Consider the following 72,089-nt stretch of genomic DNA (forward strand, 5'->3'; position numbering starts at 1 on the left):
ATAAATCCGCCTGACGGTGCTTCGAATGCAGCTGCCGTTTGACTAAACTTTGCAGTAAAGCCAAACTCCTGATGAGAAGAGGCGTAGCTTTGGCAAACACCTACTAAAATCCCATGCGACTCGGCAAAACAGTGTGATGCATGTGCATACATTCTCACTGAAAATAAATCTGCTCTGCCATGTGCGCTGGGTAGCATATTTGTGTGTAATATATGCTGCATTGTATTATTTGAAACTTATTGAATCTTTTGCAGCAGATTTCCTACATTCACTTATTACTACAAATGGTTTCAATAACAATTTATTTCTATATTTATTGCACTCTTTTAGACTGCCTGGCGAAGTACATCGGGGAACATCCGATGGGGCCACCAGCACCACCTCCAGAGCACCACCTTGCTTCTGTAACGAAGCACCTTTGGAGCTTCTTCACAGAAGCGGGCGCGAGGGCAAGCGAGTATGGAAGACGTGAATCGCCTTAACCTATTGCATTTTTTCAATAAAGTGTGAAGATATAGAACATATTATGGTGCTATACATTGATTCCTTATGGCATGAAAATGTAGCGGCATACTTGGCCACATGTAGATACAGACTGCACACTTTGCAAGACTCAAGAACGCATGAAGATGGCCCATCATGAGCTTCCTAAGTGCAATGGCTGCTCCTTCGATTCATTACACAACTTGCATTTGACCTGATGTGCCCACTGTTATACCCAGCATTCCACCCATCGCCCGGCATTCCACCCATCGCCCGGCATTTCACCCGGCATTCCACCCATCACCCGGCATTCCACCCATCACCCGGCATTCCACCCATCACCCGGCATTCCACCCATCACCCGGCATTCCACCCATCACCCAGCATTCCACCCATCATCCAGCATTCCACCCATCACCCAGCATGCCCATTACCATAATCCACCGTGATGATGGATGATGGATTCCGTCATGCCCAGCATCGGGCAAATTTTCAATAGGGCATTAACAGCTTTTCAAGAAGCAGACATTCAGCAGCAGTTTGAGTGGCGTTGTGCACTAAATATGCAGCGCAGCCAATTCCAAGTATTTTGTGATGCACATAGCTTTCCAACCAAAACATGTTTTTCCTATTAGGAGCATCACGACTAAATTTAGCTTTGTCAGTGCTGAAAGCTGCTAACTTGGTTACGATGTTGACTGCAAGTGTTTTCTTGAGATACTCTCACCATTATCAGTTTTGCCTGGTAAGCTGTTTACCTACCTCCAGGAGCTTCGTCTGCACTTCTGTAGAAGAGTTGTAGTGCACTGCAATCAGAAACACTTTCAGTGCTTTGTGATTGTAAGTAATCACTTAAGCCTTTTTTTGTGAGCACATGAACTCCATATTAAAAATCTTCTGCACAAGGTTCAAGGGATAGTCCACAGAATGTGAACGTTTCTGTGGCACTGCATGAAATGCGAAAACAGCCTCAGATGCAGGAAGTTGTACTCATTCTCACCAGCACATTCTCGCCTGAAGTTTTTGTTAATGGCTCACAACAGGTACCAGTGGACACGCTTTGCTTGTGTTTCACAGAGCTGACATGCTTTGTTATGTTCAAGTGGCCACTATGAGCAACAGAAAAGTCTGCTTGACGTTTTTCACAGTGCGCATTTTATTCATATTTATTCTTGATCAAGGGAAACTCTGTTCCTAGCTATTCAGTAAATCTGCACTCGTGTTTCGGCATTATTCCACTTGCTTTCACCACCACAGCAAGACAAGCAATACGACTTGCAGATAGCGTAGTCAGTGTGCTTTGACATGGATATGGTTCATTATTTAACACTTTGAGAAGTCTACTGTAGCTGGATTGAGAAAATGTATGAGCTGCAAGTGATAATGCGTTCTAGGAGGACATGTAACGTTGCTTTACTTCTGGCACTGTTTTGCTTTGACACCTGCCTTGAGTGAATTTATCCTGCGTAAACACGTCTGGTCGCCTTGTTCATGAGTGCATGCGTCTCACGTAATAAAAAAAACAAGTACTCATAACTCAATGTGTTAATCAACAAGCAGTGTGTGCTTACAGTGCAGTCCTCACAAGGTGTTAGTGGCTGAATTGGCACGCGAATAGGCACTGAAAAACCACAGTAGCCTTTAACAAAACAATGTCACCAGAAAATTTGCTAAACTCTCATGTGAATAAGATGTCGCCAAATAAAACTGAAAGAGATCTTTTCCAGTGAAAACTGTTAGAAGTACTCTAAGATTTTCTAAACTAACGTGCTGTACCCGGAGCTTTGGTTTTGTGGATCTCTTCATGAACTTCACTGCTTTAGATAATGTTCAGCTGTGATTATTGTGTCTTTGCAACATTGACCATCACTGTGTTGGGAGAGCAAATGTGCTGCGAATATCATCGTATGTACATAGTTCAGAAGCTAAATTCAAAATATGCTTAGTAATGCAGTTGCTTTTTTGTATTTATATAGTACTGCAAATTTTAAAATGTCACAAGCATGTCACTTTTCTATTGTATGGCTGTTTATGATTACATCAACCTGAAGCATGCTCATATTTTTTCATTGTTTCCCATAATTTATTAATGAGCATTGTATTGCTGAAGCCACTGCTGTAATTATACAATTTTTGTTTTTCGGTACACACGTATACAAAGAGTTCTAGATTTTGGATAATTTTGACTGAGAATTGCAGTCTTAAGTGGGCTCATTATGGCTGTGGGAATTCTGTTTATATATAGTAAAATTGTGGATATCCATGCTGCATGTATCTGTATGTGGCAAATTTGCTGAAGATTTCAATGACACATGTCCTTTTTGAATAAACATGTTGGAAATAAGTGAATGTTTATATTGCGTGTTTCTTTTAGGTTCGTTGAGAAAACTTGAGATTATATAATAGGTAATTTGTTTAGAGAATGTACCTCACTAGAATAGATCTATCGCAAAATCGATTACCTTCACTTTTTAGCACAACTCCTGCGGTAATTTTTTTACCCTGTCAGGATCACGGTTATCAGCAACGTACGAAACATACAAACGACCAAACAAGTTACGGACCACGGGATCTCAGAAAATGCTAAATACCCTAGCAGCCTTTAAATGTAGCCAGTAAAACTGTACACCACAATGCTGTTCGCATATGCCTGTAGAGGCCGGATATGGGAATACCAGGCTGCGTTTTTGAGGCTGCGGAGATATTCAGCTTTTTGTCAGATCCCTTGGTCCGTAACTTTTTTGGTCGATAGTATGTATGCTGTTCTGTATGTTTTATGCATGATTCCAAGAATGTATAGATGGTTTCATGCTCGCGATAACAGCAGCAAGCGCGCCGCCCCCAAGAAACTTCCGGTCACGTGCCTTATCAGTCCGCTATGCTTTAACGCATGATTGCTTCTTTGCCAGTTACACTTCGCAGCTACGTCAGAGGACAAAACCGGAAGCCGTGCAGGGCCTATGTTTGTAAACAGTGAAAGGGTCTATATATGCACTATTCGCTTCACTTAGCTGACTGCTTGAAGCCTTAATTAATGCTGCCTTACGGGGGATACGATCCACTGCTCTTGGTCCTGCATGCACAGCAGCGGGATCGGCCAACATTTTTGCTGACGGACGCAGAAACGAAAATACCGACCAACTACAGGCTAACAGCTTCGCTGTTAAAATCGAGGCAGTTGCACTTGAATTGAAAATCTGCAACTGATTTACAGTATATCAAGATAATTATGAAAGGTTCTCGTAATTTTTAATACTGCATGAATGTGGGTTAGAAACTATATCTGTGCTGTATTGATACATCAGTAAACGCTACAGCAATCTATGTACTTTTCTTTACAAAAATCATAATGAGTATTCTCTACTGAGTGGCTGCCGTAAACTTGATGATAAATGTCTTTAGTATTATACATCAGACATATAAGCTGAAAATCTGCATAGTTTTATCTGCAGAAATTGTGATGTGTATTCTATACTGAGGTACTGCTGCCAACTTGATGTGAAATTTCTGTAGTGTTTATACATCACGCATATAAGTTGCAAATCTGCATAGGTTTCTCTGCAGAAATTGTGATGTATATTGTCTTCTAAGTGGCTGCCGCCATCTTGATGCTAAAAGTCATTAGCTGTCGAGTTTATGATAACATTCTGATGCATCATCAAAACATATCAAGATGTAATCAGACATTCAAGAACCATTTTTGTAAGGGAAGGACGGATGGAGACGACAAACCACAATGCGCTAACTTCAACAACTTACTTCCACGAAACAGCTGCCAACCGCCGTAGTTGCTCAGTGGCTATGGTGTTGGGCTGCTGAGCACGAGGTCGCGGGATCAAATCCCGGCCTCGGCGGCCGCATTTCGATGGCGGCGAAATGCGAGAACACCCGTGTACTTAGACTTAGGTGCACGCTAAAGAACCCCAGGTGGCCAAAATTTCCGCAGTCGCCTACTACGGCGTGCCTCATAATGAGATCGTGCTTTTGGCACGTAAAACCCCATAATTAAATTTTTTAATGAAACAGCTGCCCATGCATAGTGGCGCCACATCATCTCGATTTAGCCATCGAAAAAGGACTTAGCTAACAAGTCGACTGAAGGGGCATGAACACACGTTTCAATTTTCCGACAGTCTTCTATGCAGATAAGGAACTGCCGCTAATTCCTCCCGTTTTCTGTCCGTTGATTTGCTGCATGCGGAGTGTTATTTTCTGAACAGCACCTTTTTAGCAGCCCGTCTACGACGGAGACCTGCATTGACTCCAAAAACCCTGCTGCAGATAACCTTCCCGACTGGTACATCAGACATGTATAGAGCTTTTGGTGGCAGGATGTCTTTAATGCATTTCCAAAACACAAGATGACAATGCTCCTTTTGACGAACATCGAGTGAGCGGACCGGTACAGCAACAGAGGCTATTATTAGCCCTCGGTTTATACTCCCAAAACGTGTGTCATTCAGTGAACTCGAGCTGAATATCTGAGCTACGCAGCATGTTATCAGTCAGCTCTTCCACCGCGAGAGTAAGTGGGCTAATGCCTGCAGTGCTCCGACAAGGCACGCGACAGGTTTTTGTTATGGTGGGCCAGACAAATATGACTTAGGCGCCAAACATGAACCGATGCAGACACCTGCTTTTTAATTACTATTTCGTCATTCCATGCTGCATAGGTCGAGTGAAGATAACAGTGAAGCATATCTAAAAGCCCTGAACGAATAGTTCGGCTGAATTTACAAAAGCAACCGCACCATACTCGTCGATGCACTCTTCTACGCATGCTTATTAACTTCTTCTAAGGCAGGGAGTAATTCTTGCAGAGCATAAAGATGTGCGAGGGATTATTAAGGCTCAGGCAAATAAAAGTTCTGAATAGCAAAACTTGTTAGTGCTCCTTCGGTCGACTTGTTAGATAAAGAGACGGCCTTTTTGGATAGCTGAATTGGGATGGTGTGCGCCACTGTTCATGGGTTAAATAAATTAAATTATGGGGTTTTACGTGCCAAAACCAGTTCTGATTATGAGGCACGCCGTAGTAGGGGACTCCGGAAATTTGGACCACGTGGGGTTCTTTAACGTGCACCTAAATCTAAGTACACGGGTGTTTTCGCATTTCGCCCCCATCGAAATGCAGCCGCCGTGGCCGGGATTCGATCCCGCGACCTCGTGCTCAGCAGCCCGACACCATAGCCACTGAGCAACCACGGCGGGTCATGGGTTAAATAGGTGGCTGTTTCATGAAAATAAAGTTGTTGAATTTAGTGCATTGTATTGTTGTCTCCATTCTGCCCTCCGCTGGCGCTAAATATGCTTTCGTAAATATGGGCTGATGATGACCTTTTCACTAAAATGATCCATAGCGGTTGGAAAATTCTGCAAATAAGATTGTACCATTCAAGTCAGGGTATATGCATGGGTGAACATACTTTGGCATCACATTTGCGTGCTACCTTTAGGTGGTGTACTCCTTCAAAACTTTACACTTGGTAAATGTGGGAGATGATGAAAACGTCAGAGCTTCCATCTACCTTACGAACATTCACCAAGTTTTCTACTTTAACATAGTCGCCTCCTAATTTTTCTGTAGTTGAATCTCTTTTTTTCAATGCAGGATTATACTTTACACTATGGACGGTGCATCCACCCACACAGATGCGGCTGTACTCATCAATTTTTTGCGCACCGGAGGTGTTGCTGCAAACAAATTCCACCACGTGCTGTGATGGCACCTGGGGTCTTCCAAGGAGTTTTACACCCATGCGTTCCCTCTTTTTGTGTGCAAACGCAGTTCCTTAACTTCTTCCGATGCCATGGACAGAAGCTGCATAAAATTGCTCACAAGAATAATCCACGACAATATTTGAAAAGGAATGCCATTTGATGATGTTACTAGTTTCACCAGATTGCCCATGTTGCTCACAAATTCAAAATATGAAATTACGCAAAGTGGTCGATGCAGTAGTACACTCTTGTCAAGTGCAGCAAAGTGTGCACATTTGAGGTCATCTGTGCTTCAGCATAGTTGCACTGAGTCATGACAACAGACTTTCTTATTTTCAAAGTGCAGTTGTCAAAATCATCTGATGTCACATGACTCTTTAATAAAATATACACTGACGACACCAGGAGAGCAATGTCGTCAAGAAATTTAGCTTGCAGGATGCCTTTTCAGACATGGGAGGCTATAGGCACCGGGCGCGGGATGAATTTGGACCGGTGGCGCCTTCATGCGGCTGCGCCGTGAAAGTAATGGCATGTGGCGGCCGGGCCGCGCGCAGCAGGCGCTGCCGTGAAACAAAGTCTGATCAAACATGTTGCGTTTTTGGGTGCACCAACAGTTACTGAAACATGACTGAAGCTGGTTACGCCATTCATTTCAATCGTTGTTCATCGCGGCATCGCGTTTTTCAGGCGGAAAGTCTGTATATGTGCGGTCTGTAGGCAACAGCGCGTTCAGTGCTCAGCAATTGAAACGCGATACTCGAATCGCATGGTCGCGAGCGCTTTTTGCACTGACTGTAAGCGCTGGGGACACCGAACTGGTGCATTGTGGCGTAGAGGGAAAGCGAAAACCTTCGTAACGCATTATGACTGCATTTGGTCCCACGGCGCTCACCTGTGGTTTGAAAAGAAAAAAAACGGCGGCAACCGCGCGCTGCCAGCGCTTCAATCGCTGGGCAATGTACATTTCCGACGCTGATTTGCTATGGTCTAGTTCTAACGTTAATAAGAGAGCCGTTCATACGCAAGAGCTTCGTGTCCCACTTGCGTGTCTTCGCCTCCACAGTGTAATGGCTCCGCAGCTTGGGCACCGAAGGCGAACACTCAGATTTGTAGTCATTTTGCCGTCTTATCAGTGTATCAGTCTTCCTTTTAATGTACATTTTCCTTCCTAGCTATTCCCAACTCTGGTTGAGTCCGGCAAATGACTGTGCTATGCATCGACGGCGAACGCCAACTCAGTGGCGGGTTCACACTCGCCGCCACCGACGGCTCCCGTCGCGCTAAGCTACATAAAATGGGCCGTGACTGAAGATTGGGCTAGTTTATAAGCAATTAAGAATGGGGAAGCCTTGCAAAGATAAAAGAGCTACAATGAACAGAGAACGACTGACACATGTGCGATCGGCGAAGCAGCTCAAGAAACAGAATAAGGAAGACGTATGTCTCCTTTTTTTCTGTCCATAATTGTTGTGTTCTTCGCCTATTACATGATTAAATACGCGTGAATGTTAACGCGCACAGCAAAATAACATCTGGAACATAACTGCTGGAGTTCCACGTCTTAACTTGCCGCGGTGAGCTCCGTTCGCGTATGCATTTGTATCGCAATTTGCGCTCGTTTTCTGCTTTATAACTACTTGATGCCACGAATGTGATCTGCCTCGCACAAGTGACGACCTTTCTCAAAGAAGACACGCGTAAATGCGTTTTCCGGTGCGTCAGCCCTTATAACCCGCAGTGCCAAATCACTGCAAGCACCGAGCGCCTTCGTCCCGTCGTCTGCTTCACATGCCAGTGCTTTGTTAGGTGCCGTTCGCGGCGCTGTTCGCCAGCATATCGCCGGCGCGCCGGTGGCGCCTTACAACGGCCGCCCGGTGCCTATGGTAGAAGAGCCACGGCTTCCACTGCGACGCCTTCCAATATTCCTAAACTTAAGAGACCTCGGTATCCTATTGAAACACAAATGAGGTCTCTAGCTCAGGAGACGCTCATCTACTGGCCTTAGTGTCTGAGGACTCCGAATATAACATGCCCTTCTTGTGTCCGAAAACCACAGCTCTGTCATTTGGCGTACAATACCCAGCAGCAAAGCATGCATGTAGTCGGGACGAAAACTCCATACAATATCAAACCCAAGGACATTGATGAGGGGTGAAGGTCCTTTCACACATTTGATGGTGTGTTTCAGTGTTGCTACCCGCAGGGGCGTCTGCGAAAGCAGGCGTTTGGTGTGTTGCGACACCACGGACCCGAGCACATGGGGGTTGGACCTCCCGCGTGTAGCCGTGCGCTGCTTAGCCGTGTCTGGGGAAAGGGGGATCCTGGGGGTTGAGCCGAGGCCGGGTGTTTGGACCTTTAAGGCCCCCCGGCGGGCAACACACCTCTTCGGCCTCTGCTTCACATAGACGGCACCCCTGGGCTGACCCACCCAGGGGAAATCGGCAGTTGCCTTTTCCTATCCTCCTCTTAAATCTTCGTCTTTCTCACTCACTTTCAATCTTTCCTGTCTCCTTCTTACTTCTTATATTCTGATTTTCCAGGCAGCTAGGGTTAACCTTGTGTGAGATAGCCAACCTTGGTTTTATCATATTTGGTTATAGTGGTTGTGTACAGCTGGCGTTGGCAGGTCTTGTTCATAACAACCCTGTCGCGTCCCCTTGTTGGGCTCCGCGGTGGGCGGCTGGCACCGCTGCCGAAGTCACTTTAATTTGTACGGCTTCCTCATGCCCCAAACTCCCTGATCGCCCTCTCTAAAAAGAGGGCGCACCGATGAATCATTCAACTTCTTCACAAAGGCCACCGAAATTTTTCCACGTTTCCACGTGATTCACTGTGAAAACGCCGACAAAAAAACGACAAACATTTCACCCTTCTTAGTGTCAAAATGTCTCACGGAGGTCATTGGAAGTGGCTACAAAGCCACCAAGATGGCAAGTGGTGACCTTCTGATTGAGGTAAAAGACAAAATACAGTACGAGAAACTCACAAACCTGGTGGCTTTTGGCGATAAAACCATATCTGTGACTGCACACCGAACAATGAACACCGTCAAGGGTGTGGTTTCAGACGGCGACCTCATGGATTTGACTGACGAAGAACTCCTGAATGGATGGAAAGAAGAAAACGTTATAAATGTACAACGCATAAAAATCAGGCGCGACAACAAAGAACTACCAACCAAACACATAGTACTTACTTTTGGCTCTAGCACACTCCCAGATGCAATAGAAACAGGCTACCTTAAACTGCGTGTAAGACCTTACATTCCAAATCCACGACGTTGCTACAAGTGTCAGAGGTTTGGCCATGCCTCTCAACGCTGCCGAGGACAACTAACTTGTCCGAAATGCGCTGCAAAAGATCACTCTGCTGATGAATGTACTGCTGAGGCCCATTGCGCAAACTGCGATGGCAGCCACCCTGCATATTTCAGATCTTGCGCAGCCTGGAAGAAAGAAAAAGAAATAATTACGATCAAAGTCAAAGAGAATATCACTTTCCGGGAAGCACGACAGCGTCTTTCGCCTTCATTGTCCATGAAAACTTCTTTTGCCGAAGTGGTGCAACAGGGGGCAGCATCACGACGGACCCCGGCGGTCGCCCAAGGTACGCGCAGCGTACTGAGGCGACTGCCACCCGCCCCCATGGTGGGAGCAGCTAAGGCTGCCCTGCCCTTCTCGAAATTGGCCACACCAGAGGCCTCCACTAGCGCTGGCAGCAGCCATCGCAGCTCAGAGGCTAAGGAGGACCCATCGGCCTCCGGGCTGGTGAAGGCACAGCCTTCGTCCCTCGAGGCGAAGGCTACACGACGTACACATCGCTCGTTAGAGCGAGTGTCCAGCGCTTCGGAAGAGGCTATGGACACTACTCCAAGCAAGGTGGTGCAGTCTGCACCTAAAGAGCGGCCAAATTCTTTGGACCGCTCTAGAAAAGACAGAACCAAAATTACAGGGCCGCAAACGGCTCTGTAGGCTAAAACATGTTCTTCTTCGTACACACAGCACCAACTTACCTTCACTATGGACACGCAAATTATGCAGTGGAACGTCAGAGGCCTTCTTAGGAACCTCGACGATATCCAAGAACTCCTTTACCAACACAATCCAAAAGTGCTGTGTGTACAAGAAACACACTTAAAATCAAAACATACAAACTTTCTCCGACAGTATGTTACGTTTCGTAAAGATCGCGATGATGCTCTCGCATCATCAGGCGGTGTTGCCATCATAATACACAAAAGCATAGCATGCCAACGTTTGCAGCTACAAACGCCCCTTGAAGCAGTGGCAGTTCGACTTGTTCTTCTAAACAAACTCATCACCATTTGCTCGCTTTACATACCCCCACATTACCACTTACACAAACATGAATTTCAGTCCTTTATAGACGAATTGCCAGAACCTTATCTTGTTCTTGGCGATTTCAATGCGCACAGCAGTCTGTGGGGCGACTCTCGTATCGATGCGCGAGGTCGTCTTGTTGAACAATTTCTTTTCTCGTCTGGTGCGTGCCTCCTGAATAAAAGGAACCTACATTTTACTGTATTGCAAACAGAACATTTTCTTCTATTGATCTGAGCATAGCTTCCGCGTCTCTATTTTCTGAACTTAAATGGGAAGTTACCAAAAATCCTTACGGGAGCGATCACTTCCCAATACTACTGAGAACAACCAAAGAAAATGAGTCCTCACCACAAGCCCCTCGATGGAAGGTTGATACAGCGGATTGGGAGAAATTTCGAACTCTTACTAGTAGTATCTCCTGGGCTGACATGTCTTCGTTAGGAATTGATGCTGCTGTGGAGTATTTCACTACCTTCATAATTGATGCCGCTTCTAAATGCATATCGCAAATCAGTAGTGTGGCATGCAAACGCCGTGTCCCATGGTGGAACGACGAATGTAGGAGCGCTTGTAGGAAACAGAACAAAGCGTGGGGGCTGCTACGTGAGTATCCTACTGCGGAGAATCTTGTCAATTTTAAGAAGGTAAGTCGCAAGGCAGGAGAACGCGCCGACAGGCCAGAAGAGAGAGCTGGCAGAAGTTTTATCAGGTATAAACTCGTATACAGATGAATCCGAAGTCTGGAACAGGGTAAATAAGGTAAGAGGACGACAAACATATTCACTCCCTTTGGTAATCACACAGGGCGACCGCTTGGAAGACCAAGCGAACTTCCTGGGCGCACATTTTGAACATGTGTCCAGCTCATCGCACTACTCGGAAACATTTAAACGATACAAAGCCAGAATAGAAGGACAGAAGCTGGAACGAAAATGCAAAAAACACGAGGCATATAACGAACCATTAAGATTAGCTGAGCTACAGGCATCACTAAACTGCTGCAATAATTCTGCACCAGGTGCTGACCGTGTCATATATGAAATGCTGAAGCACCTTCCCCATGAAACACAGAAAACCTCTTTTCCCTCTACAACGCTGTATGGCCTTCCGGCGAGATACCGTCTGCCTGGAAAGAGGCCATTATAATTCCTATCCTGAAACAGGGCAAGGATCCATCGTCTGTTCGAGTTACCGACCTATAGCACTAACTAGCTGTCTCTGCAAAGTCTTCGAAAAATGATAAACCGCCGCCTACTACATTTCCTAGAATCAAACAAACTGCTTGACCCATACCAGTGCGGTTTTCGCGAGGGTCGATCCACCACTGACCATTTGATACGTATTGAGGCACAGATACGCGAAGCTTTTATTCACAAACAGTTCTTTCTGTCTGTATTTCTAGACATGGAAAAGGCCTACGACACACCACATGGCGGTTTGGAATACTGAAGACCTCTCCCACTTTGGTATACGTGGTAATATGTTAAATGTGATTGAGAGTTATCTGCTGAATCGCACATTCCGTGTGCGAGTGGCAATGTGTTATCACGACCTTTTGTGCAGGAAACTGGTGTACCCAGGGAGGTGTGCTCAGCTGCGCACTCTTTATCGTTAAAATGAACACAATCCGTGCTTCGTTACCACCCGCTATTTTTTATTCCATCTATGTGGACGATATACAAATAGGGTTCAAGTCCTGTAACCTCGCAGTTTGCGAGAGACAAGTACAGCAGGGGTTGAACAAAGTGTCTAAGTGGGCAGACGAAAACGGGTTCAAAGTAAACCCCCACAAAAGTTCTTGTGTTCTTTTCACTAGGAAGCGGTCTCGTTGCAGATCCTACTATAGAAATGTATGGACAACAAATACCTATGAACAAAGAACAAAAGTTTTTAGGCATCATACTTGACTCTAAGCTTACTTTCACCCACCACATAAAACATCTCAAGGCGAAATGCCTGAAAACAATGAACTTACTGAAACTTTTATCTCGCACATCCTGGGGCAGCGACAGGAAGTGTCTAATGAATCTTTACAAGAGCCTCATTCGGTCACGATTGGACTATGGTGCCGTAGTATATCACTCTGCCGCCCCGAGCGCGCTAAAAATGCTAGATCCTGTCCACCACCTAGGCATCCGCCTGGCCACTGGCGCATTCAGAACAAGCCCCGTCGAAAGCTTATACGTAGAATCCAATGAGTGGTCACTCCATCTCCAGAGAACATACATCAGCTTCACTTATTTTCTCAAAGTGAACTCCGATCGGAACATCCTTGTTCTGTAACCATTAATGATTTGAAGTGTGCAACGCTTTTCTATAATCGACCCTCTGTGAGGCGGCCTTTCTCACTGCGTGTAAGAGAACTCAGCGAAGAGATGGATGTCCCACTTCTAGAACATAGCCTAATGCCTCCAGCTAAGATGTCACCGCCCTGGAGATGTCACCGCCCTGGGAGTGTGATCTATCCTTTGTAGAGGTCACAAAGCACGCACCCGAGCTCGAAATTGCAATGCATTTCCGCGAACTTCAATCGAAGTACTCGTGCTCAGAATTCTACACCGACGCATCCAAGTCCCATGCTGGCGTATCTTATGCGGCTGTTGGCCCCTCTTTTCTAGATCTGACGTATTGAACCCCTTAACAGCAGAAGCCTACGCCTATCAGAAGCCTATCTTCACAGCAGAAGCCTACGCAGTACTCTCTGCAGTGAAACATATAGACAAATTGAAACTACAAAAGGCAATAATATTCACAGACTCGTTGAGTCTTGTAAAAGCGCTAACACTACAAAAGCATAAGAATCCTGTTGTTATCGAGCTTTACTCACTCTTGTGTGACATTTACCAATCTCATAGACATGTAATAATATGCTGGGTGCCTGGTCATAGAGGCATCGAGGGCAATGTGCTAGCAGACCAGTTGGCCACATCAACTACATCGCAAGCTATTAATCCTGCCGCTACTATTCCCTCCACAGATCTGAAGCCTTTCCTACGAAACAAACTGCGAAGCCACTGGCAACGCTTGTGGGACGCCGAAGCAAATAATAAGCTCCACTTGATTAAGCCACAGGTAGGGTTCTGGCCCTGTACAACTAAAACACGACGAACTGATGTCCTATTCTGTCGTCTCAGAATAGGACACACATATGGTACTCACAATTTTCTATTGAACGCAATGATCCTCCTACCTGTGGTAGATGTGGCGGGAGGCTCACCGTCCTCCACGTCCTTTGGAGTGTCGGGAAGCCGAAAGAGAAAGAAAGAAACATTTTCCGCTAGCATATCGCTATGTGTCCCTCTCCATCCCGCTATGTTTCTCGGTAAAGAACCGCTTTTTAGCACCACTGCAGTCCTCGCATTCTTGAAAGATGTTGTGCTACATGTTATTAGCCCAATAAGTTCATAGCACATCCTCTCTCCAGAGGATATTGCAGTGATAGTTCTTTTTATAGCACATACCTCCAGGCCCTTGTTCAAGGGCTCTGTTTAGGCACTTGTGTTTCTGGCCAAGTCTAGCATCTTTATTATTTTGTAAATCGCATCATTCCTTCGCAATGCATTGTTCACGTCCATAGTACACATAATCACTCATTGCCATAATCTTATTACGTATATATTTTACGCACTTTACAGCGACTGTTTTTAGGCCCCTTTACAGCCATGTCACATCTAGTGTTCATATAATTCACTATTCATGTACCACTATCAAACCACTACCATTGTCTTGGCGCTCTTTGGCCACATCTGGCCCTTGCGCCAATAAACCACAATAATCATCATCATGTTTCAGTGTTGCTGCCATTTTCATGCCAGCCAACATGCTAGCTGCATTTCTGTCTTCGACAGTTGTAGCCATGGGGTACTTGACACAACCTGCACAAGGTAACAAGAGATTTTATAGCATTGGTTGAACACTCACGTAACAGGTGAAACATGCAAAGAAGCAGGATGTTATCGCACCTTCAATGAATTCTCCGGGATGTAAGCACCAGGAACAGCCATAATATCCATTTAACTACAGGACATTCTGCATTGAAGCCCGGGCTGGTGTATCGGCAACAGCAGCGATGCAGTACACCTAGAAAGTGAGAGAAGGCTGCCATTTTAATTCCTACCACAGAGATAACCGAAAGAAGAAAAACATGAAACCTAAGCAATCGAGTAAAACAATCACTGAATAGGTGCAATATTTCAAAGGTGACACAACGTACCTTTGAATGCACTTGTCTACCATTCGCAGTCCAGCATATTCCTTCAGTTGACAGTTCTTTCATTGTTCTTTGAATGCCTGGAGGAGTAATGCCATGTCCAGATGCTTATTGCCATACCACAAGAGCGCACAAATGATGTTGCTCCACCGCCTGTGCGGCGGCAACTCATTAATAACCGATTGTATCGGCGAAACGGAATGCTTTGAAGGTTTGAATACTGGACTTCCATCAGAACTTACAGTTTTATATTTTTCATGTTGCACTCGGAGGGGTTACAAACAAAACGAAGAGTAAATCAATCAATACATTAGCAACGTAGCATATGCGTCAACACTTGTTGGCATAATAACAAAACAAAAGCAAAATCAATATATGGTCATAAAGAAAAGCAAAGCTCAGAGCCACTCCCATGTCAGGTGCCTGAGGGAGTACCATGGCGCCTGACACAGGAGAGAAAAAAAACAAAAACTGAACTGCATAACCGAGGCACTATCTCAAACTTTGTGTGGAAAAACACAGGGTATAACAACATAACGTACGCATAAACAAAAATAAGCAGCCTCCTTGACACAGCACATGTACCCACCGAGGGACAAGCCCAATTATGTCATTAATAGTTCTATAAATTTTTTCTCATGAGTGGGACGCTGAAACCCTTAATAAGCTTCACGTGGTTAAGCCACATTTAGGGTACTGGCCATCACTGACCAACTCAAGACAAAGTGATGTCCTATTCTGTCGTCTCAGAATAGGGCACACCTATGGTACACATAGTTTTTTGCTGACTGGTGGTGAACCTCCAAAGTGTAGTAGATGTGGGGACACCCTCAGTGTTCAGCATGTCTTCCTGGAATGTTGCGAAGCACAAGCCGAAAGACAGACACTTCCCTTTAGCATATAGGCAGTGTACCACTCCACTCGGCACTGTTTCTAGGCAGAGAACCGCTATTCGACATGAAATCCGTTTTAGCATTCTTAAATGACGTCCGTACGCTCAACGTATTCTGCCCAAAAAACTCGTAGCACGGCCTCCTGCGAGAGGCCGCTGTTGCGATGTCAACCTTCGTTTATAGCACATGCCTCGGGCCCCTTGTACTCAAGGTACCTGGTGAGGCTGTTGTGCTACTCGTCAACCATCACTTTTTCATTCTTAAATACATGTTAAGTTATCACAACCTTCTTCCACTTTCAACTCATAGCATACGCCACTTCAGTCACTATCATTATTTTAACGTATATGTTTTACGCCATTTACAGCGACAGTTTTTGGGCCCCTTTACAGCCATGTTACATCTACCATGAGAAACTCATTGCCCGCGTCATAACAGCTCATCGATTACATTACCACATGTCATGGCGCTCTTTGGCCATACCTGGCCCTTGCGCCATAAAACTCCACACATCATCATCATCTATAATTTTTCTCTTGTAGGCTGTTGGTTTTTTAGTCATAGATAAGATGCTGAAAAATGTTATTTTCATTCAAAAAGCAATCATCTGATGTTTAAGGGTCTTGAAGGCGTAATTTGTTCTTAATTGTGGTGCTTTTATTGCGATATGTCGAAGGTTGTATGGGTTTAGGGAAGTCTCTGTGGGAAGAAAATTAGGGTCATTATGAATTGCATGATATGTCTGGAGCGTTAGCCGCAAAGTCTGTAACTGAATATAGATAATATCCTGAAATCATTGCAATACTGGCCTGTACTTTCTAAGTAACCTAGGTTCGCAATTGCTCTTATGGCTGTCTTCTGTAAGAGAAACAAAGAGTTTAAATTTTTTGTCTTGTATCGCCCCATATTAACAAACAATAATGAAGATGAGATTGTATCAGAGTAAAGTACAATTGTCTTTTAGGCCATGTTGGTAGTAAAAGTCTAAATTTATTTATTAGCCAAACTGATCGAGAAACTTTCTTACGTGGTCTACATGGTCGTTCTATAAAAAGTTCTCATTAAATATAAATCCAAAGAAGCATATCGACTGAACGCGTTGAATGGGGCTTGTATATGATATTGTTGGCTCATATTCTAATACTTTGTTTTTTTCTCTGTATATTACATACTTCGTCTTTTTAACGTTTAATTTTAAGCGGTTAGCACACAGCCATAATGTTAATTTATCTAACCAATAATTTCCTTTATTTTCTACTGCTTGGAAACTCGCGCCTATAAAGAAAACATTGGTCTCATCAGCATATAAGGCAATTTCGCAGCTGGGAGAAATATTAACAGTATCGTTGATGTGAACAAGGAATAGAATTGGGACTAATACAGAGCCTTGAGGTACGCCAGTACGTATAAGACCATAGCAGGAAGATATATCATTAACGTTTGTTAATTGCACTCTGGACGACAGGTAGCTTCGATTAAGACACAGAGCGCAGCCTTGGATCCCATAAAACTCTAATTTACGTAGCAAGACTTCATGACTGACCGAGTCAAAAGCTTTTTGAAAGTCGAAATATAATCCCAGTGTGACCATTTTATTTTCTATGTTGTTGATTATTGTGTCTTTTATGTGAAGTAAAGCCTTTTCCGCAGATTTTCCATTTTGGAAACCGTATTGTTGCTCTGCGATAGCTCCTGTCTTAGTGAAATATGAAACCAGGCCAGTGTTGATAACTTGTTCATCGATTTTCGAGAAAATGGACAAAATAGATATGGGGCGATAATTATTAGGATCGTTATAATTTCCGGATTTATGAATCACGCGGACTCTTGCAATCTTCAGTCAACGTATTATCGCAATTTAGCAACAGCTCCACTGTCCCGCTGTCTATCTGCACACTTGCCATGAGCCGCTTGCCACGCCTTTCTCGGGGGCATCAAAGGCTTGCCTCTTTCTTTCTATCTATCCTGCGTCGAATGCGAACAGGGCATATGCGGTGCATTCTTGCACCTACACTTTCCCTCAATCGAACACTTTAGGATACAAGAAATAAAATAACGAACATTTTACTTAATGTATCGGTTTTTCGTTTTGAATGCTATAAATTTGCGATGACAAACGGAGATCAAGCGAATGATTAAATTTTGCACTTTTTTGCCGTGAGGGGCGACACTGAGGGTGAAAGCTTACAAGCGGATACATTCTAGAGGGTCGCACGCATTAGGGAGTTCATACGGTGAGCAGTCGCCAGGGGCGCTGTAGTGCTATGTTCGATTAAGTCAGTCATAACAATCATCTTAATCCCTGTCTATTAGGGAAATGGCAACGCAGCGCTGCGGCATGGCTGTTTACCGCAGGTGCCACACTGAGGCGGCTATTAAGGCCGCCGCTTTACCAACTGAAACGACACTCTAACCATAGAGACGGGAGCAACGGCTGTCGCTGCAATAAAGCAGTGCGGTATTCTAGGGTCCGCAGTGACGCAGCATAGTGAAAATGCACCCGTTTATCTGTGTGCGCGAAGCCTCTGCGATTCATTGCGAAGAATAGCGTGCTGCTTAGCGATACAATTCATCGCTTGCCATTGCTTCCCCGGGGAAGGTGCCTCCGTGCGCATGCACGTAGAATTTGAGTTTGTTATTCACTCCGATGTGCTTAAAGATTGCCTCTGCTGCGTAGCTAAAAGCGATCGCTGATGAATATCCTAACGACAGCGGAGCAATCGCATTTTGGCGGGTGAAGGCTTTTGTGTGCAGTTAGGAAATTAGACTTGGAATGCAGGAAGGTGTTGCAACTGTTCAGTGTTCCATGCAAGGTAAATATACCTGGTAGCCAGGCGCGTAGCCAGGGGGGGGGGGGGCTGATGGGGCTTCAGCCCCCCCCCCCCCCCCGAAATTTTTTCGTGCTGGCATGCACCGCTGACCAAAACTACCACCGACGCTGGGAATAATAATAATAATAATAATAATAATATAATAATAATAATAATAATATAATAATAATTTATTTCCCATGAAAAGAATTGCATGGTGGGGTTCTGGATAAAAAGTTGCACGCAGGCAACTTGACCAGCCCAAAAACCCATCAAAGGCAACAGAGGGCGTCGGGCGCTCACATGTGAGTAAACAGATTATGGGAAGGTGTCAATTTACAAAAAAAGTGTATACGAGACAGGTTGTAATAGAGTTTAACAATTAGAAAAAAATAGTCTGCATTAACAAGGAAATATTGAATTTATACATTATCAATATAGATTACATATCGAAAGTCTTATTATACGAAAACAGTAAGAAAAATAGGGGGAAAAACATAACATAGCAGTATATTCAGTGCAGCATAAACTAAAGCAAATAAAGGGGGGAAAAGGCATACAGTATTGCATATTAACAAACTCATTAAACAACAAGGATTAGTTTGACTGAAAGTAGTTGTGCAGGCTGCATAAGGACAGAAGGTCTATTTCTCGTAAGGCGAGGTTATTGAGTAAAGTCGGAAGTTTATGTCGAAGCATTTGTTGACCATAATTCGTTCTTGAGTGCGGAATGTTCCATTGTTCAGGTGTCTTAGTGTCATAGGCTGCGACATGTTCGTGTAGGCGAGCTATGTTCAATCATTCTGCATTCTGTCTACAATGTCTTTTTCACGCTCGAAAGACATTTCGGCACGAACATTGCGAACTCGGGCTGGATTTCGTGGCACCTGGGGTGGATTTTGTGGCACCTGGGGTCACGTAACGCAAGGAGCCCCATTTGAGCACAAACTTTCAAGGGCTTTTCGATACCGAGCGGGCGCGTTGCGGCATCTCGCAGCGACCGCGGAATCTACGGAGCCCATGGATTTCAATTCCGAAACTGTATGGGTGTAACGTTCTCAAACTTTTGACGCGAAAGGTGCACTGACATTTCCAAAGGCGTGCTTTAAAAGATTTTCAATTCTGGAACTTTATGGGGTTAATGCTGTTATAAACTTGGACCAACATGCGTGCACTGGAGCCCTCGTGTCCAAGCCGTTCCAGAAATTAAAGCACGCGCTCGCAATCTTCCACACACACGAAAATACTAAATATTACCGTGACTCTGAGCTAGCAGCTGATAATTTTCTCCAAACATTTTCAGGACGCGTGCCCAATGTAATCGATCAGCTGCACCAGGGCAGGCAAAGTAAAATTTGAGAAAACAGGAGAAAGGAAATGGCCTATTATTGAGGAAATTGTTTTTGCGGGCTACAAGGTCTGGCTCTCGTTGGCCACAGGGACAGTGGCCCTATGGATTTAAGCATAGGCCCCGCTGAAAATACAGGTATTTTCAGAGCGCTTCTTCGCATGCGAGCTGATTGTGGAGATACATATCTGAAGAACCATTTGGAAAGTTGCCCCAGTAGTGCCTCGTATTTAAGCCCAGATGCAAAAAACCAAATTATAGAAATTTGTGGCGAAATTATCAAAGAAAGCCTAGTTGCAAAAGCAAGCTGCTTCTCCATACTTACTGACGAAACGACGGACATCGCTGGAATCGAACAGCCTACTGTTTGTGCAAGGTACCTAAACAAGGATGCCAACGACATTGAGGGAGTGTTTTAGGTTTTAGCACCGGAATAGATGCTCTCCCTCATTGCGACTGCAGGTTCTATGTAAATGTGTACAAACTGTTCCAGATTCTAGTCACCCTTCCAGTGACCACTGCCAGCGCAGAGAGAATATTTTTTAACAAGAGTTTACTAAAAAACTACTTGCGCTCTAGGATGTCTGTGGAACGCATGGTTAGACTGGTGCTTCTATACACCCACAGAGACGTCGGCATCAACGTGTCCGAAGTCATTGACCGCTTCGCTCAACTTCCCCGCCGAGAGAAGTTTGTCCTTTAGATAGCGAAGCAGCAAAAATCAATGCAAGTAAAAAGCTCTGTTCCTTCACGTCCATAAGCTCGTAATTATAAAAACGTATGACTGTTCGTTAGCTTTTAAAACCGCAGAAATTTTAGCCGTTTATTCTAGCAGTTAGCATCATGATCAAAATTATCATGCGAATACGGAAATTACGAGGACATCAGTAACCAATTTTGACCGACCTTGCTCATTGAAAGCCCGGCCCAGGCTGCGTTTGCCAAAAACGCACTCGGATATTGGGTAGTAACTTGCCGTATCATCTGTAGCTTTCGTTTGTCCTTTTCTTTCCTTTTTAGCTACCTGCTTTTATTTCTTTTTGAAACGAAGCAAAACCCTCCTTTAATTTTGGGTGCATGATAATTGTTGCCGCTGTGCAGGCTGGTAAATTACACATTTTGTACTGATTTCTGCATTATTCCTCTATTATTCTACCTGTATGGTGCTGTCGCGACCGCTGCATGGCCCGAGTACATATCACGATTTCTGCGATCATAGTTTTGTTCTTGCCGAGATCATCTGTCTTTCTGTGCGCTAAGTTTACTATCTCTGACTCCGCAACGTGTCTATTTGTCTTGTTTGACGCATAATATACAGTGACGTTTGCTTAAATACATAGATTTATTGGAGACTTAGACGTATATTTAAATATCTTGTTGCGAGGTGTTGTGTATACAAGCAGTGAACTTTGTTTCCAGCGACTCTTTTTTGCCCTTTAGCGAGTTGTATCTTCGCATTTGTATATTCCATTCTATCTTCGCATTTCTAATGTATATTTTGCAGAACTCCTACTTTTATGTGACTTCGACAGATACGAAGATGAGAGGATTGCCCTTCGGACGGCTTTGGGGCACTTAGACGACAGGCCTTTTACGGAGGAAAAGATCTTGGGCGCGTGGCCTCGTGCGTCTATGTGCAGGGCTACAAAGGCGCTGCTGTGCTTTTTGAAGTGCGCAAGCCTGTATGACCGCCTGTGTCGAAACTCAGCGATGAACGCTTAACTGTAAATGCGCAACGTGTGAACTGTGAACTTCCCTCTTCCTCCTCTTTCAATCCCTTCTCCCCCTTCCCCCGTGCAGGGTAGCCTATCGGGCTCAGCATGGTTAACCTCCCTGCCGTTCCCTTATGACTTCTCTCTCTCTTTTCTACTTTTTTTTACTCACTGTTGCGAGTATAATCTCGGTGTAATTACAATACACGACCGGTAAAAGCTGCTCCTGCGTAATGTATTGCAACGAGGGACAGCGTCATTGAGGTTTTTTCCTGGCCGTTGCATATGTGCAAAAATGTAAACAAGGTTCTTGAATGACGAAGATTCATCAAAATATTTGCCCTCAACTTATTCATTTCATGGCCTTTACGTTCTTCATATCAGCTGTATACACTGCTTTGCTGGTTTTGAACTGATATAGTTCTAATGTCCGTGTGATATTTTCTTTCCTTATTAAATAGACAAAAAAACGCGGCCGCATTGATATCAGTTATTTCTACCAGAATTTTTAGGACATATTCTTTTATGAAAAAATGATTTACTTGACAGTGCGTAGCGTTCAATAATTAGTTTGCAGCATCTAATATACAATGGCATTGGCAATGCAGTTATTATTCATCTATTTGATCCCTCGACAACTTGTATAAGGAGGAGGCCGCGCTGCAACCTGAGCCCCCCCGAACAAAATTTCTGGCTACGCCACTGCTGGTAGCGAAGCTTCCATAGAAGCCCATACGTTCAAAACATGGTGTTCATCTGCGGTTCATGGGGCTTAGCGCCATTTGTGTGAGGCGGGAACACTTCCGGCGGAAGAAAAAATAATTGACATCATATCTGTTAAAAACAGAAGTGACGTCATTTTCCTCTCAAGGGCGCGAAATTTGTTTTCGAAGGCCTGCCATTAGAGCTGTATATCGTATTCAAATGCCCCGCCATTCGACTTGATGGGCGTTTCGAGCTTTCATCGCGGAAAGCGATGCAGGACAAAGTTCAGCCGTACGGGTGTCGAAATCGCATCGCTGCACGGAACATACTTTCTTTGAAGGCCGACGAAAGCTTTGGGCGTAGAGTGCTCGTCCTTCCGTCGGACGCCAAGCCCGTCGGCCAGCGCTGTCCCAGGCAACAACTAAGATAAACAACTATCAGGCGGTCGCAACTCACTACTTATGACTTTACAGGTTAAGAAACAATGAAACTACCCGCGTCACTAAATTCAGACAAACGCCGACAAGCAAAGCAACACAACATGTGAGGGGGGCGTGAACTTTAAGCGCGCGCCTTTCTGTCTACTTCAATGGACCTTTTTCCAGTAAGGGACCCCTCTAGCGGCCGCCACTTCAACTAAATTTGACGGGCAAAACACACGCTCCCGCCGCTTCTCGCCTCTATGCAGAGCACGGTAGCGTTTGACCAACTAGTCTTTCGGGACGGCCATCCCTGCTTTTTTTTTTTTCTTTTTTTGTGTGTTGTTGAAGTAGCTTCTCACCGTCCTGCTCTAGTGCGCGCGTATTTGCTCACGTGTAATAATAACACATTTTACATTTACCGATGCGACGGCAACGTGCTAATGCGACGTGCAGGCCACTTGTAACCAAGATTTGAGAGATGCGCCGGCCTTATTCTTCATCAGCTTGGTCAGTACTTTGATTCAAGTGGCGAAGGCATGTGTGAGCGTCAAACACGCCATGGCAGGACTTTCTTCAGGATAAACTCGACCGTCGTTTGGAGTGGCTCGACTTGGAGGAGGCGGTCAACATACGCATGCACCTACGTGCTTGCCCTCAAGAGCGGGCATGCAAGCAGCTCACCAGTGGCGTAGCCAAGGGGGGGGGGGGGGTTGGGGGGTTCAAACCTTCCCCCCCCCCCGAAATGTTTCCGCTACCCCGCCCCCCACCCCACTTACCCACCCTTTGTTTTCGTCGCTTCGCGCTGACATATTTCATGAAACCGGTGCTACTATCACAATTTCATTCCTGGGCGCTTCCGTTTGGTTGGTAATTTATAGCGAATCATGTCTGCATATGGAAAAAACTGTCACGGTGTTTGTCAAGGCTTTGACACTCTGTGAAGTTTTGGGCGAGAATGTGGCGGCCGCATTCTGAAGCAACAAATGTGCAACAAATGAAGCAACAAATGCGGCAGCTGCATTTTAGATGATGGCGAAAACGCTCGAGGCCCGTTTACTTAGATTTAGGTGCACGTTAAAGACCCCAGGTGGTCGAAATCTCCGGTATACATTTCCGCCGCTTCCCTTCAGGTGCCGGTTAGGCCGCGCTCGCGCAGGATCTTAGGCTACGTTTACACTTGGTCTCGAAGCTGTAGGAAGCGGCAAAATCTTGCAAAAATCGGCCCGCCTAGGCGGCAAAACAGGCAGAAAAACAGGCTGCGAGCCAAATCAGTCTCGGGCCGATTTTTTCGCCATGGCGAAGCGGAAACGCGGCGGAAAGTCGTTCTGCTTCACTGCAAGCTACACTAGCATGTAAACAACTGGTCGTAAAATTGAACATGGCACCAGAAGTGTAGGCTGTAATGCTGATCGACGCGATCAAGAACCAGCCCTTGCTCTACGACAAGAGTGGCACTAAAACGTACTGTCAGCAATACTCGCGATAGTATTCAACGTCGCGCGACCGGAGGTGCGGCAACGAAGCCTTGGCGTGACCCAACTTCTCGCGCTTTTGCAAAGCCAGGCGAACCCACCACCGCCGTTTCCGAGGTGTCCGCGTCTTCCGTTTATTCATTGTCCATTTCTAGAAAACAAGTAGGTAGAAGTGTAAGAGCCATTTCTTCTTCCACTTCCACGGCAGACAATAGGCAGATTCCTCGTTGGTGCTCCATAATTCTCCTCGCACGTGTACGGTATGTTGCAGAAGTCGCGGGGTGCTTTTCCTCGTCGCGACGATAGATTGGGAGCGTAGGTCTCACGTAGGACGCGCAGGCTTTGGCGAGCCCCAACACAAGGGCCAGCTCGGGTTTCAGCTGGGTGTTCCCGTTGCCCCTTTGGTGTCCTGGAGGCGCCGACAATACGAAATGATGAAATGTTATTACAACTTGTAAATAAATCTATTAAAGAAATATTCTCACGCCTAGGCACCAACCTGTGACTCGGAATTACGGAACGCCAACGAGGAATTTACCGAAGGTCGCAGATGACACGCGAAGTTGCGTAAAATGATCACTTTTGATGACGGTACGTGGGTCAAAGAATGAACATACCGCTAGACATAATGCGATAATGAGCGCCACCACGCCGACAAACGTACGCAGACGAGATGGATCTGGACGAAAACGGCAGCGGCGGCCGCGGCGGTAGCAAAACAAATGTGAACTTGGACAGGCGCGGAAAAAATTTTCCGGCCGCTTTGGCCTTTCCGCCCGCTTGCCGCTTCCCAAGTGTGAACGTAGGCTTAGTCTGCGCGAGAAACGTCTCTTGTTTGCGATTGCGCCCCTACGGAAGGCTGGTAATTATGTTGTGTTGTCGAATCACAAACCAGCAATTACGGAAGGCTGGTAGTTGCGGTTTCAGTTGTGGAATCCCAAACCAGAAATGTACAACGTAGGGGTTGATGACAGCAGTGAAATTCCACCGACTCGCAATAGAATGCACGCAACAGACAGCCGACAAGCATGAATTACTCCTGTGCGCAGTACAGCGTAAGTAAACTCTTGTTGCACGCGCTGACAGTTCTCGTCGGAGTTCACGCGTCCTGAGAATTGATTATGTGCACTATGTACTGAACAATACCGGAGTTCATTCCTGCATCACTAGTGCACCAATCAGTCGAGATTCTGTGAGGTACAAAGCTGCTTCCTGTTTGCACCGGCGTAAGTGAAGCATAAATGAGTTGCACGCACTACTTAAAATGCGTACACATGCCATATCTATGCTGTGCGGTGAAATATTCTGCACAATTCTGAATCTGTTGACGCAAAGGCAAATGACGGCTGCACGCTCGCACACAGCGGAAGACACAGCGGCCCATGCACTTGCCGCAGGAAATGCAACCCTCTCGTATGAGGGAGCAGGGCGACGAAAGCTTCGAAAAAAAAGCCTTACGCATTTTTGCGCGTATTTAAGTTTTCTAGCGCAAATACGCAGCGAACAAGCTATTGCTATGGGAATAGGTATAGCCTGGTCACACGTGCATTTTCACGCGTATAGCCGTCCTTGACTTGTGAAACGCACTTCGCCCCGACGAGGACGACGCCATCTACGCTTAACGGAAATTAACAATTAATGATGTCTTCTCCGATCGCACGGGTCGTCTCAATGATGCGTTTTCGAAGACTGGTCCATTCAGTGGCGCGATGAGAGACCGCTGCTCCAAACGCCCACTGTACCTGTCGTACTTACTGTATTTACTGAGCTTACTTTACTTTTTACTTAATTTCTTCACAAGCACACGCGAGGAGGGGGGGGGGGGTCCCATGTCTTTGATATACATGTAGAGTGTGTGCTTAAACTACCGACATTTATTATCGATCACTTGACCTAGAGGAAAGCAGAAGCTTGCCCCTCCACCCCCCCCCCCCCGAAAAAAATTTCTGGCTACCTGCAGCTCACCATGATGAACAAACAACGTGCAAAACTTCTGCACACCTAATGCGAGTGTACTGCAGGGCAAGTGTTGTTTTATCTCAAGATATGTGTCGTATATGGCATGGTTGTGGGTACTAAGTAGACTCAACACAGTACGGGGGGTTAAGCAGAAGGAAGTGGACGCAACACGTTGTTTTGTCAGGCGCGTAAAGCTTCATTTGCCTGCAAAAGTAAGACTGGCGGGTTTTGTATAATACGACACCGCGAGTGTCGCTTTGGCCTCGCACGATGCATTCTGATCGGCTGTGTGGCGAGAATTTTTTTAGTTTGGCCCCACGTAACCGTACAGCTATTTCCACCTGCATGCGGTAAGACGTTCTTAAGCCAATACCCGTACATTAAACATCGTCGTGACTTCTACGTCAGTCGTAGGGCGAGAAGTGCAATAATCACAGCGCTAGTGTCATGCTGTTCGCAGGCTTAATTTTTACCTCACTCAGCAAAAATCGCGTGATAACTCACTGATAACATAGGATTTTTTTTTTAATTTGACCATGTGCTCCACTCCAGTCACCATTCCACGCCGGTTTGTGCAATCGACAGTACAGAAAGTGCCCGGCATGAGATTCGTCGCAAACGCTGCACCTATCGCTCGAGCGTTAGTTCACGGAGTCGTTTTCATCGACAAAAGTGCTTGCAGTCTTTCCCACTAACTGCTAAGTGTTTCCTTTAACCAATATCCTCGCCCAGAACAAGAGAAAAATTATTGTTCAGCCCCTCAAGCTCAGGAAATTGCCGCGGTTCATGCAAGGGTTCACGCACTCACTTCGCACACCTGCCCTGCGATAATGTCGGCGCGGCGTGGAATGCAGCTGGGGCGAGGGTACGCGCATGCGCATAGCTGAATTGGAAAAAGGTCCATTGCATTGCAAGTGATAGCGGCGTCAACGCCCGCCGCTATCGGTGGGCGCTCTTACGTTGGGCGCTGAAAAAAGGTATTTATTGATAATGATCAAGTAAAATAGAGTTGTTCTTTTTCACCATGCGTATATAGAATTGATTAGGAATTTTATTTTCGTTGAATGAATTAAACTGTGCCTCGCTTAAATTAAAAACGCTTTTTTCTTTCCCAATGTTTGTTCCCTCCAAACATAGTCGCGCTGCAATCGCTGCTCCCATAACCACCCTTGCTGATGTCGGCGACAATTTGTTCTGAACCGCTTTTCGCCCAAAGCTTCGCGACCATTTGGATCGACCTTGTTCCATGCTTGTGATGAAGAAGTGCCATCGCACTGGGTCTAGAAAAGCGAGAGTTTCTCGACGCTGACGGCGTTTGCGACGTTGCGGCTCCGATACATCACCGATGACAGAGCAGCCATCTCAAACGACAGCTGCGATACGGTCTCGTTGGAAAACACTGCGCAGTGCTCAGCATTGTTGTCCACCACGGCGCATCGACGCCTTGCAAGCAGATACAGTGGCGTGCAGATAATTATTTACTGTGCGCTACGTCGCCACAATGCAGTCAATGAACCATGTTGCGGGGCCATCACAGTCTAAAAAGATATAAGCATACGCCAGCGAAAGTCGACGCTTTGTTTTTGATAGTGGTGCTCAGTAGAACACGGATGACAGTGCGTTGTGCGTGTATTATTTCGGCGGTGAAGGTTGTTGAGGCCTCTGAGCGCGGCACCGCGCCGCTGTTGCCGAAAAGTAAGTTGCGCGTGTCCCAACCGTGGTGGCTACGCGCGCAGGAGTTACATGTCTCGCGCGGGGCGTGACTTATGGTTTTGATTACAGGTGAACTCGTGCCCAACTCGTACATCGCGAAACCTCCTCGGAGTTGAACTCGGGAACATGGAGGCGACAGCAGCAGCCTGTTTCATTGCATCCAGCAGCAGCAAGCGTCAATAAGACCATGGGGTGCTCCGAGTTTTCAAGGTCGACCGACGAAAGGCCGCGACGCTAGGCGCTATTATTGCAGGCAATGTTCAACTGAGGACCATCATTCACACTGACGAATTGGTCGCATACAAATGTATTCCAATTTAGTGGATGCTAACGGGGCTATGCCTAAATCTGCGTTGGTACAGAGTCAACCACAGCGTGCACTTTGTGGACCCCATCACGGCCGTTTACACGCACAAAATAGAAAGTTATTGTTAAAAAGTGAAGCGCCGCCACCTCGGTCAGCGGTGGGTACAGGGTAACTGCACCAATGCTGGAGTCCCACCTGGGATGGATGTGGTGGCAGTCAACGGCCACGTGCGCTGTAAAGACCCTTTCTTGCGTTTTTTAGAAGCCACGGATCGCTCGGGCTACCCAGTACAAAGACTCTTTCCTGTGGTTGTTAGAAGCCATCGCTCGGCGCTAGGCAGTATGAAGGTGCACCACAACGTGAAAGAAAATAAAGCGTAGTTTTTTTTACCCTTGCTAGACTGTCTTCCGGCATTGCTGAGTGCTTACACGGTATGCGCGCGGCAAACCACTTCTGCGCTAGCCGACGCTCACTTCGTCTCGTAGCCTTACTTTAGCGCGAGCAACGAGGGATTTGTTGAAAGCCCAGTGTAAAAACCAGGCGCACACCAATCTGTGCTCGGAAATGGGAGCGCATGCACGTAGCGAGCCACACCAATTCAATCCAGAGGAAAAAAGGAGGGCGGGCATCCCCTCGTGGTATAACGCGAAACGTATTACACTACAAATTAGCCTAATACACATTCAGTGTAGATCTTGTAAACTTTAAAATGCTTATAACCCACGTTGATGTGACTAATATTATTGTATTAAATGTATTTATTTTATAACTTGCTTGTGCTGTAATACACTCGGTGGAGCAACAAACAAGTGAAAGAAGGCACGACTATGCACCGACTGCATGATCATGTGAGCCCCAGTTTGTCGACCGCCCATATGGCAACGCTCAAGGGATGATAGCCACCCAGAATGAATCTAGATAAACCAATGAAACTGGAGGCGTGCCCACGGTCTTTGCAGCGCACGTGACCTTTGTCTTGTTGCCATCAGTTCTTTCATCTTGGGGTGTCGCCAGAGCTTGTGAAGATCCCGAGTTTCGCCAAACTCGGCGCATCCTGCATAGCACTCCTGCTGTTAACTTCCGGCATGTGTAGCTCTTTTCACAGCATATGCCAGATACACCGTTGCGCTCACTTAAGATACCCCCCCCCTCCCGTCTTCAAGAGCAGGCGATTACAAATCGGGCAGTAAAAGTAAAACTTCATTTCTTCTGGTGAGGTTGCAGAGAACTTCCTGAAAAGGTATTTGCTGTCTGGAAGCACATAAGAACCTAAAATATTGTTGCATAACTTCACGAGGTCTTCTATAGCTGTCCATGACAGACCATGCTTTATGGCGAAGTCCATGACAAGTACAAGGGCATCCTCAACAGACAAGGTGCTTCAGTTGCCAAGCGGGCACGCAAACCCCAAGCGAAAGAGGCTGGAGCTCGGGCGGCTGTCAGGCGGCTCAGTCGCATTTGATAGATCTTCGGCGGGTGCGAATTCATCGTCGGCGTCACAATTACCCGCCGACTCATCTCCCACAAAAGAAGACCCACTGTGGTTTTCTTGTCCAATTTCTTCAGCTGGTTCGTAAGCTTCATTATCGTCCGAGGATTCAGAAGAATTTGAGGTCGTACGTTCACCTGAATCAACATGCGTATAAGGCTGTGCTGAAGCGCGCAAGCCCTCTTATTTTGTGTAGCGTCGATTTTGGCAAACGGTTATTCCATGCTTTGGAATCCAGATACCGCTTGCGGGTTTTCTTGCTCGTGTTCATCAGGCCAGTTCGCACAGATAGGTTGTTTTTCTTGATGAGCAAGGTGGAGCGGTCGTAAACCACGCCGTCCAAGTCAACAAAAAATAATTAACGGTCGATGGATAACACGATCGTGATAACAGACAGTTTTAGTTTAGCGTTTCTCGACTTACGTGCGCTAAACGCAAACACATTACGGGACGTTAGGGTGCGCGTCGCTTAAGGACATTTAGTTTAACGTTCCGAGAACGCAAACATAATATAAAACGTAAGCGGACGTAGCGCCATCTTTCGCCTAAATCAACAATCAATTCTTGTCTTGGCTACAAGCGAGTCACATGTAGCCGAGGAAGTGGCCAATCCGATTATGTGTGCGCGAGACCGTCGCGTAAACGATTCAGCAGCAGGTTCTGCGTCGCACGTCCTGTTCCTGTTCACAAACTAATGGAGCGCTCAAGTGTTCTTTGGGACCCTTTTTGCATGGCTTACCTAAGCTGGCACGACATTGAAGCAATTAATATCCACGACCCAGGTTGTATGACTGCATACAACCAAGACCCAGGTTGTATGCAGTCAGGAACGGGCTCCTCAACATTGATGTCATCCCAGACCACACGTTCCGTCGCCAATTCCGGTTTGAAAAACAAGACTTCCCTGTTCTTGTGAAATCGTTGCAAGTGCCGGACTACGTGACAAGCGCTCAAGGAGTGAGAGTGTTCGCCCAGGAAGCCCTGTACATGTGCTTGCTTCGCCTGGCCTATCCGTGACTTAAAAGACTTCTTCGATCGCCACTACACCGTCATTTAAAGTGTGTCGAACAAAATGATGTTCCACATTTCAGATATCTTAGGAACTTTCAAACAGTAAGAGAGACTCGGAGTTACTCACATTTCAAGCGGACACGAACAGACGACATACAACTATTCCAATACGGGGTTTATTTTTTGCTCACCGTCTGCCACCTGTAGCAGACGACGCGCGCTGCGGAACCGTCGTCTGCTACAGGTGGCAGACGGTGAGCGTCAAGACGTGAAGAAGCGGTGAACTGCGCTCCAGACGGGCCGGTCGGCGCACCTACCCATCTAGACACTACAACGTAATCTTCTTTTTTTTTACATTCTGCAGAATTGAGGCTGCCTACTTACTTTCGAAAACATGCTCGGTCGTTCTTCGCGAAATGCGCTAGCAGAAGCTTGCATCTCTCATGCAGGGTTCTTCCGCTGAACACCTTTTTCGTCGCAAGTTCCATGTTTTTCGCAATCTCTTGCCATTTAATGGATTTCGAAGCGGGTTTCAAGCACTCACTACACGGAGAAGAGCTAAATCGTCTTCCTCGGTGAAGCGCAAGCGTGTCACACCTGTTGCTGGTACAGCCTCCATTTCGTAGACTGTTTTCCAAGAAGAAACTCGCGCTACCATGGCACTGCCAGCGACTTTGAGTTTTGCCAAATCCGTCCAACACCAGATAATCCATTAGCATCCATGGTGTTGTTATGCGGCAACCTATGAGGACGCGTCGCGATTAGGCCTATGGCCGCCGGAATCACCGAATGATCTCAGAAATTGGGCGCGTTTCAGGTGAGTTTAGAGAAAGCGAAAGCTCATTTGTATAGTTACTGGTGATCTACGTGAGTGAGAGCGCAACCATCACGAGAATTCATGCTGAAGCTGGAGCCAGTGGTGCCGCCATGTTTGACAACGTTATTTCTTAGCATCCGTAAGCATTACGAACGTTAAATTCGCCAAATAACGTACGTTATCATAGCGCACGTAAACCGCAGAAATTGAATAACGTTCAGAGAATGCGCAATGATGATGACGCTATTTTTTACGTACGTAATGCGTTTACGTTTGCTTGCAAACGCTAAACTATAACTGTCTAATAACCAAACGTCCACTACGCTACAGTAACTACCATAGAACAAATAACGTAACTACGCACATGTACGTACAAGAATCATGCCTGGCATGGCGTGGCTTGACATGGCTTGATTAGAGAAACGTTGCGGTACGGACTGCACTAATTCAGCCAGCTCAGTTAGTCAACGCCTGACTAGTCGTCCTTAAAGGCTTACAACTGAAAACGCTTTCTTTCTTATTGTGTTTATTTTAGCAATTTAAAAGCAGTTTTTATTTGAACGTTTTAGGAACATCGTTTTGGCAGTATGTTTTTGTATCCATTTCTATCCAAGTCACTGCCGAAACACCACCATTGCTGGCCATCTTTAGCCACCATACCCAAGCCGCTCGATCGTCGTAGTGCGTTGTGCGGATGCATTCACGATCGCTAAGTCGGTACGTATACATACCTGCATGCGGTTTACGGCGTGTGAACGTGTTTGTGCGAGTGGTGGCGAGTGACAGCCGCACGTGATTTTTAAGACGATGTTCGCGCTTGTGCGTTTTCTGAATAGTTTTGACGCGAAGGACTATGCGGTCTATGTGGACAACATAAAGGACTTCCAGCCAGCAAACAAGAAAGACTTCATTAAAAGCAAAGTGTACACTACTCACTGGATTGACGAAAAAGATCCGGAAAACAAGGGACCGTACCCCTGTCAAGTTCTGCTGCTGGCAGGTAAGCAAATGAAGCTAGCAATTTATTGCATGTTAACACCATATATGTACATGTACCAGAGTTGGTGCTCGCCCATCATATCAAATGGAATGACGAAGCCTAGCTATATACAGGGTGTTTCAGCGAACACTTTCAAAATTTTTTAAAGGCTACCCGGGGCAGATAGCCCAATTCTAGTTAATGAGCTGGTCTCTCTAAGAGGCGGACATAACTTGCACACAAAATTGCAATGCATAATCGACCAATTAACATAAATTCACTATTAAGTTTATAACTAATTATCTAATGGCCCATATTGCACTTTACAAATTGTAGCCGTGGAGTTTGCAAGGCGTATCATACCACTTAGAAAGAATTCTCGGGATGACACCAGTTTCGAGACATTAATTCCCGAACTTTGCGGAGAAATGCATTGGCGTTTCAGTTAGTTTCTTAACAAAACGTCGCTTTATGCATTGAAGCACAAAATTAACTGGAACGCCAATGCATTTGTCCGCAAAGTTCGAGAATTAATATCTCGAAACTGGCGTCATCCTGAGAATACATTCCAAGTGGATCCTCCTTGCGAACACCACGGCTACATTTTGTAAATTGCAATATGGGCCATCAGGTAATTAGTTAAAAACTTAATTAGTGAATTTTTGTTAATTATTCTATTGTGCATTTCAATTTCTTGTGCAAGAAATGTCCACCTCTTCGAATAGACCAGATCATGTACTATAATTGTGCTATCTGCCACAGGTAACCTTTAAGACTTTTTGAAAGTGTTCGCTGAAACACCCTGTATATGTGTCGCTGTATTGATCGGGCACGTGTTACAGCCTCGACGTACCGCGTCAGCGATCGGAGAGACTTGCCTCCACGTGTTTATAGCCGAATGATCTACAACAACGCTATCGTTATTGCTATGCTTGTAGGATTAATATGGAAGTTGTCTCTTCTCCAGTGCAATTGCCCAAAATTTATTGAAAACAACAGTGCCGGAGCGACGAAATAACTAGCAGAACTTTTGTTGGGAAAGTTCGGACATTGTATCTCAAAACATCCACATTCAAAATGTAGACACTTCCTCAGGCATATATACCGTCTTTTTGCATGAACACGCGTTTTTCGCTCTATTTTATAAACTACCAATTTAATGCACGCTTATATTCTGCAAAACAGCCAAACATATTGTATTATATGTTCTCTGTGCATGTTGGAGAGCAGCTCTTCCAATCTAATGTTGGCGCATTTTGACTACATTATTGCACATTGCCGACTCTAAGAAAGAACTTTTTGAGAAAAGAGGGAGTAAGCGGGTACCACGGACGGTAAGGAACCCTTTAGATATTGAAATTGAAGATACCAACCTGCAGCTGACAGCAGACAGCAACCACTGCAAAACAGGTACAACACTTGTGCTATACTTTTGACAGATTTCAGTCGAACACTGTTCATTGGATTTCACATCTCTCTGCAGGCAAACAAGAAATCTAAGCAGTGCCAGGCAGCATCTAAAAGTGCTGCTTATGATGGCATTGTTAAAGAGCATGTTTCAAGCGCCCTAAACAAAAATAAGGCCTCTCGAATTTCTCATGTAAGTAGCATTAAAATATACACTTCTCACTTGTTTTCAGTACATTTGTACTCCTTACTCGCTCTTTTTGTGCACAGACGTCAACAAAGACACGCTGAGGATGTAGAAGAAGCTATGACAAATAGAGACAGAAAATTGAAGCGTATAAGAGTGGAGGCGCGTCAAGGACAGGAGCCTTATGAAGACGTAAGAAAGGAAAGGAATGAATAGAGAGAAATCGTCGCCACGATGTCAGAAAAATATTCGGTATGTATTCCAGTATTCCAGTATTTATTCCGCTAACTAGGGAATAAATCAATTGTTGCGAGTAGCGCTCTGTCGTGGTGTTCCTTATCTGTGTCTCTCGTCTAAAATGTTGCGCATTCCAATCTCTAGGGATATGCTATACCAACACGCCCAGTCTTCAACCTTGGCAAGAAAAAATGGATTGCAAGCTTTCAGCGAGTAATTAAACTGCGAGTCGTCACATTGCTTTTGTCCTTATGTCTCTCTTCTCAAAGGCTGCTTTGATAGATTCCTGAAAATTTTTAGGGGGGTTGTGTAATTCATTTTTCTACAGAGTACCATAAACGTTGGGAATAAAATCTATCGCTTATGGAGTGAACAATATTGGAAGGGCTGTCGTTACCGAACTTACTGGTGGCAGACTGCAAGTCAATATGCGACGGTTTAGTATAAAGATCCGTGAAAGGAATATGAAAGGAATCTAACTTCATGTTCACTGGCATATGTCACAATCAGATGAGTCTCCTCTTAGCTTCTTTGTTTTTTTTACGAACTGTGCACCAGAAACATGTGCTGCAGCCAGAGCTACAATGTCATAACTCGCTTTAAACATACGAACGAAATTTAGGTAAGAAATTAAATCATTTGCTTGCGCACTAAACCGTGAAACGAATTCTCGGATTTATTGTGTCATGTGCTGGCATTGTATTCATCAGGTTTCGGAAAGTATGTACCATTTTTATATGTGCATCTCGTATTGTGTGCTTCTACAGAGCTTATAGGTAGCACCAGCTGGGAACTGCGGTGTTGTGGTTTTGTTCAGAGAGTAAAATAGGAAAGACATCTTAGGCAAACACATGTGTTGACTTCCAGCTGAGTAAACCTGATAAGACAGGTAACACATTTGGAAGTTAGCACTTCAGTTTGTCCATCATGGGTCATCAACGCCAATATCCCAAAACACACTTTTCTCACAAATCTCAGCAGCATTTGGGACTATTTGTTCTCAACTCACGTGCAGGTGCTGCAGTACCTCCCACAAAATGTGGCTAGGGTAGGATGCAGTAATACTCTATTCTGTCTTATGCCTATATTGATTCATGGTATCATAATAGGCAAATTTTTATTAAATGTTGTTTTATATCTCTTCAGTACTAAAAATGCTGCAGTCAAGCGCCCCGCAGCCCCAGAGACGAGTTCCGAACAGGTAAAGGACACACAGTGCATGAAACATCCATGTCGCAAAACCTGTTTCCTTTATCAAAATGCTGAATCCTCAGTTGAGAATTGCTGTTAATCTGGAGCGAGGCCTCAGTGGATTTCCTTACTTGTACCTCTTGCTTTTCAACAGTCAGGTGCTCATGTCAGGATAGATAAAATAATACATGCAGTCATGCTGATAACATACTCATCACGAGAAATTAAGTTTTGTTGGCTCATGACAATGCACCTAACTTTATTTAGAGAGGGCGTTTTCTGTTCTTGATGTTCCTCTCTATTGTAGGTGCTACTTCTGAATGGGAGTATGAACATTCCTACGACGACGACCGGGAGCGCAGAGAATGTGATGACGAAGAAACGCAGCACACAGGCCCCAAGCCAATGCCCCTGGCTAGGCCCCAGCCACTGAAATCCAGGACAATACGTCCAGAGAGCCTACTGCAGAGGCACTGCCCACGGGTAGAAGACATAATGCTTTGAATTCCACTGTGTCAGTGCCATTACTTTGACCCGCCGCGGTGGCTGAGTCAGCTAAGGCGTTGCGCTGCTGAGCACGACATCGCGGGATCAAATACCGGCCGCGGCGGCCGCATTTCGATGGAGGCGAAATGCAAAAACGCCCGTGTGCTTGCGTTGTAGTGCACGTTAAAGAACCCCAGGTGGTCAAAATTAATCCGGAGCCCTCCACTACGGCGTGCCTCATAATCAGAACTGGTTTTGGCACGTAAAACCTCGGAAAGAAGAAAGAAGAATGCCATTATTTTGATGTAAACGTCATCTTTACTTATTCTCTTCAGCTGCTGACCCAAAGGCCCATGGTCCTTTTACCGATATCGATGATGGCATGGTAAGTGTATTGCTGCAATCTCTACATATCTTTCTAATCGTTTTGTTTTCATTTCCAGTATCATGTAAAAGATGGGCTAGTTATTGGCATAAAACAGGCAGAGAAGATTCTCGGCAACAAAAAGGCTTCCTTGTTGTTAAGGATATGGCCCAAGCCATATGGGGCCGTGAAGGGCTGGCTGAACGTACTTATGGCGGCAAACTAGCACCAAAAGATTACAGCAACCCCACCGCTGTAGTACGGAAGCGGCTCAGCCCGCAGAAGGTTGCCTTGAATATTGGTTAGAATATAGTCCTTTCGTACTGTGTTATGTATGGCTTCTTTCTGTTTTGTTAATTTCTGCCTCCTTTGCAGACACGGTGAGGCACTGGGGGTCCAGGACAGGTGTTTCAGTAAAAGAAACCATTGACAGTGTGTCAACGATACTTTCACAAAAAATCCAAGACATAAGAAGAAGCAAGAAAAATGAGGAAAACTCAAGGCGGAAAAACTGCGAACTGTAGAAAGCAATGTTTTCATTTAATTTCATTATTTTTCTTGTTTTTCATATTATTTATAAATGGGAAATTTGTAAATAAATTGTCATACACACAAATTGTTGCTATTAATTTTCACTGAAGTAGACAGGTGGTTAGAGGGAACCACTTGGCAAGTGGACCTGCTTGGCAGGTGGGACCACTTGAAGTGGGTTATTCAACCGGCACCACTTGCCAAGAGGTCCCACTTGCCGAGTGGTCCCACTTCGCAAGTGGTGCAGGTTCAATAATCCGCTTCAAGTGGTTCCACTTGTAGAAAATTTTCGCCTGGAAAGCTTCAAGCTACCATCCTGGTAAACAATATAGTTTACATAACTCTGTTGCAGCTCTGCGTCAATGGTATAATCGTCTCTCCTGCAATAGGGACACTTCATTTCCAGCAGTATCACACTGCTGTTGGCTCCGAAGAGTCCATCAAGACTTGCACACAACCAAGGCTGATGTGGACTGATGACAAGGTCTACCTGCAGAACAATAATACAGCACGATTTATTATTGTTTCCTAAGGGAATATGAATCCGGAAATATGAACACCCCGGAAGCCTAGAGGACATCGAGGAGTGGACCAAGAAAGTGGTGGACTTGGTTACCAAGTACACAAAGACCATCCAACTCACTGCGGACAATCCCGACGTCGACCCACACTTACTTCACCTCTGGGAGGCCAGGCGTGGACTTTTGAAGAGATGGAAGAAGCAGAAGAGAAACCGCAAACTCAAGATCCGCATTGCCGCAGTCTCGCGGCAGGCGGAAGAGTATCCTGAAAAACTCGCACGTCAGAACTGGAATCAAGTGTGCGACCGATTACAGGGAACCCTCAGCAACCGAAAGACCTGGGCCATTCTAAAGACCCTTCTGGCGAAGACGGAATCAAGAAATGTCACGGGGCAACACATACAAAGACTTATACACAACTTCCAGGGCACCGAGGAAGAAGTGCTCGAAGCCATCACCGGGAAATACCTCGGAGACGAACAACAACGGAAGGCGCGGCCAGTCATTCACCCGGAGTACGAGGGGGAACCCAATCCGGATTTAGACCAACCTTTCACCAAGTCGGAGATCATGGCAGCCTTAAAAAATCTCACGAGAAACACGACGCCCGGCAGGGATAAAATTAACAACAAGACCCTCCGTAACCTGGACGACGGGGCGACGGAGAGTTTACTAAATTATATCAATGAAAGCTGGCAGACCGGCAGCATACCGGCTTCCTGGAAGCACGCGGACGTAACGATGATCCCGAAACCCGGCAAGCCCGTCAAGATACAGAACCTGCGCCCGATCTCTCACGTCGTGCGCGGGAAAACTCTTCGAGCACATGGTCCACAATCGACTCTCGCCCTACCTGGAAGAAGGGGGGCACCTGCCGAATACTATGTTCGGTTTCCGACCAAACCTCTCCACCCAGGACATTCTACTTCAGCTAAAAGAAGAAGTCATCGACGGCCTCAGCACACGCCACAAGAGTGCCATCCTGGCACTCGACGTGAAGGGAGCCTTCGACAACGTCTCACACGAAGCAGTGCTAAACAGCCTACAGCGGACCAACTGCGGACGGCGGACATACAACTACGTCCGGAACTTCTTGACGGGTAGAACGGCGACCATAGGCCTGGGGAACCTCAGGACCGAGAAGTTCCAAATACCGCCCAAAGGAACCCCCCAGGGGTCGGTGATCTCCCCGTTGCTGTTCAATATAGCGATGAGGGGATTGCCGAACCTCTTGGAGAACATCAGGGGTATCCATCACGCAATATATGCAGACGACCTGACCATATGGACGTGTACGGGATCGGTGGGCGAGCAACAAGACGCACTGCAGGAAGCCATCGACAGGACCGAGCATTATCTACACCGCTGCGGTCTTTCATGCGCGCCGGAAAAGTCGGAGCTCCTGATCCTCAAAAGGAGGACAAGAGGGCGGCCTCCGCAGGAGACACCAGGCCCAACATTGACCCTACATGGAGTCAACATACCCAAGGTGGACGTACTCCGTATTCTGGGCCTCACTTTCCTGAAGGACGGTGCCGGTCTCGCCGCCATTAAAAAGCTGCAAGCGACAGTTACCCAAGTCGCGCACTTGGTGCGAAGAGTGACTAACAAAAAGCACGGCCTGAAAGAGCAGGACACAATCAGATTGATAGAAGCCCTGATAATCAGTAGAGTCACTTACGGCACCCCGTACCTGGGTCTCAAGAACAGCGAGAGAGACAAATTGAACATCCTAATACGAAACACTTACAAGCTGGCATTGGGGCTTCCACCGACAACGTCGACGGAGAAGCTACTCAGCCTGGGCATCCACAATACTTGGGAGGAACTAGCAGAGGCCCACAAGACGAGCCAGATAGAGCGACTCAAGCTCACCAGCACGGGCAGGGACACCCTAATAAGACTGGGCTACTCAGTCGAATATGAGTCCAGAAACAGCGGGTTCCTCTGCCCCTGAGGGAGAAGATCACGGTGGCCAGCATCCCGAGAAACATGCACCCAGAATACAACAGAGAAAGGAGGCGAGCGAGAGTGCAAGCTTTACGTAAGGCCTACGAAGGATCAAAACAAGAAGAAGTCAGATACACCGACGCGGCAAAGTACAAGAACAGAGCGGCCCACGCTATCAGCGTGATCAACGGCCAAGGACAAGAGGTAGCAGCAGCCTCGGTAAGCACTTCAGACATCGACTGCGCGGAAGAAACGGCGATAGCCCTGGCAGCCACTACGGGTAAGCGAGAGGAAGATCACATCACAGTCATCACGGACTCGCAAACAGCATGCAGAAACTACCAAAAGGGCCGCATTTCGAAACAAGCCCTGAGCATCCTCGAAAAACTAGACAATTTTCAAGAACTGTACATTGTCTGGGCCCCGGTACACGAGTCCCTGGCGGGTAATGAAGCGGCTAACGCTGCTGCCCGAGATCACATTCTCCGGGCTATCCCACCGGGTTCACGAGCACCGGCAGACCAACATGAAAGCGTCCCGAAAAGATACTCCGATATCCTGAGTCATTACAGACTGGGCAGGAGGATCTACCCACCCCCGCATCCCAAGCTAACAAGAGAAGAGGCAGTGATCTTCCGCAAACTACAGACCGGCACATTCCCGCACGGCACCCTGCTACACGCCATGTATCCTACGAGCTATACTCAGAAATGCGCCTTCTGCTCTGCGCCCAATACCCTCTACCATATGATATGGGAATGTCAACAAAACCCATCGACACCACCCATCACCGGACCAACCGTCGAGCAGTGGGAGGCCCAGCTGACAAGCCCGAGCCCTGAAGACCAGCATCGCCTGGTGAGCAGGGCCAAGATATCGGCTCAGGCCCACGGCATCCTGGACTAGGGACGCCGCCCACCTCGGACGATTTTAGAGTCTGCTTCATTCCCCTAAATAAAGTTTATTCTCCTCCTCCTCCTAAGGGATTAAAACGCATCACTCTGTAGTTCTTTTCTTTGCAAGGGTCACCCTGCATGGTCGTAAGAACATGGCTGGACAAAGCAAAAAGCTGAGGTGGTTGAAAAAAATTAGTGCAAGACATGACAGCAAGCGAATATAAAAAAAAGTGTTTACTCTCAGTTTGTGATAGTGTTCATGGTGCGCACTTTTCTCGCGTTGCGTCCATGACATGTCATGCTGTTTTTCAACAATGTCGCTCATATCACTTCGACAAAAATTGCCATATGTTGACACTAAACAATTGACAGCGTCATTTAAACTGCAAATGAACATGGATGACTAAGTTCATCCACAAAACGCTATCACATGGGCAATAAAAATGCTACAGCTTCCTTTCAACTGCAAGGGAACAACACTACACATGTTGTTGATGATGGTGTGTTGCCTGGAAAAAAATTCTGGGGTTTTATATCCCAAAATCACAAGTTGATTATGAGCCACGCCTTAGTGGGGGATTCCGCATTATTTTGGACCATCTGGGAATGTAAATACAACCAATGCACGGCATAGGGGCGTTTTCGCATTTTCCCTCATCGAAATGCGACCACCGCGACCGGGATTGGTGCCACAAGCTCGTGGGCTACGTCTGTTGCTGACATTAGGGAGCTTTAAATGTTGTGGACCGAAATGTAGGGTACGCTATCTGATGGGAGAACAAAATAATGCAAAAGGAGTACGCCGGAAAACGCATAGAGAGAAATTTGGGCATTTAGGTGCGCAAAGCCCCTTGTGGACACCATTTCTAAAACTTCCTATCAATGGGTCCCTGAATAAGTTCAGCAGCTAACCTGTGTCACTGTGGTGCCAACTTTCATCTCGAAATTCTTCCTAGTGCCACGGGGATGAGAGTAGCCAAAAGAGATATTAAATTATATTTGCAAGATATCTACACAGAGAGACAGCTGCACGCGATATGGCAGAACAAGAACACGAGCGCTGCTCTGATCGTCCTCTTCACCGTCTTTCTGGCGCATTCTTCCATGCTCGGCAGGATGCGTGCTTCAGTGCGCGGGAACAGGGCGTAACATAGAACCCCCGCCGTCGAAAGCGCCGTCTGGGCGCTTAAGGAGCAGTAGGATCGTGTCCGGCAACATAAGGCTAAAGTCGGAGACGTACACGATATCAGTGGCGGACGCGGCAGAGGATCGACTGTCCAATAGAGTGATTTTGTACGTGACATCAGTGATCTGGCGTAGGACCTTGTAAGGGCCGGAGTAACGGGAAAGAAGCTTTGAGGACAAGCCTATGTGGCGGCCAGGCGCCCATAGGAGGACCAAAGAGCCCGGAGAGTAATGAACGACTCGGTGATGGCTATCGTAGCGGGCCTTCTGGGCAGATGGGAGGCATAAAGACGATCCCTTGCAATCTGGCGAGCCGTTGCAGCCCGAGAAGCTGCATCGCGGGCGTAGTGTGGTAACACGGTGCACAGGTGATAGTAAAATAGTCTCGAAGGGCTATGTGGATGGCGGCCAAGCAAGAGATAAAAGGGGGAAAAGCCAGCGGTGTCATGGCGTGACGAGTTGTAGGCAAATGTCACATAAGGCAAGGTGCTGTCCCAATCACAGTTGTCTGAGGAAACTTACATGGAAAGCATTGTGGTAAGCGTCAGGTTGAGGCGCTCGGTAGGCCCATTGGTTGGCGGATGGTAGGCAATGGTTAGCTTGTGACGGATCGAACACGAACGAAGAATGTCGTCGACGACTTTGGACAGAAATGAGCGACCACGTTCAGTCAGCAGCTGTGGAGCCCCGCAGGGGCGTCTGCGTAAGCAGGCGTTTGGTGCGTTGCGACACCACGTACCCGAGCACATGAGGGTTGGACCCTCCCGCGTGTAGCCTACGCGGCTTAGCCGTGTCCGGGGAAAAGGGGATCCTGGGGTTGAGCCGATGCCGAGTGTTTGGACCTTTACGGCCCCTCGGCGAAGGCAACACACCTCTTTGGCCTCTGCTTCACGTAGACGGCACCCCCGGACTGACCCACCCGGGGAAACCGGTGGTCGCCTTTTCCTGTCCCCCTCTCCAACCTTTTGCTTTCCTATCTCCTTTCTTTTACTCTCCTATCATCTCTGCTCTTCCGTCACTTCCTAATTTTCACAGGCGGCTTGGGTTAACCTTGTGTATGTGCCCTCTCTTGGGTATCTTATATTGGGTTATAGCAGCAATGCACGGCTGGCGTCTGCAGCCTTACACGTTAAGTGCTGCAGCGTCCCCTAGTTGGGCTCCGTGGTGGGTGGCCGCCATTGCCGCCGAAATAAACGATATTAACATGGGAACACCTGCATTTCCCCGTCTACTTGATCGTCACCCTCACAAGAGGGGACGCACCGATGAAATATTAAGCCTTTTCAAACCTAAAGAAATTTTTCCACGTGTCCAAGTTGTACATAGTGAAAAAACAGAAAAACCAGCTAGAACCCTATCCCCTTTCCTAGTTGCAAAAGGCCTGACTGAAGCACTTGGCCCTGGCTATAAGGTCACCAAAATGGCGAGCGGGGACCTCCTCCTTGAGATCCGTGATAAAGAGCAACACAGTAAAATAAACAAGCTTGTGGCATTTGGAGACATTCCTGTTACCGTTTCACCTCATCGGTCTATGAATACAGCACGAGGAGTAGTGTCTGATGCAGATCTTATCGACTTGTCCGAAACCGAACTATTGGAAGGCTGGAAAGAACAAAATGTAACCAACGTACAGCGCATCATTATCAGACGAGACAACAAAGAAATTCCTACAAAACACCTGATTTTGACCTTTGCCACTTGCGATCTGCCACAAACCATAGAAACCGGATACACAAAGATAGCTGTCAGACCATACGTACCTAATCCAAGACGATGTTTCCAATGTCAACGATTTGGCCACGGCTCGCAGAGCTGCCGTGGTCGACTCACATGTGCGAAATGTGGAACCCAAGGCCATTCCTCAGACAACTGTGAAGCGACACCGCACTGTGTAAACTGTGATGGTGAGCATCCAGCTTACTCCCGATCTTGTCCCAACTGGAAAAAAGAAAAGGAAATTATCACTCTAAAAGTACGTGAGAATATCTCTTTCAAGGAAGCACGTAAAAGGTGCTCACCTTTCCACAGCACAACCTATGCTGATGCGACGCGTCAGGGGGCAGCGTCGCACCGGCCTCCGCCACTTGTCCGGCCCCCGCACAGCGAGCGGTCGGTTGTGGCGCCCCCCGCCCCGGTGGTGGCAGCAGTCCAACCTGCTCCACCAACCCAGCCACAGAGACCCGCTACCCCAGGTACCTCGGGTCTCAAGACCAAGCCTCATCAGGCGAGGTCTGAAAAACGAACAAGCAGCCCGCACGTGCGGGCATCCAGTGCCTCCCAGGAGGCGATGGAAACAACACCGGTACCTTTGGTGCCGAAGATCCGGCGTGGCTCTCTCGAGCGCGCCAAAACAAACAAAAAACCCATAACAGGGCCGGACGACGGTCCAGTTACCTAAGACACTACACACCTGAACACAGAACACTCCTCCTCTCTTCAATAAGATGGCGGTACAAATTATTCATTGGAATGCCCGTGGCATTCTAAACAACTTAGATGACATCAAGGAAATAATACAAGAAATTAATCCTAGGCTGTTCTGTGTTCAGGAAACACACCTAAAAACATCAAATACAAATTTCCTAACACACTATACATTATTCCGCAAAGATCGCGATGATGGTCACACCGCGTCTGGCGGCGTGGCCATTATAGCACAGAGGTCAGTTGCTTGCCAACACCTCCATCTTAAAACAAATCTAGAGGCAGTAGCAGTTACGGCAATACTCTTTGACAGGTTGGTGACAGTCTGTTCATTGTACGTACCACCTGAACATCGTTTGCAACTTAGAGAACTTGAAAACTTGTCAATCAGCTCCCTGAACCATTCATTTTAACAGGAGATATGAACGCCCATAACACGATGTGGGGCGACTTGCGCTGCGACGCAAGAGGGCGTACTGTAGAAGACTTCCTTTTGTGTTCTGGTGCGGTTCTGCTGAATAAAAAAGAACCCACCTTCTACAGCGCCACACATAAGACATTCTCTTCAATAGATTTAACCATAGCTTCTCCAACTCTGATGCCATACCTTGACTGGAAGATCATAAAAAACCCTTATGGAAGTGACCACTTCCCTATTGTTTTAAATCTAACAAAACAAGCTGGCTGCCCTCCACAGGTTCCCCGATGGAAAACCGACTCGTCGAACTGGGAACTGTTTGAAAAGATTACGTACTTGAAGTGGGATGATTTGGTTTCCTTTAATATAGATGAAGCTGTGGAATATTTGACAGGTTTTATCATAGACGCCGCTGAAAAATGCGTAAAACAAACTAACGGACTTGCTAATAAGCGTCGCATACCTTGGTGGAATGAGGAATGTAAAGAGGCACGGAAAAAACAAAATAAAGCTTGGGGCCTGCTCCGCGACTCTCCAACTGCGGAGAATCTCACTAATTTCAAACAGGCAAAATCACAGTGCAGGAGAATACGCCGACGTGCTAAGCGGGCTAGTTGGGAAAGGTACATAAGTAGCATCAATTCTTACAAGGATGAGAGTAAGGTGTGGAACAGAGTGAACAAATTAAAAGGCCGGGAAACACAACCACTTCCCTTAGTAAACACTCAGGTGACAGTATGAAAGATCAGGCTGATTTCCTGGGCGAGCATTTTGAAAGCATTTCCAGTACATCCCACTATGAGCCAACTTTCCTAAAGTTCAAGAAACACGCAGAGCGGGAGCGCCTCAAACGAAAGGGCACAACAGAAGTGACCTACAACCGTCCATTTAGTCTCGCAGAACTCAAGGCTTCTCACAGTTCTTGCAGCAACTCAGCACCAGGTGGTGACCGCATAATATACGAAATGATCAAGAACCTGCACTCAGAAACATTAAACACGCTTCTGTGTCTTTACAATACCATGTGGTCATCCGGACATATTCCATCCTCATGGAAACAAGCCATTATCATCCCAATTTATAAACAAGGCAAAGACCCTGCATTAGCCAGCAGCTATAGGCCAATAGCACTTACAAGCTGTATGTGCAAGTTATATGAAAAAATGGTGAACCGGCGTCTAATCTATTATCTGGAAAGCAACCATCTACTTGACCCCTTCCAATGTGGTTTCAGGGAAGGTAGGTCAACAATAGACCACCTCGTTCGCATTGAGGGAAACATTAGAGACGCTTATATACACAAACAATTATTTTTATCTGTATTTCTGGACTTGGAGAAAGCCTATGACACAACATGGCGATTCGGAATCCTTCGAGACCTATCTGCAATGGGTGTACGCGGCAACATGTTAAACATGATAGAAAGTTACTTGACTAACCGCACATTCCGCGTTAGAGTGGGCAATGCCCTGTCCAGAAGCTTCATTCAAGAGACTGGTGTGCCACAAGGGGGCGTGCTTAGTTGCACCCTCTTCATTGTGAAAATGAATTCCCTTCACAAAGCCATACCATCCTCTATGTTTTACTCAGTATATGTCGATGATGTGCAGATAGGATTTAAGTCTTGTAACCTTGCAATATGCGAGCGTCAGGTTCAGCTCGGACTGAACAAAGTTTCAAAATGGGCAAATGAAAATGGTTTTAAGCTAAACCCCCTCAAAAGCTCCTGTGTACTTTTCTCTAGAAAGAGAGGCTTAATACAAGATCCTGATATTATGCTCCACGGACAACACATACCAATCAACACCTAACATAAATTCTTAGGCGTTATACTCGACTCGAAACTGACATTCATTCCTCACATCAAGTATATCAAAACTAAGTGCCTGAAAACAATGAACATCCTGAAAATACTGTCACACACAACATGGGGTAGCGACAGGAAATGCCTCACGAACCTCTACAGGAGCCTTGTACGATCGAGTTTAGACTACGGCGCTGTAGTGTATCATTCTGCTGCCCCCAGTGCACTCAAGATGCTCGACCCTGTGCATCATCTTGGTATCCGCCTTGCCACCGGTGCCTTCAGGACAAGCCCTGTCCAAAGCCTCTATGTCGAGTCGAACGAATGGTCCCTTGATCTACAACGGTCATATTCTAATTTTAATTACTTTCTAAAAGTACATACTGATAAAGACCATCCTTGTTATTCTATCATCAACGATATGACCTCTGCAACACTTTTTCATAACAAGCTGCAGCGAGAGAGCCATTCTCGCTCCGTGTGAGGAGGCTGAGTGAAGAAATGGACGTCCCGCTTTTTGAAAATTGCCTAATGGCTCCTGCTAAGCCGTTACCGCCGTGGTTGTGGCGCACCATTGACTGCGACACGTCATTTGTGGAGGTAACGAAGCACGCTCCAGAGGCCCACATTCGTATGCATTTCCTAGAGTTACAATTTAAGTACTCGTGCCCAGAATATTACAGATGCATCTGAATCACATGCCGGCGTATCATATGCAGTCGTCGGCCCAAACTATTCGGAGTCCGATGTTCTCCACCCTCACACAAGCATCTTTACAGCAGAGGCGTATGCACTATGGTCCGCTGCGAAACACATCAAGCAGTCAAAGCTACATAAGGCGGTCATATACACAGACTCATTAAGCGTCGTTAAAACATTGACATCATGCTGCAAACACAAAAATCCAGTAATTGCAGAACTTTTCTCTCTCCTATGTGATTTATGCCTCTGGCCAACATGTAACGCTATGCTGGGTGCCTGGACACAGAGGTATTGAAGGTAACGTGCTAGCAGACCGAATGGCAACTTCCTTAGATACAAAATCTTGCGACATATCCATGGGTGTTCCATTTGTTGACCTAAAGCCATTTTGCGGAAAAAACTGAGAACGTACTGGCAACATCAATGGGACGCTGAAATTCTTAATAAGCTCCACGTGGTTAAGCCACATTTGGGGTATTGGCCATCACTGACCAACTCAAGACGAAGTGATGTCCTATTCTGTCGTCTGAGAATAGGGCACACTTATGGAACACATAGCTTTTTGTTGACTGGCGGTGAACATCCATTGTGTAGTAGATGTGGAGACACCCTCAGTGTTCAGCATGTCCTCCTGGAATGTCGCGAAGCACAAGCCGAGAGGAAAAGACACTTCCCCTTAGCGTACAAGCAGTGTATACCACTTCACCTAGCACTGTTTCTAGGCAGAGAACCGCTATTTGACATGAAGTCTGTTTTAGCCTTTTTAAATGACGTTCGTACACTCAATGTATTCTGCCCAAGAAATTCGTAGCATGGCCTCCTGCGAGAGGCCGCTGTTGCGATGTCAACCCTTGTTTATAGCACATGCCTCCAGCCCTTGTACTCAAGGTACCTGGTGAGGCTGTTGTGCTACTGGTCAACCATCACTTTTTTCATTTTTAAATACGTGTAAAGTTATCACAACCTTCCACCTTTCAACTCATAGCATACGCCACTTCAGTCACTATCATTATTTTATTACCTATATGTTTTACGCCATTTACAGCGACAGTTTTTAGGCCCCTTTACAGCCATGTTACATCTACCATGAGAAACTCATTGCCCGCGTCATAACAGCTCATCGATTACATTACCACTTGTCATGGCGCTCTTTGGCCATACCTGGCCCTTGCGCCATAAAACACCACACATCATCAGCAGCTGTGGAGGAGCGCCGTGATGAAGAGTAACCTCGTTAAAGAGAAATTCCACCACGTCAGTGGCACAGCTTGTCGGCAGTGCCCGCGTGATAGCGTATCGTGTCGCGTTGTTTGTAGCTACGTCAATCCACTTGTTCGCAGTCAGAGATGTTGGGAATGGCCTGATGAGATCAAGGCCTACGCGGTAGAACGGGACACAGGGAATGTCGATGGGCTCAAGAGGACCGGCTGGCGACAAGGATGGATGCTTGTGGCGCTGGCAGGGCTCACAAGCACCAACGTATCGGCGCACAGAGCGGTGGAGGCCTGGCCAGAGGAACCGACGCCGAACGCGATCGTACGTGCGAGTTGCTGCGAGATGTCCAGCGGTTGGGGCGTCATGAAGCTGCTCGAGAACAGTGGAACGGAGTGTTTCGCGAACAACCAGTAGAAGCTCTGGGCCATCGGAGCTGGTGTTGCGTCTGTATAAGATGCCGTCACGAATCATGAATAATTGTAGGGACGGGGCAGAGTGATGAGAGTGTAGACGGTGGATAATTGACCGCAAATTGGCATCGCTGGGCTGTTCGCTGCGTATGTCCGATAACTCGGACATCGCGAAGAAGAGGCGTCCGAATCGTGCGCTGACAAGTCGGGAGCAACCACTGGATGACGGGATAGGCAGTCCGCATCCTGGTGCAGTCTGCCAGACTTGTAAGTGACATCAAAGCTGTATTCTTGCAGTTTCAGTGCCCAGCGATCAAGTCGTCCAGTCGGATCTTTGAGGGAAGACAACCAGCAAAGCGCATGGTTGTCTGTGATTACCGACAAGGTGCGGCCGAACAAGTATAGTCGAAACTTTTCAACAGCCCATACATATTATGCGAGGCACTCGCGCTCACTGATCGAAAATTTGCGCTCTGAAGAGGAAAGACGGCAACTGGCATAGGCGATGACGCGGTCGCGTCCTTGTTGCTACTGGGCGAGAACAGCGCTGATGCTATGTCCACTGGCGTCGGTGCCAAGTTCAGTGGGGGCTGATGGGTCGAAGTGGGCCAAGATGGGTGGTGACGTAAGTAACGTCGTGAGCGTTTGAAACGCAGTGGCCTGTTCAGGACCACAATAAAATGACGTCTCCTTCTTCAAGAGTTGTGTGAGTTGACGGGCAACGTCGGCGAAGTTATTGACAAAACGTCGAAAATAGGAGCACAAGCCGACAAAGCACCGTACGTCTTTAGAGGAAAGTGTCAAAAGGTAGTCTTTGACAACGCGAATTTTTTCTGGGTCAGGTTGCACGCCTTCAGCAGTCACAAGGTGGCCAAGCACAGTGATTTTGTGGCGGCCAAAACGGTATTTGGCAGAGTTCAGCTGAAGCCCTGCTCGCTTGAAAACTTCAAGAACTGCCAACAAGGGGCTAAGGTGGCCGTCAAAAGTCGTTGAGAACACGATGACATCGTGAAGGTAACAGAGGCAAGTTGACAATTTGTATCTACGGAGGAGGGAGTCCATCATCCTCTTCAAATGTGCCTGGGGCATTACACAGCCCAAAGGGCATTACCTTAAACTGGTAAATTCCATCGGGCGCAACAAACTCGGTCTTTTCACGGTCTTCATCATCGAGGGAATCTGCCAGTACCCTGACCTAAGGTCGATAGAAGAGAAGTAGGCAGAGCCGTGTAGACAGTCGAGAGCATCATCAATCCGAGGCAAAGGTAGGCGTCCTTGCAGCGTTACTTTAAGGTGCAGCAGTCGACGCAGAAGCGCCAGCTGCCATCTTCTTGTCTAGGACGACTGGTGATGCCCTTGCATGAAGGTTCAATCACGTCCTTGGTGAGCATCCTGCCGACTTCACGCTGTATCACTTCTCGCTCGGCATGGGACACGCGATAAGAACGTCGGCTGATCGGGCCGGCGTCCCCAGTATTGATCTCATGAGTGACCACAGATGTCTGTCCCAAAGGACGGTGATTGAAGTCAAAGATGTCGCGGTAGGACTTCAATATGCGCCGCATATCGGATGTATGTGCAAGAGGGAGGTCAGACGCTATCATCTTGTCAATATCACCGTCGACGAGATTGTGCGAGGAAGAGGAAGGGCAGTCGACAAAGAAGCGTCGCTGACGAATGCAGAAACGGCACACTCATCGATAGAAGAGATGTGGGCTATAGTCATGCCGCCTGGGATAAGATGCGTGCACCAGCTAAAGTTCAATATGGGTAGAGACGTTAGATTATCCGTAACTCTAGTAAGAATGTGAGGAAGAGCGACGTTTTTGGCGAATAAGACGTCAACTATCGGGGTCAAGATGTAATCGCCATCGGGAATGGGAGAAAAAGACCGCAAGTTCACATATATAACGGCTTGAGGAGGTAGACGAACGTAATCCACTGAGCACAAGCACTGTTGTCGTGTAGTAGGAGCGTCATGGTAGCATGGTAGGTCTAGCTGAAGCATGCCGGTTCCACAGTCAATAAGGGCAGAATGGGCAGACAGAAAATCCATACCGAGGATGAGGTCATGGGAACATTTCTCGAGCACGGCCAGTAGTACGTTTGTGGATTTGTGGATCCGTCAGCAACACTTATTCGAGCGAAGCACATCCATAGCATTGGAAACGTTCCGCCATCGGCGACACGAATGAGCCGTAGTCTGGGGGGTGTTAGGACTTTCTTAAGGTGGCGACGAAGCTCCGAATTCATCACTGATATCTGAGCTCCAGTATCGACTAGAGCAACAACATGTGCGTCAGTCAGTTTAACGTCTATCAGGTTCCGTCTGGTCTGCAGTGTGGTCATAGGATTTGGCACGCGGGTCGTCGATGCAGCGTGACCTCTGGGAGCTGCATCATCTAGTTTTCCCGAGGGAGTCGTTCAATCGGCGACGTAGGGCGGCAGAATTGGGTCGAGCGAGATGATTGACGACGAGACAACGGCGAACGTGACTGGTGACCACGTGGGGATGTTGAACGACGATACGGCATGGAGGGAGTGTCCTCAACGGTGGTTTGGGGAGGGTCGTGGTAAGGCTGAAATCGGCCATGACTCATGTCGGGGCGACGGTTGTATCCATGGGGCGCCTGATACCAATACCACCGGCTGTTACAATAGTGGGCCACGTGTCCAATACGACGACAGTTGAAGCAAATGGGACGGTCATCAGCAGAACTCCACTCGGCTGGGTTGCGAGAATGGAACGGCGGTCTTTGACCTTGGGCGTGCGAAACTGAGGGACGGCGGTCGATCGGCTGGGAAGGAGATGCAGCGCACACCGAGTCCAGGCCGGCATTGGAGAGCTCCTGGGCCGGTATTTTGTAGCGATGCCTTTAAAGTAATAATGCCTTTTCGCGCTTATCGCGCTTTGTCAGTGGTCAGAGCGACGGTCCGCGCACGATATCAACGTTGATAACGCGAGCGGCCCGTCGCTCTGACCACTGACAAAGCGCGATAAGCGCTAAAAGGCATTATTACTTTAAAGGCATCGCTACAAAATACCGGCCCTGATGAACGTTAGGTTGGAATAGTGGCACCATCTGGGAGCTATGATCACAGGTACGGCCGCAAGTAGAAGCAGGAGACGCTGCCTCAAGTTCACGTCGGATGATCTTCACGTGTTCCACGGTGAGCGGCGCCGACGGCTCAGGTACGTCTTCGCAGGACCACGTTGCTGCCGTGTTCGGAAGTCGAGCGAAATTATGGGTAATGCGTCGACTTTTGGCGGCCTCAAAGCGCGTGCACTCTTGGATGATGGCATCGATGGTGTCGCAGTCTCGGATTAGCAGGTTGAAGGCATCATCTGCTATGCCCTTTAACACGTGGCCTACTTTCTCAGACTCCGTCATGCCACCGTCAGCTTTGCGGCAAAGGGCAAGCACGTCCTGTATATAAGTGAGGTATGACTCCGTCGCTGTCTGCGCACGAGATGTCAGCTCCTTCTTTGCTGCTGCCTTTCTACCTGCAGACTTGCCGAACAGGGAACGCATCTTTTCCTTGCATGTATCCCAGCTCCCAATTTCGTCTTCGTTGTTCTCAAATCACACCTTCGCGGTTCCTTTGAGGTAAAATATGTTTGCCAACATGATCTTTGATTTCTATAGCTGTTCGGCTAGCGACTCGAAAGATCCTTCCTGGTGGTGACAGGATGTGTCCTGCTGGTTCTGCTTCTAATCGCAGGTGGCACAGCGGAGGTATGAACTCCTGACATACCTCCGCTTGTGCCACCTGCGATTAGAAGCAGAACCAGCAGGACACATTGGCCAGGTCTGATTAGAAGAAAAGTGGGCATGCATACTGAAAGCGCTGTGCGAAGTGCTTTACTACAAACCGACTGCAGTTCCCTTGTGTGGGTGTCTGTAGCTATGCGCTCAGTTTCAGTGCATGCTATAATTTTTTAACGAATTGCCGTTCATTAGCGCTGGTTTTCCAACAATGCTGTCTGTCACATCAGGTGTGGCAGCCACATGCCCATTGGCAGTCATTGTATAAAGGGGCAAACAGTAATCCCTCTTCAGTACTTCTTTTACAGAGTACAGGTATGCATTCAGTGCAACCTTTGACACTATGTCAGCTAGCACTTCACGAACAGTGTGTTCAATTTTTCCTGTCTGTTGATTCCATAGTGCTGTATGCATCACAAAATTTATTATCTTGGAAATGATCCAGAACAAGGTCTGGGTATTATCTCTGGGTCGCTTTCTGCGAATATACGTTGGTTGGTACTCTATAAAACAAGAAAACTTTTACTTAGCAATCAAGTAAGAGCTTAGGTTTGTAAAATCACGCTAAAAATTGCACATTTCATTTAGTACACTGCCATGTACACTGTTCTAGACAGGTTACCAAGTAGGGACTGATGAAATAATCGCGTGCGCAAAGCATTGCACCACTTTTCACACACTGCATCTCATCAACAACACACGGCCACTGTTCTGCTTACCTCCAAAAAGTTCCTCAATGAGCTGCTTTATTGACGTGTCAGGTTTAGACGACGGCCGACCCCATGCTTGTAATTGGTCTGTTGACGACGGCGAGTCGACATCGTTGACCCAAATTACCACCGCTGCAACGTGTTTGCAATTTCCACTTACGCCGGCCTTGCATGTGCAGGTTCATCGGGACAACTCGCGCTTCGCCATGAGCTTGGAATAAAGTGAAACGAAGATTGATTAGGTGGATACCGATCCAAACATGATAAAGTGGGAAACGAAACTGCTTCTCACTGTGAGTTGACGCACTACGAAAACTGTAACTACCGCTTATGCATGAGTGATCTGCTTTTAGAACTCATACACTGTTCAAAACATCGAAAACGAAAGCGCGAAAAGAAACATCTTCTCACCTCTGCGTTAACACGCCAGAAAAGCTGTAAGTGCCGATTTCATAAGTGATGTGATCGATCAAATCAGCTGCCACTTGGGCGACCGCATCCTCAGTTATGTGAGATAACAATTCTCTTTGAAAGCAGCAATATAACGAGCAGACAGCTGACTGAGTCGAACTTTTGCGCGCGGAAGTTAAAGACACACTTACCTGTACTTTCACGTCGTAAGATGATTGTTAGACTTGCCAATGGCACTTCGCTGCCATCTCGGAATCCGAGTTGCCACCATACAGTTTCCTCCACACAGTAAACATAGTTTGCCGTGCAGAGTTTGCGTCCTTTCGACAGCGCACTGCCGCGAAAGTGCCCCTCCGGAAACCGATACTGCTGAAGCTGTATTGCAAGATAACCGGTGACATCGCAACTCGTTCGCTACGCCAGTCTGCCCCTGAGTGGCAGCTGCCAACCTGTTGCCTTCGACACTGCTCGTAAACTCGATGTTCGGTGCTGTAAATTTCGCAGAAAACACACACACGGTACAAAAGCCGACAACCGCTGTCACGCAGCGGGACGCTCCGCATATGTTTCAACGTTGCTATAGTATCCCTGTCCTACTAGGGGTTTTTCAGCCAACTCGTTTGGCGGCGCCACGTATCAGTTTTAGGTGCGCCGTCTGGCCTGCGCTGGTTTTCAAAAGCCATACTGTGGGAAAGCAACAAGCATACTTGCTCTACTGCCTCAGTTCCTTTGCACATATCACAGTCTGGCGCTTCGGATGCGATGAAAATGTTGTCACGTTAACGGTGCTGTTACTTTTAAAATCACTGGAAGATTTTGCAGTTGCAAATTAGGCATAGCATAGTTGAGCCAAAATGCATGGATAAAAAGCTCCACAAAAGTTGGCCAACCTGAACTGAAAGCCGTTACTTTTTCTTTTCGACTTCGCTCCGGAGTGAAAAATATCGTCACGTTTCGGTTCACATCCGGTCCAGCAAAAATAACGTTATTTCCCGGTTTTTGGTTCAGTTCCATTTTGATACCGTGGGACAGCCTCTCTGGTTAGGCCTAAAGCGCCGCAAATCGAAAACTGGATCTTGGAGACATCGCACAATGGTAACGAATACTTTGCTGTCAAAGCATGATGACACATACCTAAAGCAAATGCAAGCGTTAGTCGGGAACTAACGGGTCAAAGAATGCACGACAACGGCTTGATAGATCCTAAGAGGACGGCACCCACTTTGGCGAAGCGTACATTGTCTGGATGCTCTTGGGAGACGGCCGGGCTGCGCAGTCAATGTCTGCGTAACAGTTGTTCGCTGAGCCTTCCGTCGTGTGGATACATGGTTTCAGCAGCGGGTACCGCACACTGAGAAGGTGGGGGCATTTATTAGTGGCTGCAGTGTTATGGTTATAGTAAGCCGTGAAGCTGAACTCGTTGATTTTCCCTCCTCGAGGACATCGCATTTTCTATACTTTGAGTATATCCTCATGTGCATGCCTTATGTTTGATGTAGTCGTAGTAACCTAACGGCCAAACTGGGACCGCTAACAGAAATGGTTATTTCTTGGAGCCCCTGAGGCAACTTTTCGGCTAAAGCAGCTTCATCCACTCGAGCAAACTTCTTTCCGTTGCGGAAATGCGATGTCGCTTCTCTGGTGAAGTAAAAAAAATGCCGCTGTTTGCAACGTCGCATTCATTTATTCATAAAGTGCGCAAACGTTTCCTCCGAGTCTCTTTTTGGGAAAACATCGAGCCAAGGAGCTGTTTGTGTTTGTTTTTGTTACATTCTTAAAGTTGAAACGCTACCCGAAATGTGTCTGTTTACTATTCCTATAAATGATAGCCTCTTGCTATGAAGAATGAGGTGGCACGTTAAAGCGAAGTAGAAAAAAGGAGCGCGTGACATCTAACTTTAGGAAACATTACAATTAAAAGTTTATAAACGAAAAGGCTAAAAGTTTTCGACCGGAAGCTAAAATTATTGAAATCTTCCACTACAAGAAGTAGCCGTGTGTGGACGTCACCTTCGTTCAATTTTCTTCAATTACCGAGATACCTTAGCTGAACACATGGGCTTAAATCTGCTAAAAACAGATTGACCGGGCCCAGGAGATAGAATCAAGGCAACATGTGACATGCAAATTGATCCCCATCTACAAGCGTTTCTCTAAATCGCCTGTTGTACGCACAATGAAAACGCTCAAGCAGGTTAGCTAATGTACCGGCACCTCTTCACAGACACAAGCGAGTGTAAAAGAGATCGCTTCGGTTTTAATGACAAACTTGTGTTGTACTAGCAGACTGGTGCTTACTTCATTAGGTGTTGCCAAGCTTCTAATAGTTAGTCTCACCATCAGCGTCATTGACCGCTCGCATCCTGCTTGTAAGGGAGCTGTGCTGGGTTTCACAAACGCCTGTATTGGATTTAGAGCCGTTCCCACTCCTATTGAAGAGCGGAACAAAGCATTCACGGAAAATCCGTGGAGATGTGCGCACGTCGCAGATACTTGCATATCAGCCGAACTATTCTTAAGTATGTTGAAGTTCGTGGATTCTGTAAGGCATTGCAAAACTGCCATGTGACGATGATGCAGAAATACGATGTTGTAAACAAATTGTGGATCGGAAATTGTCATGTGGCGAATTGATGTCGCCTTCGGAGAAGGGACCGCCACAAGATGTGGCAGCCTACCATAATCAAACATCGAGCAGTAAATGTCAGCTGTGAACTGGCTTTCAATGGCGTGCATGACCCGGTGAAATGATGGCGCCACAGACACTTCGAGCACTCTGAGCGGGCGTTGGCTGCTACCCGCTGGCAGTAGTCAGGTATATACCTAACGAAAGTCTCTTTTTCTGCACCAGCTTAACTGCGAAGGTTAACACGTACGATTTATAAGACCCCGACATCGTTCTTTACGTGGATTACACATCTACGTTGTTCTAGCGGACAGTTGGCTAGACAATTTCTGTATTGGTCGAATGCTAATCAATCATGAAACGTGAAAAAAAAACAATGTTACTAGCATGCCGAATAATAACCCCCCTATTTGCTTCTCTGGAGTCCAAAATTTTCAATCGCAGCCATTGGAATGGGTTTGAGAATACAAGTCTCTGGGCATACAGTTCTATGAAAAGCTTCGTTGGAAAGATGTAAATTCCTCAGAACAAAACACTGCTCGAGTAATTCAGGTGCTTAACATATACCGAATGCCGCTGCCAGTAAACGTAAAATGCGTTTTATTTTTGTACTGTTCATTCACGTCAGAACTATTTTTATTTATTTTACTTATTTGAACATACTATAAGCCCTTTACAGGGCCAAGATAGGAATGAGTGCAATAACGTATTACATGCTATACAGCAATAAACACTAAACACACAGCAGTGCATATGGTCAGGTATACACAAACAATAATAAGAACAATTCATGATACTTAGTACATCAGCTTGTGGCACTTAGTACATCACTATAAGGTAACAAAATTGAAATCACGCGCAACTAGGAAGAGGATTGTTGAAGGTGGGTCCGAAACTGCGCGTAGTCAGTCACGGTTACCACTCTCTCCGACAGTTTATTCCATTCTCTCGCAGTTTGCGAACAGAAAGAATATTTAAAACAATCCTTAGAAAATGTACCCTCTTTCACGTACTTTGAATGTTTATTCCTTACTACCCGTGACTTTGTCTCGGTTATGTAGCGTTCCCTGTTTACCAGTACCTTGTGATTCATAATGCTGTAAAAAAGGCTCCGCCTTTTCTGTTTCCTTCGCATTTTAAGTAAAGGAAGGTTTGCCTTTTCATAAAGCGGTGACACCGAGTCTTGTCTTAGATTTTTGGAAAAATGAAGCGCGAGGCACACCGTTGCACACATTCTAATTTTAGTGCGTTCTTTTGGTCGTACGGATCCCAGACTTCGCACGCATATTCCATTATAGGACGAACTAGCATTTGTATACGGTAAGTTTGAACTCTGCGGGTGCTTGTTTGAAAGTCCTTTGAATAAATCCTAATCTTTGATTTGCCTTGCCTACTATATTGTCAATGTGCGTCGTCCAACTCATATTTGCAGTCAAAGTTACGCCCAAGTACTTGTATTCGGCCACTCGAGTTAGTGGGGTACCCGATAGGGAGTAGTTCAACTGCAAAGGAGCGTGTTTCTGCGATATTTTCATGCATACAGTTTTTTCCAAGTTCAGCGACATTTGACATTTTCTACACCATCCATGTATTTGATCTAAGTAAGAATTAAGTTTAATTTGGTCAGCTGCGGAGGTTACTTCAGTAAAAATAATACAATCATCTGCAAATAATTTGGCTTGAATTGATGGGCCCGTAATCAGGTCATTGATATATTAGGAAGAGCAGGGGTCCTAGCACAGAGCCCTGCGGCACTCCGGAGACAACCTCACATATTGTAGACTGGCTTTCTTTAACACTAACGAACTGTCGGTGATTTACTTGAAAAGCTTCAATCTATTGGACAACTTTGCACTTACCTAACACCACTCTTAACTTCAATAATAGTTTCACGTGACTAACCGTATCGAATGCCTTCTTAAATCTAGATAAATTATATTTACTTGGCCTCTTCGATCTAGCACTTCAAGATGAAATACACTGTTTCCACAAGTTGCGTCACTGTCGAGAGGCCGCTGCGAAAACCATGTTGAGACTGACTGAAGAAATTTTCGCTCGTCAGGATTCTCTGATGTGTTGGAGACAACGTGTTCAATAATCTTGCATGGTGTTGACGTTATTGCAATAGGCCTGTAGTTGGAAACACATTTAAGATCTCCGCGTTTTGATATTGGGATTATTTTGCTTAATTTCCAATCGTCAGGTAGAGCCCCCGATGACAGTGATTTTTGAAGGATAACTAAGAGGTATTTGGCCATCCACTATGCACACCTCATTAAGAATGTGCTAGGAATTTCATCGGGTCCAGACGATTTAAATTTTTTTTAGATTGAGCGATAGTATAAATATACCTCGCTCAGAAAGCTGGCGTTCGCCTAGAGGAAGCAAGCAAGGAGAAGCGCAAGAGTCGTCTACTTCGGCATTGTCTGTAGAAAAGACACTGGAGACGCAACTGCTAAGCTCATTTGCAATATTATCTCCTTAGTACTTTAACCTTTAATCGTACTCAACTCAGAGATAGCCTTTGTATCTTTTGAAAAGTGCCTCCAGAACTTCTTGGGTGAGTCTTTAAGGAACCTTGGCATTGTAACACCAAAATACTTTTGTCTGGACTCTCTTATTTTGTCCTTCAACTCGTTTTTGAGCGCAATAATCTGTTCTAACAGATCTAAATCACGCACACATTTGTACCCTGTTTTGGATCGGTATATCTTCCTTTTCAAATGGATAATTTCGCGTGATATCCAGAGGTTATGCACACGTTTCTTTTTTACCCTTAAGGGCACAAACTCGGTTATGCATTTGTGTACAAAGGTTTTAAACATTAGCCAAACTTTGTTATATCCGTATTTTTGAAGACAAACGATTCAAAAGAAATGTCCAATTCGTCAAGTATAGCCGTATCATCGGCCATATTGTAGTCCCTGTAAGTTGAAACACGTCTGGATACACTTCCATTTTGCTGTGTTATACCAACGATGGAGCGATGAGAAATTCTAGGAAGAATCTCAACTTTGTGTGGCCGGAAGAACAAGCTTTCACTCAGAAATGTAAGGTCAAGGACAGATTTGCTCGATTGCTGGAGACGAGTGTATTCACTGACAACTTGGCGAAGACTGTGCGACCACCTCACCGCCACCTCACTTCAATTAGTGAGGTGGCAGACTCGCACTCTCTATTTCCCGGCAACATGCTGTCCCACAATACTCCAGGAACATTAAAATCACCTGCTACAATGACGTTCTTTTGTTGTACGTACATGCAGGCAATGCATGTAATCATAGAGTCTCTCGATAACTGCTGCACTTGTCCCAGGTGGGCGATACACTGCACCGATACAATTTCGTTTACCCCCCAAATAATTTTACACCACGCTGTTTCTATATCTAAATGATACTCAAATACTGCATACCGCAGTCTGCTATCAATGAAAATCGCCCCACCCCGACTTCGGCTGCCTACGGTCGTTCCATATCACTTTTGTACACCGGCGTACAGATTTCGTGATCATAAACTTCGGAGTGAAGCCATGTTTCCGTCACTATCACACTATCCGGCTCGGCTGGTCTAAACATACTGCAGTTCAAAGCTTTGTTTAAAAGGCTACGGGATTAATATTGAGCAAGTGAAGCCTGCGCGTCTGGTGACGTCAGTGAGATGTTAACGCACTAGCTCCAGGTGCGTTCGGGTCTGTCTTTTGCTGATACATTACATAACGTTGCTTCTTCACGTCATCCCAGACGTAAGTGATGCCGTCAATCTTCGTCTTGTCGTAAACACGAATCACGAATAACTTTGTGCCCGCTCTCCTATCCCTCAATGCACTGTTCCAAACGTTCCGCGCTTCTGTCTTACATCCTTTGAGTAGTCATCATTAAGAAAAATACCTGTCCCTTTAAGTTGTTCCTTAGTATGGGACTTTAAAATCGCAAGACCAACATAAGTAGTTATTTACTATAAAAATTCAATTACATTCATCCGTAACGTAGCAAGGTAAAACCACGCGGAAGTTTACCTAAAGCCTGAAAACTTTCTACGCAAAAAACTATGTCTGACGAGCGACTCGGAAGTTATTTTGATCTACTCTAAATACAACCTCAAATTATTTATATTGTACACTAACACTGAAAGAAGTTACAGCCTAAGGTGTTGTAACTTTATAATGTTAAGAGCCAGCAAAAACAAAAAATTTAGTGAAATAATTGGAAAATTCCAAACTTTCTATACCATTACCTTCTATACCTCGCCATATAATAACAGTCATTGCTTCCTGTTTTTTTATGAAGCGCCTAGAAATTTTCGCTGAACGACAATTTTTCGGCTAGTTCTTATGATTTCGTGTCCTGTTGGCAGGGATAACAGTTTGCATTGGCGTTTTGTATCTATAAATAAATGTATTGCACTCTCCTTACAATGCTCGTATATATTTGCTGTAGCAATTAACAGAGACTATTTCAATAGCAACTATAGGGACACTTCAAGGGAATTTTCACCGTCACCCCCATGAAACTGTTACAGATAAATTCGCACCCCGCGCGCCGTACGCTGTGGAGTGAGCGAAAGATTGCGAGGGTGAACCGAGGACGGTAGTTTGATGCCCGCGCACGCACTGTTGAAAGACACGTGGTCAAGCGATGGCAAAGACGTAGTGACGCAGGTGGGCATGAGATCTCTATCCCGGCGGTGTCTGCGCATGGCTGTGCGAAGAGGTTGAAAGTTTGGGCGCGCCGATATGGCAGGTGCCTTCATGTGCACTGTCTTCCCGCAGAGCTAGAGTTCGACGTCGCGTAATTTCGGAGGCGCTCTGAAGCGAACTGCAGCACGAAGAGTTCGCTCCGCTCTATGCATCCTTTAGTGCTCAGAGTCGTCGAGTAAGATCTATTCATGTTTGTGTGCGCGTGGCACCATGCTTGTTAGTTTAATTACTAAGCAAACGTTTACTGCAATTGATATGGCCGATAAAATTAGGAACCTTACGACGCGTAGTTGTGTTACACTTTGCTATCGCTATCAATGCTTCACCATATCAGCGAGACAATGGCTGTTTTTCACTATGAATTATTCTACCTTTTCCTGTGATCTCTTTGTAAAACTATATTGTCACGAGTGGTGCTAGACACCGGTAACTACAGTAGGCGAGCGTACGGCAAGACAAACATTTATTGAGGCGAACTTGTGCCCCGCATAACCGAAAACCAACTGTAGCCCAGTAAGAGCAACATGTGCGAGCACGGACGGCGATCGGCGAAAACAGAGAGCATCCCCAATGTGCGGGCAGCACTTAAAGGCTGCGAAGGAACATGCGCAGTACTATCGCGAGAGATAGCGCGAGTTGCCCTGCTGATACGATGGGCCCATCGTAGGTACGAAGCTGGTATCACGGTAGGTTTGCGCGAGTGCTCAAACGCGATAGCAATCGTCATGCGAAAGTCATCGGAACAGATGTAAAGACCACAAGGCACGTGACAATATACAGTGCATTGTCTTCCTATACCAGTATATGTCGTAGTATAATTTGTATCTTGTATGTTGAAATCTGTAATGTAAAATGCTATTCTTTTGTCAATATCTTGTTTATCTGTGCTTGGTCAAATGGCCCACGGTGCTACAGGCTTTGTTAGCTGACTCAAGTCACCTTTCGCTAGAGCACCATGACGATCAATCTCGAATGATTTAGACGTCTTCCGGCTTCGTTTGGGTAATGTGCACTCATACTCCTCGGGTAACAGACGCTTATACTTACCGGCTGTTTGATGGCACCGAACTGGAATCATTTTTATAAATTTTAGTATCCGTAATGATGTTTAGTGCATTGCTCAGGTGACAGCGCAACCTTCTGGCACTTTATAAGGTCTACCGTACACATGAGACTTGAGAGCGTTTTTTTTCTTATCATGCCGGCGTACTAAAGACGACGCTTGACTGTTTTATCCGACAGTGCACCCAATCCGACAATGTACAGATTATTAAATGTGTACATTAATCTGTACATTTCGAGTCGGATAGTTCGGATTGTGAGCCGCTGTCAATGGGAACGCCATGTCCTTTCTTCTATGGTCATGGCCGGGCAAGGTTTTAATAGAGCATCTTTGAGCATTCACTCGGTTCCGTATGCTTGAAAATCTTCGTTAACAGTCTTGAGTGGCCACATAGTCACGCGTGAAATCGCCGTTTGGCAATATTCGTTACTCCTTAATTTTATTATACTCTTCTTTAGTGCTTCAGAATACGCGACACTGCTCGACCACTAGTGGTAATTTGAAAATAAAGTGCTGTGTCATTGTGAGTCACAATGACATAGTCAATGCGTACAACGCATGCGTCTTACGTCAGTGAGTGAAACAAAAACATCACGGTAATGACGAACAGGAACCGGAAGAATGCAGAAATCAACGATAGTTGAAAACAATTTCGGCACAGGTAGAAGGCAATATACAGGTGGCGCACTGGAGGACTCAAGGTGGGACTTGCATAGGCCAATGTTTATTCTACGCACCACAATCGTAAATGAGCTGTCGTTGATGTTAAGTAAAAGCTTTGAATAGCACAATAGCGTGAGAATAATACGGGAAATGCCTTTTTTTGCACTGCCTTCCTGCTGCACTATTAGGCTAGCACGCGTGAGCATGCAGTTAGTTAAGAGGGTGCTAACCTTGGGCACTGCAGGAAGGTGGACCCCCTCGACATCTCCCTCGCGCGTCTGCACCACCAGGGATCGGCTACCGGAACGAACGCCCATAATGAGCAGAAGGAAAATGAAGACCAGGCACACCATGGCGTTCGTGATGTATGCCGCCTTCCTGCGCCACATAAAACAACAATGAGTCAATGCCTTTTTGCTGCACTGTAGCGCAGTCGGGTGGCCAATCCGTAGTACCATGCGCAAGATTGTCGTTCGTTGTTTGAAGAATTATTGTCTTGCCAAAAATACTCACCACTGAGTCATTCAAGAGAGACATGGGCGTTCCGCAACTGGCTACAACGCCGGCTGTCCCAGCGATGCATTATGACGCTACGCTTTCCAGCCGATTTTCAAAAACAATATATAGTAGCAGCCTTCGCAGCGAACTATGTACGAGACAATGTGCGTATACAAATTCGCTTGAACCATGCGAAATTTCTGATGCCTGAAGAAATTCACCCCATTCATGTAGTTCTACTGACGAATAAGAGAGGATGTGCTCCTAACTAAGTGCAGGCACAACCACATAATCTCTGCAACCATCAACCGTGCCTCTAATTAATAGGCGACATTCCTATTAAAGTTGCTTTTGGTACATGCGGCCTAGGGAAACTTCCAAGCGAATGTCTTTGAATGTACACTTTCCCGAGAGAAAAAAAAGACAGCGTCAAGCAGGTGTCGACGCTAAAGAAGGCAGCGTCGACTACATGATTGCTCAAATGATTCGATGGCTAAACGTTCATTATAGGTCTATCTTGTGTCTATTTTAGATGCGAGAGCATCTTATGCTCGGGGCAGTGCCCGTTCTGCGGCGTCCGCACCCATACTGAGCATGCGCAACTCTCCCTCATTCTCCTCTCCTGCGCAGGTCTGCGCTCTCCTCCACCCCTTTCCCCCTCTCCGCCACAGGTGCGCCGCAGCAAATCATTGCATATAACTCTTCTCTCTCAATCTCTCTCTAAGGTACGGTACGCTGGTAGGCGGCGCCAGTGTCGCGGCGCAGTTAGGGTGGCTCGATGCCGTTAGGGTGCCTCGATGCCAGCGCCGCCGTTCAGGGTGGTGCCATCCTTTGACCGCCCCCGCGCCGCCGCTTTCTCGCTGCGACGCCATCTTGAATCACAGCGAGCGGTTGCGAGTGCTTGGTGCCGGTGCTTAGTTCGAGACACAGTGCGCGCGGATGCTTCGCTGACGCTTCTACTTGCTGGACAGTGTTCAGCCGCATGAATGACAGCTTGTCAAGTGCATCGAGTCGACATGACGGGCTGTTGTGTTCCCAAGTGCACCGGATCGACGCGTAAAGGGCTTCGTTGTTTACGCTTCCCCCGGGACCCAGAGCGAAGGAAGAGATGGGAAGCCTAAGTAAAGCGGTATCACTGGAAGGCAACGGATAGCTTCTACATTTGCGAGGTAAGTGTCAAGAAAGTTTATACTATCGCACCGTGTTTTTCATTTAAATAAGAAAGTATTCTCTGATCCTCGCTCACGTACCTACGTTAGCTCACGAACTAAGCACTGCACCGATGCTGTCTGAGTAGCCTATGGTTTGCGAGCGCGCGTCGCATAGGCTTTTGCCGTTTTGATCGGCGCAGTCTATGCTAGTAGTACCCTTATTTTAAGGACTGACGAAAACGCTTCGCCGCGAAATAGCCTTACATTAGCTACAAATCGTCATGTAAACCACCTATTTTACTTTTTCACGGGAAGCACACATCGTGTGTCTCTTGTTTCTTTCTTTTTTTTTCTTCGGTTTTTTTTCGCTACTGGTTATTTGGGACTAAAGAACGCAGTTCTTCTTGGGAGAGCGGCTGTGTGTACGTGGCAAGCGAAGCATTGTGATTTTCTCTGTATTCTCAGCAGATATCTTGCGGATCTCAGGTTGTTACGTTATATAGCTGATTTTTTAGACGAATATATTTGTAGCGTGGTGCTCGTAAGCCGATGGTCATTCCTGCTCATTCCCGATCGTATTGGGTACTGTGACGGTCTTTAAATGCCTGTGCACGGTATGCCCAGGTGTAGTAGAGTTAAGGGGCACCATGAGACCAAAATGATTCGGCGCTTTCTGGCATGGTGTCTGTTGTAGCCTGTGCATTTCTTCGAAACGTGTGAAGCGAGGTAATACAGCATTACTTCTGCGAAAATTATTTTTAAGCACTGTAATGGGTTCTCTGTATTTACAAGGCAACATTTCATATCAATAATCACTTTTGTTGTTTTACTTGTACTTAGAAACACTTTGAAGAGGACCAGTACGAGGTAAATCAACAGGATGGGCGCCGTCTGTTAAAGTCAACAGCCCTACATCACCATGGACTATATTTTCGAAGTGAAAAACATTGCTCATCTGTATTTGACTGTCTTAGCTTCATTACGGTTTTTGTATGCGATATGTATGCAGTGTATATTTTTTCAATGTAGTATCAGTGTTCTAATGGTTATTTGTAAAATGCTTCTGTACTCGCCATCGATGTGTTTGGCTGATGCGACGTATTCGATGGTAGCTGATGTATTCTGGCTGGATATCTTGATTAATATTACCCGCGGTTGCGTTTTCTTGTTTGTATTCTTGTTTTCGATTTATATTGTGTGTAATAAGGTTGATGTACTAACTTGACCCCCCCATGTAATGAATAACAATTAAAACTCTCCCTATCCCGAATTGTGTGTGTCGAGCCTACGTTGCGAATTTTTTTATCTCGTCTTCAACATAACCTTCAGGCGCCACAAAGTACATATAATTTTCATGTACATGTCTCTTTATGATTGACTGTACTAGACAGTATAAGTAAATGTATTTGTGCATCGTTTGGTTTCTTGTGTGTACTACGCAAGATTGAACACCGACAAGTTACGTTACATTTTCTCTACAGCACTAACTAACCTTATTTTCACATCGCAGTTAATTTTACACCAGCTTAATCCTTCAGGTACACAGTTTTGTGGGCAAAAAAAAAGTAAAATTGCGCGTAGATATAGTCAAATAATTGCAACGAACGCGAAGAGCACGCGCAACGCAAGGGAAACTAACCGCCGTGCGTGAGTGCTGGCTACGGTAAAGCAGGCGTGACGTGTAAACCAAAATACAACAGCGAAAAAGAAAAACTTCCACAACACAGGGGGTCGCAAACCTTATATACCAAGCATCGAAGCGCAAAAAAAAATAGTGCGGATTTCAAACATACACACGCATATTAAATGTGATTGAATTAGGCAACTTGGCGCATGTTCCCGGCGCCATACATTTACGTCTTGGACCTTCGACGAGTTAACGGCTATTGGTTATGAAGATGTGCAGATGCGATACTGATAAAAATCCTCATCAGGCAAAGCACTTGGAAGTGCGCCGCGAGTAACACTATTTATGAACGCAAGCGTAGCCGAGTCTGAGCTCGTGTGATTCAATATGGTGGCGCCAGCGGGGTTGTCTCCACCCTGAACGGCGGCGCTGGGTATCGAGGCACCCCAGGCGCAGTATAAAGCGCGCGTTCGCTGTGCTTCCTTCATTTTCTCTCTGTGCAACGATGTGCGAAAAGCGCCATGAACAACGTCAACATCGGCGCTAGTTGCAGCGGCAGCGTTACCACCGCCGTGGAGCAGAGGAAGGCTCGGGCAGCCGGGGTTGTTGCGTTCGGAGCTTCGGGCACAGTTGCAACGTGTGCGACCGTCTTTGGTTCGACAACAACCTGATCAAGGTCGGGAGCGTCCAGAACGAACGTCAGCGTCGGGGCAAGTCGCGAACGTTCCGATCGAAGTGCAGGAACGCGTGCAATGCCTATCCAGGAACGTTCCCCGACTACGCGGCGATCGACGTACACATCAAACGAAAACAACCCCGTACAAACGTCTCCTCTCTTAATACATTCTCTCTCTAACTTTCATTGGGTTGTGTTGCCAAGTGAAACGAAACGGAAACTCGATGCGCACCCACCGCGATGCTTTCGCATCCCACCATGGTCGCCCGTAGGGTGAGATGATGTGATTTTTTTCATGTTTGTTATTCATTTACTTCGTATCCTCATTTGCATCGTATTTCGCGCGCAATTACGATGATTCCTGACGGCTCTTAGCCGTCATGCGACGTAGGAGACGCCTGTTGCATTCTTCAGAAGTTCCGGCAGCCACACATCTGTGTTCGACTACTATGCTCCGCTCTAGGACCCTCAAACGCAGCTAGACATCCTGCGGCGCTCCTGGCTTGCACGATACGAATCATGCATTTGGGCGCGACGGGCCTCGCGAGCTTCGCAAGTCTTGTTGGCTTGGCTGGCGCGTGGTTTGGCGAGACAACTCGACTCCGGATTAAGCTCCGGAGGCTCCGGATGAATTTTGACCATGGGGGTTCTTTAACCTGCACCTAGTGCAACGCTGCACGGGCATTCTCGTATTTCGCCCCCATCCAAACGCGGGCCACCCGAAGCCGGGATAAGAAACAAAGTTACACGTGGTACTTGCAATGAGTGAGATGAATGACAACGCCCCATTAGCGATATGGTTGTACGCAGCGTGTCACCCAAACCACTCAGTTCCGACTAAGCCATCCTTCATGAACATTTTTGGGGGCTTCCGCACAACAGGTTTACTCCACCATCAAAGACAGGCCAGGTAGGTAATTGTCGGCAAAAACTTGGAAATCAAAAACTTGGAAGAAGATTCCCGCCGCAGTGCACGCCTCATATATAACTTAAGGTTCCTGTATGTTCCAAAGGTAGCGCAAACCATTGTTCAAATAGGACAGAAGAATTCCCTCCCCACCCTCTACCCCTCTCCTGACTTCTTCGCCGTTTTCCCGCTCCCCCATTGGACGAGGCTTGACACGTGACGAACAACCCGCGCGGCTTTCGTTATCGCTGGAAAACGGCGCCATTAGTGAGCGTAGAAACAACCGGGACACAAGTGCGCTGTGCTTGAGCGTAGGCGTTTTACATTTTTGAAGACGCGCTCGGCTGCAGCACGATGCCGACTTGCTGTGCTGTTGGATGTTCGAATAGCATTGCCAAGGGAGCATGCTTTTTTGCGGTTCCTCGTGGCAAACTAAACCTCAACTAGCGATCGATATGGCTCCACCATATGCGACTGGCTTCAAAAATGTCTGATATCAGAAGTATTGCAATGAGGGACGTCGTTACAAACGTCCAATAATTTTTTTTTCAAGTTTTTACTACGATAATGTGCAAGTATGTAATGTGCACTTTTTCTGATTATCTATATATCAGGCATTCATAATGGTGTCTTACCTTTATGCAATGCTCATGTTTATTTATTTATTTATTTCAACATACTGCAGCCCCGAAGGGCTATCGCAGGAGTGGGGGAATACAATACATAGAAAAGCATAACAAAGAGCACTGAACATCAATGATTAGCAATATACAATAGAAATTCATCGGGTGGTAAAGATCTTGCGTGACCAAGCAGAGCATTCCACAATTCTATAATGCGGACAAAAAAAACTATTTAAACGCATCGGTACGATGGTGAAAAGTGGTCATATTCAACTCATGGTGATGTCTGGTGGTTGTAGGTCTAGCGGGTGCGATGTATTGCTAAGAAGGGGGAATCGTGGGGCATTAATTAAGAGTATAAAGAAACTTCAAAGATTCGACGGGAAGAGAGACTGGTAAGTTGAAGACTAAGAAGATCGGAACTGGGTGAGAAATACCTGTTAAAGCGACGATAAATGAGCGTGCAGCTTTCTTTTGGACAGATTCAATTTTCTTGATGTCAGATAATTTGTGCGGTTTCCATACGACAGAGCCATACTCCAGTATTGGACGAACCAGCGTTTTGTAGGTGAGGAGTCGTGTGCTAAGTGGGGCTGAACGTATGTGCGTTGTAAGTAGCCTAACCTTCTAAGCGCACGGTTGCACATGAGTTCGATGTGATGCGACCAAGATAACTCCTGAGTGAATAGAAGACCTAGATATTTATACTGTGAAACATCTCCTAGAGGGCAGCCATTAAACGAATAGGTAATTTGAGAAGGAAAAGAACGTTTGGTAAATGACATAGATACAGTTTTTTGGAAATTTATTTGCATCTGCCAAGTCTCACAACATGATTGAAATGATACAAATGAATCATTAAGGATAAAGTGATCATGAGGAGTTTTAATCGTATGGTACAAAACACAATCTGCGTACATGCGGATTTTAACAGGAATAGTGCTTGGCAGATCATTATGAAAATCAAAAACAGAAGCGGACCTAATATTGAACCTTGAGGTACGCCAGACGTTACAATGGAAGTGGAGGATTGAGAAGACTTAAAGAGTACGTACTGTGATCGATTAGATAAAAAAGAAGAAATCCAGTTAACTAATGCTTGGTAGTAAGAATAACAGTGAGCTTTTTCAACAGCTTGGAGTGGACACAGTGTCAAAAGCTTTTGAAAAATCTATAAATATTGAGTCCATTTGATCACCTGCATCGAGGGCCTGGATGAGGTCATGGGTGAATTCACTGAGCTGGGTTGTGGTGCAAATCCGCGCCGAAAACCGTGTTGAGCATCCGATAAAACATTATTGGACTCTAGAAATTCAATGATATGTTTGTAAATTATGTGTTCGAGTATTTTAAAAGAATGAGATGTGATAGAAATAGGTCTGTAGTTCAGCAAGGAGTGCTTATGGCCGGATTGTTCATGCTAAGCGTTTCCATGAAAAATTTTGTAAGGCAGTTGACCAATGCCCCATTACCATCTGGAAATTCGGAAATTCCATGCAGAATCAGATTATTACGGCGAACTCTATTTTCTAGGTCGTCAATCTGAACCGTGAGCTTAATCACTTTCTCGTTAAGAGAACCAACTGTGCTTTTTAATTCATTCATCATTTTTTTAGGTACACTAGACACAGAAATGAAAGATTCAAGAGCGCTGAGACGCAACTCAACAGCCTCGAAGCGCGAATTGACAGAAGAACGAAGTTCAGCAATATCCTGTGCTATTTTATTTTGTCCAGCCAACAGTCTGGAAGACATGGAAGAAACGGAAAGTTCGCTATCCGTGGATGCTGAGTCACTATCAGAACCGCCCACATCTCCACTCGGTAACAGCGGCAGCTGTTCCAGAGCCAGTGCCAGAATTTTCACCAGAAGTACCCTTACGTCCCCTTGGCCCAGGGTTTTAGCTCAATGTCTCCACTTAAACACAAGCAACTCATACAAAGCACAAGCCGAGCAGATAACCCAGTTATGTTATGTGCAATAATTGTTTTGTATGAATGTTTCGACTTATTAGGAATATATTTTTGTTGTGAACGAGGGCCTTTATCTTTATGCATACACTTAAAAAAACGAAGATGCAATGTGCTTTGTTTCAATGTGTTATTATATTTGGAGACTTGTGAACGGAAATAGTGCTCTTTATTCGCTAAAATAAACGTGTTTCCTTTGTTTCAACTGTGTAAATGTGTGTTCATTGAAAATATTAAAACGTTCTTAGCATTTGGAGGCCACATTACTAAGGGAGGTCCTGATCGCTGTTCTCACTCAGTTAGTGATGAACGCGGGAAGGTGGTTGCGTTCGCGAGTTCACCATCAGCCAACGACTGAGTAAAAAGCAAATTGCCCGTCAATCCACCCTGTGAAGGTGGTTGGCAAGCGAAGCTTTTTACGCCACCCTCATGGTGACTGCGGCGCACTTGATATTTCACACACTACAACGTAACTTTAACCACGGCCTTTATTATTATTTACTTCACAACAATGTTCACTACTGCTTTATGATCGGTGTTATATACACTACTAGACTACCCCATAGTGGGGTAGTCTAGAAAATGAACCGAAGCAGTTACTAGGCTGGAAGGGTCTCGAATGACGTCAACCCTCTTTCAAGCAGCTCCATAAGCTTTGCAACAGCTGCAATCTAATCTTACGGACCGCGCCGAGCCTGTTTCCGTTGTTTGCCCGCGGCCCTTATCATCCATCATGTTGGCTCATCACTTTGAAGCTTGTTTTTGTGGTTTTTCTTGCGAAAACGAATGCTTAGTTGTACGCTGAATGCCTGAATTCAAGTAAGCTATACTGCTATACCTGCAATTGTTAGCGGTTCGTCGGGATCGTATTTTGATTACAACGACGGACACGACAGAACCCTTGGCTGGTAGAGGTACAAAGCTTCGCTTTAAAAAAGCCCCGGTTTATGCTCTGCGGCGAAAAAAGGGCGGATTTTGGCAATATGAATACCAGCATGACTTCTCATAAAATGAGCACAATGGAAGAGTCGCCAATTAAAGAGCAAAACACAGAAAGCGCGCGCACACGCACGGGAACCAAGGCATACAACAGGAGGAAAGAAAAGCGCGCGGATGCATTTTTGAAATAAAAAAAAACATGTTGAGGGTATTTAACACATAAATGTCTCCGCCGTGTTGTGTGTGCATAGTTTGATGTAGCTCTTCGTTTTCGTAAATGCGTCAGGTAAGCAGAACACCATTCGATTCCGAGAAACAATCAGCAGTACTGAAGACTGCTTAGGATTGCGTTTAACTTCTTCTACCTTTCGTTTTCCTCGTCTGAGCGACGCAGATTCTACTCATAATTGAAGGTACTACATATGTTACGTACTATCTTACGAACGAACAGCCTTGTGAAAGTGCGCTCAGAACAGTCACGTTTCAAGCAAGCGCTTCGACGCGCCGCATGCGATACGAAATGAAGCGGGTGGTAGCGGCCGCGCGCTTCGCTCACTAATGGTGGCCGAGAGGGAGGGGCGAGGAGGAAACGGCGCGGAGAGGAATTTGCGCTACCTTTTAAAAATGCAGGGACCTTAATATAACTCGTTTAGACGGTGGCAATACGTTCTGGCGCTATATTGATTCAATGCTAACGCATTACCGTCATCGTGAGGTGGGTTCTGCCGCAATTTTTTTTCTATGAAGCTGCGTCATAGATAGAGTTGATGCAACCAAGCCCACTGCAGTTAATGACATAAACGGGGTAACAGCCGCCTGTGCGAGCATTAGCCCGGAAGTAACTGGAAAGCGGCGTATGTGTTGCGCTGCTGTGGAAGGAAACCATTTAGAGCACTTTTAAAGCATTGATGTCTTGGCACGTGCCGTATTTCCATGAAAAGTTAGATTTTTGCATGAGCTCACTGACTACTAAATATCACAATGGAATATTAGTTAGCACGGCTGAATATTTCTACTTGTTTATTTCATTTAAAAAAATATGTGGATTTCCACGCACTATGGGAATCGGTCTATGCGAAGCTTTCTGTGCTCTTTAAGTTGCTTGACGATAATTAGCGTAGACGTTTCAGGCGAATGTTAAAGTTTTCAGCCTTAAGTGCAATGGAAGAGTGGTGAGTTGACGTTAAACGTTCCTTGCGTGCACTACTTGTATTTGTATACTTAGTAGCCAGTACACACAGCGATACATGTTTGCTAGCGATGATTTTCTACGCCGTTGTTCGTGGCCCGCGAGAAGATTAGCACTGTCATTGTCTCAGACGGCTGATCGCATCATGAGAGAGAAGTGTTAAACTGCGGCGCATCGCACCATGACAGAATTGTTAAACTTTAACGGAATTATGGGGTTTTACTTGTCAAACCCACAATGTGATTATA

General features: G+C 46.2%; 2 pseudogenes; one reads left to right on the forward strand and one right to left on the reverse strand.

Moving 5' to 3' along the window:
* Positions 1 to 5,796: 5,796 nt before the first annotated feature.
* LOC125941830 (uncharacterized) lies at positions 5,797 to 32,155 on the reverse strand (annotated as a pseudogene).
* A 70-nt stretch (positions 32,156 to 32,225) lies between these two features.
* Positions 32,226 to 36,793, forward strand: LOC119435067 (uncharacterized; annotated as a pseudogene).
* Positions 36,794 to 72,089: the final 35,296 nt, after the last annotated feature.

Source organism: Dermacentor silvarum, unplaced genomic scaffold (assembly GCF_013339745.2).
Source record: "Dermacentor silvarum isolate Dsil-2018 unplaced genomic scaffold, BIME_Dsil_1.4 Seq420, whole genome shotgun sequence".
Classification (NCBI taxonomy): domain Eukaryota; kingdom Metazoa; phylum Arthropoda; class Arachnida; order Ixodida; family Ixodidae; genus Dermacentor; species Dermacentor silvarum.